At 44.1% G+C, this 72089-nt stretch overlaps 2 protein-coding genes across 6 annotated transcripts; one reads left to right on the top strand and one right to left on the bottom strand.

Annotated features, from left to right (window-relative positions):
- The first annotated feature begins 8817 nt into the window (after positions 1–8817).
- LOC121554181 (high-affinity lysophosphatidic acid receptor-like) lies at positions 8818–44854 on the top strand. Of its 4 annotated transcripts, none has more exons than XR_005997651.1 (3): positions 8818–8968; positions 39407–39656; positions 43865–44854. XR_005997651.1 is itself a non-coding variant. In XM_041867662.1 (3 exons), exon 3 carries the CDS (start codon positions 28049–28051, stop codon positions 29231–29233), a length of 1185 nt encoding a protein of 394 aa, XP_041723596.1. In that variant the 5' UTR covers positions 8818–8968; positions 25155–25237; positions 27919–28048; the 3' UTR covers positions 29234–29485. The 4 variants fall into 4 exon arrangements, 2 of the variants coding, with proteins under 2 accessions (XP_041723596.1, XP_041723604.1); XM_041867662.1 differs by lacking the exons at positions 39407–39656; positions 43865–44854 and adding exons at positions 25155–25237; positions 27919–29485; XR_005997652.2 differs by lacking the exon at positions 8818–8968 and adding an exon at positions 38394–38788.
- Positions 44855–48675: 3821 nt separating this feature from the next.
- On the bottom strand, positions 48676–66757 carry LOC121554205 (four and a half LIM domains protein 2). 2 transcript variants are annotated; one of them, XM_041867686.1, is made up of 6 exons: positions 66611–66757; positions 51212–51396; positions 50916–51090; positions 49905–50074; positions 49363–49549; positions 48676–48896 (listed from the first exon to the last, which is right to left on the bottom strand). In XM_041867686.1, the coding sequence occupies exons 2-6, from the start codon at positions 51365–51367 to the stop codon at positions 48745–48747; spliced, it is 840 nt and encodes a 279-aa protein (XP_041723620.1). In that variant the 5' UTR covers positions 51368–51396; positions 66611–66757; the 3' UTR covers positions 48676–48744. The 2 variants fall into 2 exon arrangements, with proteins under 2 accessions (XP_041723620.1, XP_041723627.1); XM_041867693.2 differs by lacking the exon at positions 66611–66757 and adding an exon at positions 52198–53575.
- Positions 66758–72089: the final 5332 nt, after the last annotated feature.

Consider the following 72089-nt stretch of genomic DNA (forward strand, 5'->3'; position numbering starts at 1 on the left):
GTTTTCTGTAAGTCTTCACAAGGTTTTCACACACTGTTGCTGGTATTTTGGCCCATTCCTCCATGCAGATCTCCTCTAGAGCAGTGATGTTTTGGGGCTGTCGCTGGGCAACACAGACTTTGAACTCCCTCCAAAGATTTTCTATGGGGTTGAGATCTGGAGACTGGCTAGGCCATTCCAGGACCTTGAAATGCTTCTTACGAAGCCACTCCTTCATTGCCCGGGCGGTGTGTTTGGGATCATTGTCATGCTGAAAGACCCAGCCACGTTTCATCTTCAATGCCCTTGCTGATGGAAGGAGGTTTTCACTCAAAATCTCACGAAACATGGCCCCATTCATTCTTTCCTTTACACGGATCAGTCGTCCTGGTCCCTTTGCAGAAAAACAGCCCCAAAGCATGATGTTTCCACCCCCATGCTTCACAGTAGGTATGGTGTTCTTTGGATGCAACTCAGCATTCTTTGTCCTCCAAACACGATCGAGTTGAGTTTTTACCAAAAAGTTATATTTTGGTTTCATCTGACCATATGACATTCTCCCAATCCTCTTCTGGATCATCCAAATGCACTCTAGCAAACTTCAGACGGGCCTGGACATGTACTGGCTTAAGCAGGGGGACACGTCTGGCACTGCAGGATTTGAGTCCCTGGCGGCGTAGTGTGTTACTGATGGTAGGCTTTGTTACTTTGGTCCCAGCTCTCTGCAGGTCATTCACTAGGTCCCCCCGTGTGGTTCTGGGATTTTTGCTCACCGTTCTTGTGATCATTTTGACCCCACCGGGTGAGATCTTGCGTGGAGCCCCAGATCGAGGGAGATTATCAGTGGTCTTGTATGTCTTCCATTTCCTAATAATTGCTCCCACAGTTGATTTCTTCAAACCAAGCTGCTTACCTATTGCAGATTCAGTCTTCCCAGCCTGGTGCAGGTCTACAATTTTGTTTCTGGTGTCCTTTGACAGCTCTTTGGTCTTGGCCATAGTGGAGTTTGGAGTGTGACTGTTTGAGGTTGTGGACAGGTGTCTTTTATACTGATAACAAGTTCAAACAGGTGCCATTAATACAGGTAACGAGTGGAGGACAGAGGAGCCTCTTAAAGAAGAAGTTACAGGTCTGTGAGAGCCAGAAATCTTGCTTGTTTGTAGGTGACCAAATACTTATTTTCCACCATAATTTGCAAATAAATTCATTAAAAATCCTACAATGTGATTTTCTGGATTTTTCTTTCCTCAATTTGTCTGTCATAGTTGACGTGTACCTATGATGAAAATTACAGGCCTCTCTCATCTTTTTAAGTGGGAGAACTTGCACAATTGATGGCTGACTAAATACTTTTTTTCCCCACTGTATTTTAGTACGCCTAATAGTAAGGATGATACGGCTAGTTAGGTTTTGAAACTATTGGCCTATAGAGTGCATTCGGAAAGTATTCAGACCCCTTGACTTTTTTCACATTTTGTTACGTTAAAGCCTTATTCTAAAATGGATACATTTATTTTTTCTATGTACACACAATACCCCATAATGACAAAGAGATTTTTGCACATTTATTAAAAATAAAAAACAGAAATACCTTATTTACATAAGTATTCAGACCCTTTGCTATGAGACTCGAAATTTAGCTCAGGTGCATCCATTTTCCATTGATCATCCTTGAGATGTTTCTACAACTTGATTGGAGTCCACCTGTTGTAAATTAAATTGATTGGACATGATTTGGAAAGGCATACACCTGTCTATATAAGGTCCCACAGTTGACAATGCATGTCAGAGCAAAAACCAAGCCATGAAGTCGAAGGAATTGTCCGTAGAGCTCCAAGACAGGGTTATGTTGAGGCACAGATCTGGAGAAGGGTACCAAAAATGTCTGCAGCATTGAAGGTCCCCAAGAACACAGTGTCCTCCATCATTCTTAAATGGAAGAAGTTTGGAACCACCAAGACTCTTCCTAGAGCTGGCCGCCCGGCCAAACTGAGCAATCGGGGGAGAAGGGCCTTGGTCAGGGAGATGACCAAGAAACTGATGGTCACTCTGACAGAGCTTCAGAGTTCCTCTGTGGAGATGGGAGAACCTTCCGAAGGACAACCATATCTGCAGCACTCCACCAATCAGGCCTTTATGGTAGAGTAACCACTCCTCAGTAAAAGGCACATGACAGCCCGCTCAGAGTTTGCCAAAAGGCACCCAAAGGACTCTCAGACCATGAGAAACAAGATTCTCTGGTCTGATTGAACTCTTTGGCCTGAATGCCAAGTGTCACATCTGGAGGAAACCTGGCACCATCCCAATTGTGAAGCATGGTGGTGGCAGCATCATGCTGTGGGGATGTTTTTCAGTGGCAGGGACTGGGAGACTAGTCAGGATCGAGGGATAGATGAACGGAGCAAAGTACAGAGAGATCCTTGATGAAAACCTGCTCCAGAGCGCTCAGGACCTCAGACTGGGGCAAAGGTTCACCTTCCAACAGGACAACAACCCTAAGCACACAGCCTAGACAACGCAGGAGTGGCTTCAGGTCTCTGAATGTCCTTGAGTGGCCCAGCCAGAGCCCAGACTTGAAACCAATCGAACATCTCTGGAGAGACCTGAAAATAGCTGTGCAGCGACGCTCCCCATCCAACCTGACAGAGCTTGAGAGGATCTGCAGAGAAGAATGGGAGAAACTCCCCAAATACAGGTTTGCCAAGCTTGTAGCGTCATACCCAAGAAGACTTGAGGCTGTAATCGCTGCCAAAGGTGCTTCAACAAAGTACTGAGTAAACGGTCTGAATGCATATGTAAATGTGATATTTCAGTTTATTTGTATTTTTTTATTAGCAAAAAATTCTAAAAAACAGTTTTTACTTTGTCATTATGGGGTATTGTGTGTAGATTGATGAGGGGAAAAAACTATTTCATCCATTTTAGAATAAGGCTGTAACATAATGTTTTTTGGGAAAAAGTAAAGGGGTCTGAGTACTTTCCGAATGCACTGTAGGTTTAGGCCTACCCTAGGCTACATTTCATTGCGATGGGCAAATTAGCATTTAAGAATGTTTATTGGCTGTTGCGTTTTGGCCAATCACTTGCATCTCGGATGTTTGTTTGCGTTTTGCTTATCGCTCGCTGTTTCCTGCAGCAGCATGACGCCCTCTTGACAGGCGCGTGCCGCAGCTCCATGGCACGCAGCCAGCAGAGGTCAGCTATCCCAGCTGGCTGCTCACCTCAGCAGTGGTTGTCAAGGTGACAGCGTGTCAGAGCCCCGTCTGAGTGGTGCAAGGTGTTAAGATGGGAGCAGATCTGTCATATGATGGGTTTGTCAGGAATAATGTTGAATATGAGGACAGTTGGCATCTCTCTTTCGCCCTCTGGTAAAACACACACACACACACACAGTTTTGCTCAACAGTTTTTTTTAGGATATAGAGAAAGATAGAAAAGAAAGGGAAGGAGGTCTAGCTGCTCTTCCAGTAGCTGCCAGGCTAACCTGTGGACCTGACTGGCTGACTGACTGAGGAAACTGGCCCAGGGCTCTGGGTTTAATACCTTTTCTTCAGTAGGTACACTGGTATTCACAGTTACCTATTATAACCCCAGGCCCTTCATGGGAAAAAGTAACCTACCAGGGTAATGCAATGGGAACAACAAACATAGGTCTTGGTTCACACATAGACTACATACACTCACACAATCACATTTTTCAATCAATGTAATTAATTTATAAAGCCCTTTCTACACAAAGTGCTTATACAGAAATTAACCTAAAACCCCAGAAAGCAAGCAATGCAGCTGTAGAAGCACTGTGGCTAGGAAAAACTCCCTAGAAAGGCTAGAACCTAGGAAGAAACCTAGAGGGGAACCAGGCTCTGAGGGGTGGCCAGTCCTCTTCTGTTATGTTGTTGTTGAACCTCTTTCACCGGCTGTGACAAATACAATACCTTTGGCCTTGGAGTTCTCCAGAGACAGTGAGAGGGTGAGAAACTGAGGTGTAAATGTGTCCAGTGTGTGTGTGTGTGTGTGTGTGTGTGTGTGGGTGTGTGTGTGTGTGTGTGTGTGTGTGTGTGTGTGTGTGTGTGTGTGTGTGTGTGTGTGTGTGTGTGTGTGTGTGTGTGTGTGTGTGTGTGTGTGTGTGTGTGTGTGGGTGGGTGTGTGGGTGGGCATATGTGTGTGCCCTCTCTGCTGTACATTGGCAGGGTTCAGAGGAAATTCTGGCCTTTAGGTTATAAATAGCCATCTCTCTGGCTTAACTGCAGAGGTATGAATGGCCTGTTTGACTGTGGGCTCAACTCAGAGCTCAGAGCCAGCCAGCCTGCTCAGGTACTCGGCAGTCACACCAGGTCAGCTCTGTAGAGCCTGATCATGTACAGCATATCTAATGTCAAAGTATGGTCCTATAGGAGTCCTGAGCCTGACTTGGTATTATGGATAAGAAGGACATATGGGAACAATTTAGAAGACAGTGGTGGAGCTCAAAAGCATTATTATATACATAATGAATGCCCATAATAATAATATATAATAATATAGACAACCTGAAGCACCTTGATGAAGGCTGTAATGATGACATGTCGATTTTCAATAATAAAGACACCATTTTTATTCAACGTCCATTGTCCTGAGGATGGCTGAAAAATTTGTTCCAACAGGGCCATACACCATACAGAGGTGGGAATGGGCGAGAGAGAGAGAGTCCACCCTCCCTGATCATGTATGGGCAGCACATACTACTGTATTCCCCCAGAGCCCTCCAACACCCCCAGTCCTCTGTGATAAAATGGAGGCAAAGTTAAGCCCATTGGATTGTAACGTGATCCTGGCAGCAGCTTAGTGATGTAAAGATGGGAGATAAAGCTGGTATTACAGGATGAAAGGACCCCTTTAAAGGGTTCTCTCATCTGGCGTACGCTATAGCTGGCCGCTCACTGAATCTCAATGCTGGAATCTGAAGGTGTGTGTGTGTGTGTGTGTGTGCGTGCGTGTGTGTTTGTGTGTGTGTGGGCCATGTGTTAGTTTGTTACAGTCGCCCAGAGAACTCGTTTTTAAACTTGTCAAACAATAGAAGCCTTGCAGCTCAGATGGAAGCTCCCCCTTTAATTGCACTGTTTATCGTTTTATCCCCTCTCACAGAAAGAAATGAGAGCAGAACCTGAGGTGTGTGTCTGTGTGTGTGTGTGTGTGTGTATTAAATGCATTGCATCGTTATCCTATATATAGCAGTAAGTGATTCACAACTGAAATAGAGGTTGTTAATTGGTGCTACATGGTAAGGACATAATTATCTTTTTGAATAACCGCAGCTCATAATTGTTCTACGAACCTTGTTAAGAAGTACTTTTCACCACACATTTATAATGCATCACACAATATTCCCTTGTTTGATACTCAGTTGTTTGGAACTGTGTATCAAAGCATGGATACTAATAGACATATACTTTATACACAGTACACATGTTCTCTACTACACACACACACACACACACACACACACACACACACACACACACACACACACACACACACACGCACACACACACGCTCATTACCAGTTGCTGTGTGGTGTTAATTATTGTCACGTTGTGGGGGCAGGTTTACCACCAACGACTAACACTGATTAACACATTACAGCTCCCTCAGAGGGATCCTCCCATTGGATGTGTCTGTGGCTGAACTCCCTGGTCCAGTTCCAGGCCACCATACCTAGAGGAGAGATGCCTACAGAGGGGAAGACTAACTGGGAGCAGCAGACTGACTCTCTACCAATGTTTTCCCATCCTGGTCTACTATCACTATCTTGCCCCATCCATTGAATACATGGACTAAATTAAGAGAGGTAGTGAGAGAGAAGGCAGGAGAGTATATGGGAAAGGGTAGAGTGATAAGATGTAAAAAGAGAGCAAGAATAGTTTTGCTTTTCATCATAGTTTTAGCAGCACCACAGGGAGCCTCTCAGTCCTCAGGATAGATCCTATGTTCTGCAGACAGACTAGAGGTACTTTAGATGGAAAGGAGAGGGAGAGAAAGGGGAGGGAAGGGGGAGAGGGAGAGAAGGGGGAAGAGCGAAGAAAGGTCTTGTAATAATTTCCATGTGAGATAGAGGCTCATCATGGCTTTGAGTGTCTGAGGCTGTTTGACTCAGAATGCTTGAATGTTGATGTGTGTGTCAATGTATGTGTGTGTATGTGGTGTGTCTGTGTGCCTGTCTTGTGCCTGTCCTGTGCCTCTCCTGACACACCCAACATATATTTAGCGAAACTATGGCATGGTTTGCAGGCATGTCACCTGTGATACAAGTATTTGATGTCCATCCATGTCTGAGGATGTCAGCAGTTGACGTGGAAACCGACCACTGGGGCAACAGTGAGCGTTGTTACCTTCAAGTAGGTTTTGGTTTTGCTAGGGGAATGGTGGATGGGCGTAAGCATCTGCCTCTGGTTCAAAAGGTTGTACATTCGAATCCAGTGATAGAAAGTTATTTTTTATATTTTTGTTCCCAAACCTTAACCCTTACCTTAACCATTCGGAGTTAATGCCTAACGTTAATCATTTGGAGTTAAAGCCTAAACTTAACCCTAACCTTAAAAATGTGGAATTAATGCCTAAACTTAACCTTAAACACTTTGAAATTTGACGTTTGGAACAACTTTGAAATTTGACATTTGAGAAACATGGATGAATGTCTAATTCTGACGTGAGACAGTGAGAGCTAGTTGCGGTTTGACCACATTCTACTGCCTAGCATTAGTGTGTTTTAGTACCCTTTAGAAACCAATGAAGCAAGGGTTTTTTACAAACTGCCGACAGTACTCTATTTTATATGTTCATATTCAGTGTTGAACATGATTCTTCTCTAGCCTACTCCGTTTGCTCTCGTAGTGAGTGATGCGATGGAGTATCCAGCTCTCTCCATCAGGAGGGAAGGATGGAATCTAATGGAGGAGGAAATGAATTCTCTCACCAGTGAGTGAGCAGCGTGCCATGCCGTGTGGATGCCACGGAACGTGACCAGCATACATGTGGCTTGCCGGCGGAGTGGAACGAGCTTGATGGGTACGTTCGACACGTGGGCACGATGCCAATTTAGACAAGCATGCATGCCCGTGAACGGCAAGTGTGGGAGGAAGGGGAGGGGTTGTGTGTGTGTATGTGAGAGAGAGAGGGAGAGAGAGCGAGAATAGTGATACAGTGTCCTACCAATCCATATTAAATTACCCTTTACCGGGGACATTCTCACCCAAAAGCACTGGCTCAGGAGCCTATAAACAGAGTATCACTAGTTTATCATTCTCCAGTACAATATATAGACCATAGACCTGTGGGTGTGGTATGTGGAAATCAGTGGCGGCTGGTGGGAGGAGCTATAGGAGGACAGGCTCATTGTAATACGTTTCCATATGTTTGATGTGTTTGATACCGTTCCATTAATTCCATTCCAACTATTACAATGAGCCCGTCCTCCTATATCTACTCCCACCAGCTTCCTCTGGTAGAAATGTACTCAACATCTCTACACCACTCAATTAAATCTCAAGATGATATAGATTTCTCCATGAATAGGGAGATGGTGATTAACAACTTTTATAGTGCCTTAGACCACTGCGCCACTCAACTCCTGAGTGGCGCAGTGGTCTAAGGCACTGCATCGCAGTGCTAACTGTGCCACTAGAGATCCTGGTTCGAATCCAGGCTCTGTCGCAGCCGGCCGCGACTGGGAGACTCATGGGCGGCGCACAATTGGCCCAGCGTCGTCCAGGGTAGGGGAGGGAATGGCCGGCAGGGATGTAGCTCAGTTGATAGAGCATGGCGTTTGCAACGCCAGGGTTGTGGGTTTGATTCCCACGGGGGGCCAGTATAAAAATAAAAAAATGTATTCACTAACTGTAAGTCGCTCTGGATAAGAGTGTCTGCTAAATGACTAAAATGTAAATGTTATACAAAACACATTATGGGATGCATACTGTGTGTGGAGCTGTTACAATATGAAAACTTGGATTGTGTGTGTGTGTGAGCATGCCTATTTGCAAATGGGAGTGTATTTTTATTTAATTTTATCTCCACTGACCTCTGAGAGGCTCCTGGGTGTAAATCCAAATACCAATAAACAATATGACAATACTGCCATCTACTGGGAATAATAAAGTTATGCTACATGTCAGCAATATAATGTATGACTCTTTCTCAATAGTCTTTCCTTGATTCCTGTTCTCTCCTCTCCTCCCATCCTCCCCGGATCCACCTGTCTGCCTGCAGATCTGCCTGAGAATTTCACGGTACTGTATGTCTTCCTGTGCGTGTGTTTGTGTGTGACACAGGGTACAAATCTCAAGTGAAAAATATATGAACATGTTCTACACATGGTACCCTAAGTAGGTAGGCATGTCTAAAGAATATTATTGATCTCATGTAGGCTATAGTGTTCTTGAATACATTTAATTAGACTGTAGAGGGGATTAACAAAGTGTGTGTAGTTCCAATTTAGTTGCATTTCCAAATGGCCTATGTCTTTTGACATGTCTGTTGTCCAGGTAGAGCTGTTGACATGTGGGGAGATCTGTTTCATTCTCACTTTATTTAGTCTCGGTTAGCAAATGAGGGTATTTTTAAGATAGATTATCTGCTTTGGAATTTCTTGTTTGCATCGTTGGTACCATGTTTCGAATATGTCGTCCATACGTTTTTTCAATATATGGTGTGCTTGCTAGCTAAATGAATAATTATATTCTGCAAATCGATGTTCCTCTTCAACGCAACACCTTGAAACCAGCGGCTCGCTCCGCGCTTCGCGCGTCAGCAGGCGACTGCACATGTTTTGATTACTGATTGCGAAAAGCAAAGGGGCTTGGAGTGGATTCTGAATGGAAGGAGTCGAGGGAATGGGTGTCTTCCGTGGACGCTGTGTCTTCCTATACGTCTTCTATTGATGACAGGCATAGGACAACTGAACAAGCCACCTCAGACTCATCATCAAGGGCATTGTGACTCGCAGTGATTAAAGGTATTTCATCAGTAATTTTGCACCATTTCTAGGTTATATAATTAAGGCGCTCGAAACCATGCTCATTGTGCTACTTTACTTGCTGAGAACAGAGAGGAACGATGATTATGGTGTAGCTTTTATTTTGCGAAATGTATGACAAAACAGTCAGTTACATAAGACTGAATGCGGTCGAAATAGTCAATTGCTTGACTGAATAAATTAATCTTTAATGCGCTATAAAGGTATTCAGAATTGTAATGATGGAGAAAGCATGGGTTTGCATATGATAGCATGGTGTTTAAATATGAAATCTCGATCAGAATGCATTTGACTAGATACCTTAATATGGTTATGGGGAGGTGAACATATAGCATACACTCTTAGAAAAAACGGTTCTGGATATAATGGTTCTATTGCTTGCTTCATATATGGCATCCCTAAAGGTTCTATATAGACCCCTTTTGTAGGGTTGGTTCTGATCAAAGATCAGAACCCCATTGGTTCTTCTTCACTGAACCAAAAGTGGTTCTATATAGAATCCTTGGGTTCCATATAGGGTTCTATATGGAACCAATTTCGGTTCTATATAGAACCTTAAGGGGTGCCATATATGAAGCAAGCATATAACCCTTTTTGGTTCAATCCAGAACCTTTTTTTCTAAGAAAAGAACCAGAACCTTCCGTTCAGGTCTGTCTCGGCTCTTACAACATGTCTGACAGGATATCTTCTTTTGGATATGCTCTTCTCTGGTGAATGGCCATAGTGAGAAGTTTGCACAACACAAAGGATGAAACAAAGGTTGCATCAATAATTAGTTATTCAGTCAAGCAATTGCACGTAACTGGACTGTTTTTCAGACATGCTCTCTCTCTCTCTCTCTCTCTCTCTCTGACACACACACACACACACACATGCACACACACACACACAGCCTCCTTAATGTGGAACTGACAGCATTTTAGAAACATCAAATCTTATTAAAATCTGTTCATATACAGTGCATTCAGAAAGTATTCAAGACCCCTTGACTTTTTCCAAAAATTTTTACATTACAGCCTTATTCTAAAATTGTCACGCTCGTCAAACACAGTGGACCAAGGCGCAGCGTGATATGCGAACATACTTTTATTTATATTCACCCACACGAACAAAACAACAAAACGATACGTGAAGTCCTTGGTTTACAACACAAAACCAACACGGAACAAGATACCACAATACACTGTGGAAAACAGGCTGCCTAAGTATGGTTCCCAATCAGAGACAACAAGCAACAGCTGACACTCGTTGCCTCTGATTGAGAACCACCCCGACCAACACAGAAACACATGAGCTAGATAAAGAACCTAGAACACAAACACATAGAAACTACACACCCTGGCTCAACATAACAGAGTCCCAGAGCCAGGGCGTGACAAAATTTGATTAAATTGTTTTTTTCCCTCATCAATCTACACACAATACCCCATATTGACAAAGCAAAAACAGGTTTTTATAAATGTGTGCAAATTTATTTTACAAAAACAACCCTGAAATATGACATTTACGTAGGTATTCAGACCCTTTACTCAGTATTTTGTTGAAGCACCTTTGGCAGCGATTACTGCCTCGAGTCTTCTTGGGTATGACGCTATAAGCTTGGCACACCTGTATTTGGGGAGTTTGTCCCATTCTTCTCTGCAGATCCTCTCAAGCTCTGTCAGGTTGGATTGGGAGCGTTTCAGCACAGCTATTTTCAGGTCTCTCCAAAGATGTTTGATCGAGTTCAAGTCCAGGCTCTGGCTGGGCCACTCAAGGACATTCAGAGACTTGTCCCGAAGCCAGTCCTGCGTTGTCTTGTCTGTGTGCTTACGGTCGCTGTCCTGTTGGAAGGTGAACCTTCGCCCCAGTCTGAGGTCCTGAGCGCTCTGGAGCAGGTTTTCATCAAGGATCTCTCTGTACCTTGCTCTGTTAATCTTTCCCTTGATCCTGACTAGTCTCCCAGTCCCTGCCTCTGAAAATCATCCTGACAGCATGATGCTGCCACCACCATGCTTCACCGTAGGGATGGTGCCAGGTTTCCTCCAGACGTGACGCTTGGCATTCAGGCCAAAGAGTTCAATCTTGGTTTCATCAGACCAGAGAATCTTGTTTCTCATGGTCTGAGAGTCTTTAGGTGCCTTTTGGCAAACTCCAAGCGGGCTGTCATATGCCTTTTACTGAGGAGTGGCTTCCGTCTGGTCACTCTACCATAAATGCCTGATTGGTGGAGTGCTGCAGAGATGGTTGTCCTTCTGGAAGGTTCTCTCATCTCTACAGAGGAACTCTGGAGGTCTGTCAGAGTGACCATCGGGTTCTTGGTCACCTCCCTGACCAAATTCCTTATCCCCCGATTGCTCAGTTTGGCCGGGCGGCCAGCTCTAGGAAGAGTCTTGGTGGTTCCAACCTTCTTCCATTTAAGAATGATGGAGGCCATTGTGTTCTTGGGGAACTTCGATGCTGCAGACATTTTTTGGTACCATTCTCCCAATCCAGTCTCGGAGCTCTACGGACAATTCCTTCGACCTCACGGCTTGGTTTTTGCTCTGAAATGCTCAACTGTGGGACCTTATATAGACAGGTGTGTGCCTTTCCAAATCACGTCCAATCAATTGAATTTACCACAGGTGGACTCCAATCAAGTTGTAGAAACATCTCAAGGATGACCAATGGAAACAGGATGCACCTGAAGTCAATTTCGAGTCTCATAGCAAAGGGTCTGAATACGTATGTAAATAAGTGATTTCTGTTTTGTATTTGTAATATACTTGCCCAAATTTCTAAAAACCTGTTTTCGCTTTGTCATTATGGCGTATTGTGTGTAGATTGATGAGGGAAAAAAATATTGAATCCATTTTAGAATAAGGCTGTAACGTAATAAAATGTGGAAAAGTCAAGGGGTATGAATACTTTCCGAAAGCACTGTACACATCCAGGAAGAATATGACACTTTTTTCCCCCTTTTCTGACAAGCGAGTGTTTGGACAATTAATAGGCATTGCAGTAAGTAAAACCTAATAAAACATCTGTCTCGTCCAGGACCGGAGTCTACACAGACCGGTGCGCCGTAGTCAATCAGAGGTACAGTAGGCCTATATGCAAACAAGCCATTTGCCACACGGGCTTGCCATCATCCACTTTGAACTGGACTGTGTGTTTGCAGGTAGTTGCAACAGAGCGACTTTAGATCATTAGAACGCATTCAGCAAAAGCCACAAAATACACCTGAATGGATTTCTGCAAATATGTAGCCAAATACCACCGGAGTCCTCTTACATTTGGAACTTTACAGTACTATTGATCAAACAACCATAAAAAGATAGGCTATCTTTCCCTATATGCAATCAACAACAACAACATCAACAACTAATGCTAGTCAGAGCAAGATGAGCTAAAATCTAACGAAGGACCATTATATAAACCCTCTCAAACTTTTTCAGCTAGTTGGCCGTCAAAATTGCACTAATAAACAATGGGGAAAATCCTGCTCATCCTTCTGCAGCTTGCCTGCCAATGCATGCGTTGTCCCAACCAAGCACACAAGCTAACTGGCTAAAGTTGGCTAGCTTGCTAGCTAGCTACTTCCAGTACAAATTAGAAAACACCTCACTGACCATTTTACTCACCCTAGCAGAGCTGGTTAGGCTGTTTATATGTTATATAGAGCGTTCGTGACTAACTATTACTTTTTTTGCTTAATTTTACTGACACTGGTCATATTCAGCAGGTCTTACACGTCTGTAAATTCATCAGTTATTCTGCTGTCTGGCACACTCGGACAAGAGTGCTCTGAAATCGGAGTAGATAGCTAGCCAGATTGAATTTGCGAACGCAAGAGATATGCTAACTGGATAACAGTTGTTCAGCATAGGTAGCTAGCAAAGCGATTCACATTTCTTGGTAGCTAACCAAATGACACATATCTCTACCTGTGTAGCCACCAAAAAATTATATGAGGGGAAAAAGTCAGTCACTCACCCACTCCTCCAATGACATGATGTCCTCCTAGCAGGTAGCTAGCTAGCTTTCTAGCTAACGTTAGGCTCTGTGTTTTTAGCCCTGATGAAGAAGAGGGCTGTTCTCTTTGTGTTGTCTGAATTGTAATCTGCATTTTCATTGGATAGAGTGCATTGAAGTGGCAAAAGTACACCAAACAGTATTCAAAATTGTCAAAGACTCCAGTCACCTAAGTAATAGACTGTTCTCTCTGCTACCACACGGCAAGCGGTACCAGAGCGTCGTCTAGGTTTAAAAGGCTCCTTAACAGCTTCTACCCCCAAGCCATAAGACTGCTGAACAATTAATCAAATCGCCACCCAGACTATTTACATTGACATCCTCCTGGTCATACTCAGTGCCAATCCAGGCCCCTTGTTGAATACACTGGCAGAAATGAACTGCACATATAGTTAAACTGTCCTTTAAATCCATCATTCCTTCCTCCTTTCCTCAAAGTAATCACTGATCTAACACAAGTGGATTGATGAAAGCAAGGGTTCCATTAGATAGCTTTCACCCATCCACACATTTTTATATCAGTGATTACTCCAAGAAAGGAAAGAAAGAAAGAAAGAAAGAAAGAAAGAAAGAAAGAAAGAAAGAAAGAAAGAAAGAAAGAAAGAAAGAAAGAAAGAAAGAAGTATGCATACCCTTAAGGAAAAACAACATGCTTTCACATTTGAAATGTCCACGTTTTATAAAATGTAAAATGTTTAATGCCTGTGTGTCCATATATGCTGATGATTCAATCCTATATGCGTCAGGAACCACAGCTAATGAAGTCAATGAAACCCTTAACAAAGAGTTGCAGTCAGTTTTGGAATGGGTGGCCAGTAAAAAACTGGTCCTGAACATCTCTAAAACTAAGAGCATTGTATTCAGTACAAATCATTGCCTAAGTTCCATGCCTCAGCTGAATCTGGTAATGAATGGTGTGGCTGTTGAACAAGTTGAGGAGACTACATTACTTGATGTTACCTTAGATTGTAAACTGTCATGGTCAAAACATATAGATTAAATGGTTGTAAAGATGGGGAGAGGTCTGTCCGTGATAAAGAGATGCTATGCTTTTTTGACACCACACTCCATAAAGCAAGTCCTGTAGGCTCTAGTTTGATCTTATCTTGATTATTGTCCAGTCAAATAGTCAAGTGCTGCAAAGAAGGATCTAGTTAAGCTGCAGCTGGCCAAGAACAGAGCGGCATGCTTTGCCCTTCATTGTAATCAAATGGCTAATATCAATACCATGCATGCCAGTCTCTCTTGGCTAAGAGTTGAGGAAAGACTAACTGCATCACTTCTTGTTTTTATAAGAAACATTAATATGTTGGAAATTCCCAATTGTTTGCATAGTCAACTTACACACAGCACTGACACACACAATTACCCCACCAGACATGCCACCAGGGTTTTTTTCAGAGTCCCCATGTCCAGAACAAATTCAAGGAAATGTACTGTATTATACAGAGCCATGATTGCATGGAACTCACCTCACGGCACAACGCCTATCCCCAATGTGACCTACTTGTGTATGTACTGACATGTATGTGTACCTGATAGATGCACACACACACTACATGTTAATGTTTTAAAATGTACAGTGGGGAAAAAAAGTATTTAGTCAGCCACCAATTGTGCAAGTTCTCCCACTTAAAAAGATGAGAGAGGCCTGTAATTTTCATCATAGGTACACGTCAACTATGACAGACAAAATGAGAAAAAAAAAAAGTATTTGGTCACCTACAAACAAGCAAGATTTCTGGCTCTCACAGACCTGTAACTTCTTCTTTAAGAGGCTCCTCTGTCCTCCACTCGTTACCGGTATTAATGGCACCTGTTTGAACTTGTTATCAGTATAAAAGACACCTGTCCACAACCTCAAACAGTCACACTCCAAACTCCACTATGGCCAAGACCAAAGAGCTGTCAAAGGACACCAGAAACAAAATTGTAGACCTGCACCAGGCTGGGAAGACTGAATCTGCAATAGGTAAGCAGCTTGGTTTGAAGAAATCAACTGTGGGAGCAATTATTAGGAAATGGAAGACATACAAGACCACTGATAATCTCCCTCGATCTGGGGCTCCACGCAAGATCTCACCCTGTGGGGTCAAAATGATCACAAGAACGGTGAGCAAAAATCCCAGAACCACACGGGGGGACCTAGTGAATGACCTGCAGAGAGCTGGGACCAAAGTAACAAAGCCTACCATCAGTAACACACTACGCCACCAGGGACTCAAATCCTGCAGTGCCAGACGTGTCCCCCTGCTTAAGCCAGTACATGTCCAGACCCGTCTGAAGTTTGCTAGAGTGCATTTGGATGATCCAGAAGACGATTGGGAGAATGTCATATGGTCAGATGAAACCAAAATAGAACTTTTTGGTAAAAACTCAACTCGACGTGTTTGGAGGACAAAGAATGCTGAGTTGCATCCAAAGAACACCATACCTACTGTGAAGCATGGGGGTGGAAACATCATGCTTTGGGGCTGTTTTTCTGCAAAGGGACCAGGACGACTGATCCGTGTAAAGGAAAGAATGAATGGGGCCATGTATCGTGAGATTTTGAGTGAAAACCTCCTTCCATCAGCAAGGGCATTGAAGATGAAACGTGGCTGGGTCTTTCAGCATGACAATGATCCCAAACACACCGCCCGGGCAACGAAGGAGTGGCCTCGTAAGAAGCATTTCAAGGTCCTGGAGTGGCCTAGCCAGTCTCCAGATCTCAACCCCATAGAAAATCTTTGGAGGGAGTTGAAAGTCCGTGTTGCCCAGCGACAGCCCCAAAACATCACTGCTCTAGAGGAGATCTGCATGGAGGAATGGGCCAAAATACCAGCAACAGTGTGTGAAAACCTTGTGAAGACTTACAGAAAACGTTTGACCTGTGTCATTGCCAACAAAGGGTATATAACAAAGTATTGAGAAACTTTTGTTATTGACCAAATACTTATTTTCCACCATAATTTGCAAATAAATTCATTAAAAATCCTACAATGTGATTTTCTGGATATTTTTTTCTCATTTTGTCTGTCATAGTTGACGTGTACCTATGATGAAAATTACAGGCCTCTCTCATCTTTTTAAGTGGGAGAACTTGCACAATTGGTGGCTGACTAAATACTTTTTTTCCCCACTGTATGTCAATTGTAAAGTATTTTGTCTGTAATGTATTTTTCGTTATGTGTCGGACCCCAGTAAGACTAGCTGTCGCCATTGGAATCGGCTAATGGGGATCCTAATAAAATAAAATGTGAAACCATGTGGTTTTGGAACACATGATGATATTTCACCTGCAAACATTTCTTTGTCATTAGGATGTCCCAGGAACATCGTCTCAGTGTTTTTAACTTACATATTTGACACACTTTGACATACATGATTACATTGTGTATGTTTATTTATACAGTAATTATTATTCAACAAGTCCTCACCTGGGATTTGAATTCACAAACTCTTGGTTGACAGCATTCCGATTTTCCTGTTATGCCACCATGTCTGTGTCAATAACTGATTTGATTGGACTTCAAAGTAAATCTCAGCTTTCTTAAAAATAAACTAAAGAAAAACTATTATATTTATCATAGTGATTCAGGAGTAACATTAAAACAGAATAATATTCCCCACCAACATTAGACAACTATACAGAAAACACTCAAATTGCTGAAATAAGTAAGTTAAATCAATGAGAGAATAGTCTGATTAACTGATAACTCAAATAGTAATGCAGATAGCACTCTTTTGCTAAGACATATATTATAGGTAATGAATATTTAGGGTACTTCTGAGAATGCTAGAGACTTTTTGGTGCATCAGAAAGATCAGCGTACCACAACAAATCCAGAGGTTGTAATATCGAATCCCAGGTGGGGTCATTTTGAAAAGTCAGCACGAAGTGATCATGTCAAATGTAATCATATTGATTAAAGATGTTTACACTATTTTAGCTGAACAGCGTACCACTTACCTTAAAACCTCCATACCATTTTATTACATCCTTTACAAACAAACACATGCGAAATGTTTCATATAATATTTTCACATGTGAAATAGATGTTTTCATATGTAGCTGAAATGACGTGAGGTCAGTTGTTCACATATTAAACCATATGTTCATGTGTATAAAAAGTCACATGAATTAAACATGTTAACATGTTTTCACCACACATGTGAAATTTGCAGTTTCACATGTGAAAAATGTTCACATGTGAAAATCTAACTCTCACATGTGGAATTGCATGTTTTAAGTGTGAAAAACGTTCAAATGTTGTCAGGTGTAGTATCATCGTATCACATGTTGAAATTTTGCATCCCCATGTTGTCACATTTATTTCACATGAGATCATGTTTTCACATGTGCTCAAATGTGTAGTTTCATGTTATTACATGTTGCTTTTACATGTTACATGTTATCACATTAACTTCACATGAGATCACATGTGATCACGTGAAATTCATGTGGTTTTTCCGTAAGGGTATATTAGAGCTGGACATCCTAGTTTCATTAGGTCACTTTCCTCTTGTGATGATTTAGTTGATAACTTTAATAGCAAATTAAGGGCAACCATTGATGCCATAGCTCCAGTAAAGTTGAAAAAGGCCACATCCAAACGGAGAGCCCCTTGGATGAGTGAGGAAACTAATAAATTAAAGAGAAATGGCAGAAAGGCAGAACGGAAGTGGAGAAAGTCAAAGTTACAGGTCCATTATGATATTCTGAGTGAGAAACTTGGCATATATAACAAGGCAATTAGAAATGCCAGACAGGCAAAATTTTTCTAACTTGATCACCAATAACTAGAATAATTTGAGAGTGCTCTTCTCGACCATTGATGGCCTGATAAATCCTACCCCCGCAAACCTATGTGAACTTTCCTCCACATCTAAATGTGATGAGTTTGTGGCATATTTCAGAGATAAGTACCTGTGCCGCTTCCTGTGTAAGGCAGGGTCGTACTCTCCGAATGTTGTAGAGCATGAACCTACAGGATCGGGTCACCGCCTTGATGTTAGCGGAGAACGACAGGGTGTTGTCCAGGGTCACGCCAAGGCTCTTCGCACTCTGGGAGGAGGACACAACGGAGTTGTCAACCGTGATGGCGAGATCATGGAACGGGCAGTCCTTCCCCGGGAGGAAGAGCAGCTCCGTCTTGCCAAGGTTCAGCTTGAGGTGGTGATCCGTCATCCACACTGATATGTCTGCAGACATGCAGAGATGCGATTCGCCACCTAGTTATCAGAAGGGGGAAAGGAGAAGATTAGTTGTGTGTCGTCTGCGTAGCAATGATAGGAGAGGCCATGTGAGGATATGACAGAGCCAAGTGACTTGGTGTATAGCGAGAATAGGAGAGGGCCTAGAACTGAGCCATGGGGGACACCAGTGGTGAGAGCACGTGGTGCGGAGACAGCTTCTCGCCATGCCACTTGGTAGGAGCGACCGGTCAGGTAGGACGCAATCCAAGAGTGAGCCGCGCCGGAGATGCCCAGCTCGGAGAGGGTGGAGAGGAGGATCTGATGGTTCACAGTATCAAAGGCAGCAGACAGGTCTAGAAGGACAAGAGCAGGGGAGAGAGAGTTAGCTTTAGCAGTGCGGAGAGCCTCCGTGACACAGAGAAGAGCAGTCTCAGTTGAATGACCAGTCTTGAAACCTGACTGGTTTGGATCAAGAAGGTCATTCTGAGAGAGATAGCAAGAGAGTTGGCTAAAGACGGCACGCTCAAGAGTTTTGGAGAGAAAAGAAAGAAGGGATACTGGTCTGTAGTTGTTGACATCAGAGGGATCGAGTGTTGTTTTTTTGAGAAGGGGTGCAACTCTCGCTCTCTTGAAGGGACATAGCCAGCGGTCAAGGATGAGTTGATGAGCGAGGTGAGGTAAGGGAGAAGGTCACCGGGGATGGTCTGGAGAAGAGAGGAGGGGATAGGGTCAAGCGGCCAGGTTGTTGGGCGGCCGGCCGTCACAAGTCGCAAGATTTTATCTGGAGAGAGAGGGGAGAAAGAAGTCAAAGCATAGGGTAGGGCAGTGTGAGCAGGACCAGCAGTGTCATTTGACTTAACAAACGAGGATCGGATGTCGTCATCCTTCTTTTCAAAATGGTTGACGGAGTCATCCACAGAGGGGGGAGGGAGGATTCAGCAGGGAGGAGAAGGTGGCAAAGAGCTTCCTAGGGTTAGAGGCAGATGCTTGGAATTTAGAGTGGTAGAAAGTGGCTTTAGCAGCAGAAACAGATGAAGAAAATGTAGAGAGGATGGAGTGAAAAGATGCCAGGTCCGCAGGGAGTCTAGTTTTCCTCCATTTCCGCTCGGCTGCCCGGAGCCCTGTTCTGTGAGCTCGCAATGAGTCATCAAGCCACGGAGCTGGAGGGGAGGACCGAGCCTGCCGGGAGGATAGGGGACATAGAGAGTCAAAGGATGCAGAAAGGGACGAGAGGAGGGTTGAGGAGGCAGAATCAGGAGATTGGAGGGAGAAGGATTGAGCAGAGGGAAGAGATGATAGGATGGAAGAGGAGAGAGTAGCGGGAGAGAGAGAGCGAAGGTTGCGACGGCGCATTACCATCTGAGTAGGGGCAGAGTAGTGTTGGAGGAGAGCAAGAGAGAAAAGGATACAAAGTAGTGGTCGGAGACATGGAGGGGAGTTGCAGTGAGATTAGTAGAAGAACAGCATCTAGTAAAGATGAGGTCAAGCGTATTGCCTGCCTTGTGAGTAGGGGGGGACGGTGAGAGGGTGAGGTCAAAAGAGGAGAGGAGTGGAAAGAAAGAGGGAGATAGAAATGAGTCAATGGTAGACGTAGGGAGGTTAAAGTCACCCAGAACTGTGAGGGGTGAGCCATCCTCAGGAAAGGAACTTATCAAGCCGTCAAGCTCATTGATGAACTCTCCAAGGGAACCTGGAGGGCGATAAATGATAAGGATGTTAAGCTTGAATGGGCTAGTGACTGTGACAGCATGGAATTCAAATGAGGAGATAGACAGATGGGTCAGGGGAGAAAGAGAGAATGTCCACTTGGGAGAGATGAGGATTCCTGTGCTACCACCCCGCTGACCAGATGCTCTCGGGGTATGCGAGAACACATGGTCAGACGAGGAGAGAGCAGTAGGAGTAGCAGTGTTTTCTGTGGTAATCCATGTTTCCGTCAGCGCCAAGAAGTCGAGGGACTGGAGGGTAGCATAGGCTGAGATGAACTCTGCCTTGTTGGCCGCAGAACGGCAGTTCCAGAGGCTGCCGGAGACCTGGAACTCCACGTGGGTCGTGCGTGCAGGGACCATCAGGTTAGAGTGGCAGCAGCCACACGGTGTGAGGCGTTTGTATGGCCTGTGCAGAGAGGAGAGGACAGGGATAGACAGACACATAGTTGACAGGCTACAGAAAATGGCTACAATAATGCAAAGGAGATCGGAATGAAATGAATTAAACATCTGGGAAAGCGATAGAGCGGGGCCTCCCTCACTTACGTTTCACTGAAACACTCAAATATAACTCTCCCAACTTCCACCTCAGAAACTATAATTGTTGTAAACTACAGCGGTTCAATGTTTTCTAGGAATAGACTAACTTAGTTTATTCAGCTAGCTAACTTGGTACAGTATTCTTCCGTGAAAACCGTCAAGGGCACCGAATCCTATGACTCCACAGCCAATTAGCATGCCAGCCTCCAACAACACGGTTTAGCACCAATACTCGGCCACAATAAACCACCGGTGTGTCAACACGCCAAGCAGATCATTAGTGTCCGTGTCTAACGTTGTGTAAAGTTCTGGGTTAGTCCCGACAGCTTGACCGAGTCCGTCGTAAACTTATTCAGCCAGTTAGTTAGCTAGAATAGTTAGCATACTAGCTAGCCATTGCTCTCTGCCAACGAAAAAAAAACTCCTCCCACGGCACAAACACACAGAGAGAGCCAAGCTAACGTTAACTAGTCACCTATGTCCCGAATTCCCTTGAACGACTCTGGTTACCAGTATGTAAAAACAAAACACAAATGTAGGTTATAACTTACCCCTAGCAGCTACTGTTAACCAGCCAAGTGCAAAGCTAGCCACTGAATCGACTCAGCCAGTTTGCGTCTGTTCGCTAGGTCGTTCCAGCTATTGTTTAGTTAGCTATCCAGGTAGCAACAAGCTAGCTACATTTCGAGCACAGTAGCTACTAACTACCTAACGCCAACGCTTCAGACAATGAGGTTAGAAAAACAGCTGAATGGTAGGCAGCTAGCTGGCATAATTACAGGTACTCTCAAGCGTGAAACAACTATCCGCAGTTGCTAATAGTTACCAGTAGCTACCCGCTAGCTAGTCCAGGTAGTGGGTTGGCTAGCCTCGTGCTTCACCGGGCTCAGGCGAATACAATACTTACCTACAATAATTACCTACAATAACCTACGATAACTACCTACAATACCTAACTACAATCTAAATACATGGTGTAAGCTTTACTCGACACCATATAAGCCATATAAGCCAAGCTTACCTCCCGCCAGAGAGAGACACAACCTTACCCGACGACTCACCCTCTTGACGCTTGGCATTCAGGCCAAAGAGTTCAATCTTGGTTTCATCAGACCAGAGAATCTTGTTTCTCATGGTCTGAGAGTCTTTAGGTGCCTTTTGGCAAACTCCAAGCGGAGTTTTGGCAAACTCCACAAATTTTTTGGGGAAATTATATTACAAATAAAAACCGGAAATATCACATTTACATACAGTAAGTATTCCGACCTTTTACTCAGTACTTTGTTGAAGCACAATTGGCAGCGATTACAGCCTCAGGTTTCTTGGGTATGATGCTACAAGCTTGGCACACCTGTATTTGGGGAGTTTAACCCATTCTTCTCTGCAGATCCTCTCAAGCTCTGTCAGGTTGGATGGGGAGCGTCACTGCACAGCGATTTTTAGGTCTCTCCAGAGATGTTAGATCGGGTTCAAGTCTGGGCTCTGGCTGGGCCACTCAAGGACATTCAGAGACATGTCCCGAAGCCACTCCTGCGTTGTCTTGCCTGTGTGCTTACGGTCATTGTCCTGTTGGAAGGGGAACCTTCACCCCAGACTGAGGTCCTAAGCGCTCTGGAGCAGGTTTTCATCAAGGATATCTCTGTACTTTGCTCCGTTCATCTTTCCCTCGATCCTGACTAGTCTCCCAGTCCCTGCTGCTGAAACACATCCCCACAGCATGATACTGCCACCACCATGCTTCACCGTAGGGATGGTGTTGGCCAGGTCATGAGCGGTGCCTGGTTTGCTCCAGACGTGATGCTTGTTTCTCATGGTCTGAGAGTCCTTTAGGTGCTTTTTGGCAAACTCCAAGTGAGTTGTCATGTGGCTTTTACTGAGGAGTGGCTTCTGTCTGGCCACTCTACCATAAAGGCCTGATTGGTGGAGTGCTGCAGAGATGGTTGTCCTTCTGGAAGGTTCTCCCATCTCCACAGAGGAACTCTGGAGCTCTGTCAGAGTGACCATCAGGTTCTTGGTCACCTCCCTGACCAAGGCCCTTCTCCAAGGCCTTTCTCCCCCGATTGCTCAGTTTGGCCGGGCGTCCAGCTCTAGGAAGAGTCTTGGTGGTTCCAACCTTCTTCCATTTAAGAATGATGGAGGCCATTGTGTTCTTGGGGAACTTCGATGCTGCAGAAATTTTTTGGTACCATTCTCCCAATCCAGTCTCGGAGCTCTACGGACAATTCCTTCGACCTCACGGCTTGGTTTTTGCTCTGAAATGCTCAACTGTGGGACCTTATATAAACAAGTGTGTGCCTTCCCAAATCATGTCCAATCAATTGAATTTACCACAGGTGGACTCCAATCAAGCTGTAGAGACATCTCAAGGATGATCAATGGATACAGGATGCCCCTGAGCTCAATTTTGAGTCTCATAGCAAAGGGTCTGAATACTTATGTAAATAAGGCATTTCTGTTTTTTAATTGTAATACATTTGCAAAAATTTCTAAAAACGTTGTTTGACTTTGTCATTATGGGGTATTGTGTGTAGATTGATGAGGAAAATGTTTTATTTAATCCATTTTAGAATAAGGCTGTAACATAACAAAATGTGGAAAAAGTGAAGGGTTCTGAATACTTTCCGAATGCACAGTAACTCAGAGAAAATACATATCACATATGGCGTTCCACAAGGTTCGATTTTGGGTCCGGTACTTGGCTGCATTATCAGAAAGCACAGCATTGATTTTCACTGCTATGCAACTTTACATTTCTGTGTCACCAGAGGATTTTAGCGCCACAGATAAATTATTAGACTGTATTTGTGATTTAAATAGTTTGATGGCTTATAACTTCCTCCAGCTAAATCAAGACAAGAGAGACTCATCCATGCTTTTATTACGTCGGCTCACTTGACTACTGTAATGCTCTCCTGTCTGGTCTACCCAAGAAAGCCATTGGTCAACTGTAAAACATACAGAATGCTGCAGCACGGGTACTGACCAAGACCAGACGGAGAGCACACATTACACCGGTTTTCAGGTCTCTGCACTGGCTGCCTGTGAGTTTTAGAATTAATTTAAAGGTTATTCTATTGTTTTTTTAAATCAATCCACGATTGTGCACCCCAATACATATCAGATATGCTTTTAAGTTAGGGACTGGCCTTTTAACTATCCCAAACCCTAGGACTAAGAGGCATGGAGAGGCAGCCTTTAGTTACTATGCCCCCACCCTCTGGAATAGCCTGCCACAGAACCTGAGGGGGGCCGAAACTGTGATTTTTTAAAAAGAGATCTTAAAACACACCTTTTTAGCTTTGCTTTTTCCTTAAGGTGCTTTTTAGTCATTCAGTTTTTATTGTTATTCTTTTGTTTTTTATCCTCTTATGTTTGTTGTGTAGTAAATATTTCAGTTTTTATTTTAATAGTTTTTATTCGTTTTTTCCTGTAAAGCACATTGTGTTGCATTCCATGTCTGAAATTTGCTGTATAAGTAAAGCTTGATTTGATTTGATTTGATTAGGTCACTTTAAGACTTAAAATCTAATACATTTTACACTTCATATAATTTCTGCTCTGCATGTAATTTTATCTGTTTAAGCTGTTTGGATTGTTGATTGCTGTAACACAGTGCACCATTGAACAAGAGACCCTGGTCTCAAGTGGGATTTCCTGTATAAATAAAGGCTAAATACTGTAAAAATATCTAAAGTACCATCTTTTCATTTCGGAACAGTTTAAGTGCTCTTGAGGCGCGTAATCAACTGTGAGAATGCACTGCCGTCTCTCCCCCCCCCTCGCTCTCTCTCTCTCTCTCTCTCCGTCTTTCCTTCTCTCTTTCATCTCTCTGTTATATTGCCTTATTTATTCTCTCCATTGGGCCACGTGCCGGTCTTTAGCAGTGGGTGGATTTCATCTAACAAGAGATGGAGGGATGGTGAAATGGGGGAGGGCAGCCTGGTAGCAGCATAGCTATGTTTCTTCAGAACGGGCTCTTCTCATTCCTGTCACATGTATTTATACCAGAGAGTCGTTTCACTCTGACACTGGAGGAAATAGACTTGTAAGTATTCAAGTGATGGTTTGATATTTTATTTAAATGATTGAATTAAACATTTATTTTACCAGTGAGTCATACTGAGACCAAGGTCTCTTTTACAGATGAGCCCTGAATTTCATAAATTACAGAAAATACACACATCAATATCAATACAAAATGCAAGCAGAAAGAAAAACACGGTCATAAAAAACAACACATTCATCAGTAATAAGTTCCCCAATCATCTTTCTGAATTGCCCTAGAGGCACCAGAATATCAAGTTTAAGAACATTTTGAAGATTGTTCCACAAATAAGGTGCAAGAAAACTAAAAGCTGATTTACTTAACTCAGTGGAGACCAAAGGGATTTCTAGAGTTAGACATCCCTGAGAACGGGTGTGTATGTGGGCCACAACAGCCCCTCTCACACACGGACAATGTAATGTCACAGACATTTGCGGGTAACGGAAGGGATGGGGGGTCCTTGTTGCTGTGGAACTGATTACCTGTTTGCCTCAGTAACAATCAGTTACACTTTTGATGCAAGGTCTTGTATGAGAATCCACAGCCATTTTCCAAGGAATCATTAATATTGAATTTTCCTTTGTAAGACTTGAGGCAGTGATATCACTGTTCAAAAGCTTGAAGCTCAAATCAAAGCTTGAAGCAGTGATATCACCCCCCCCCCCATAATGTTGACACAGTGATCCTGTCTTCCAGGTTGTCACCTTCCTGTCTGAGAGCTGCGTAGCTGGAGAAGAATGTGTTGAGAAGGGCTCCATGGAACAGGGTACATTTACGGGGTAAAGGAACCACTTGGTGCATCATAATGGAGTGCTGAAAGCCAGAGTATTCCCCAACCCTGTCCTCCACATCACCCCCAGAGCGAGAGAAAGGGTTGAAACCATAGCAACTGCCGTGTCCTGTGAGTGAGATCTTTTGAAGATGCCACACTTTCATCTGGATTACATTCAGTAGTGGAGCTGCACCAGCGGATGAGATTTTGCCTCGTGAACAAGATCTCTGTGTGTGTGTGTGTGTGTGTGTGTGTAATGTATCGATCTATGTGTGTACATATCTCTGTGTGTATGCAGTCACAGCTAGGCTCATCAAGGCTGTCAATGATCAACCAGGCTCAGGTTTTCAGCAACATGAACAACATTGTATATTCTCTCCCATCTGTGAGCATCACTCATAAAAAGGGTGACTGCCTGGAAATATAGAAAACAACAACAACTCTGATAATACTACAAGTATGGACAAATAAAATTGTATTTGTCACATGCTTCATAGACAACAGGTGTAGACTAACAGTGAAATGCTTACTTACGGGTCCATTTCCAGATAAGATAAAAAATAAAATAGAAATAGAAGAATAAATACAGAGTGAATAGCGAATAAAAATAAAGAGTAAAAATAACAGTTTTATATAGGGAGTAGAAAATAACATGGCTATATACAGGGAGTACCAGTACTGAGTCGATGTGCAGGGGTACGAGGTATTTGTCCACAGCCAATAGCACTACTAGTAATTCACATTGGACAAGACCATAGCGAATGTCGGCCGTGCGCAGTAGATCATCTGCTGGGTGTCGATGAACAGTGGCTACTCAAGAAATCGGCAAAGTCTGTTTTGTTCTTAAGGAACTACACTACCAGTCAAAAGTTTGGACACACCTACTCATTCAAGTTTTTTTTATTTTTTATTTTTTATTTTTTTTTACATTGTAGAATAATAGTGAAGACATCAAAACTATGAAATAACACATATGGAATCATGTAGTAACCAAAAAAGTGTTAAACAAATCAACATAGCCACCTTGATGACAGCTTTGCACACTCTTGGTATTCTCTCAACCAGCTTCATGAGGTTGTCACCTTGAATCCATTTCAATTCACAGGTGTGCCGTCTTAAAAGTTAATTTGTGGAATTTCTTTCCTTCTTAATGTGTTTGACCCAATCAGTTGTTTTTTGACAAGGTATAAAGAAGATAGCCCTATTTGGTAAAAGACCAAGTCCATATTATGGCAAGAACAGATCAAATAAGCAAAGAGAAATGACAGTCCATCATTACTTTAAGCCATGAAGGTCAGTCAATACGGAACAGTTCAAGAACTTTGAAAGTTTCTTCAAGTGCAGTCGCAAAACCATCAAGCGCTATGATGAAACTGGCTCTCATGAGGACCGCCACCGGAATGGAAGACCCAGAGTTACATCTGCTGCAGATTATAAATTCATTAGAGTTACCAGCCTCAGAAATTGCAGCCTAAATAAATGCTTCACAGAGTTCAAGTCACAGACACATCTCAACATCAACTGTTCAGAGGGGACTGTGTGAATCAGGCCTTCATTGTCGAATTGCTGCAAAGAAACCACTACTACTAAAGGACACCAATAAGAAGAAGAGACCTGCTTGGGCCAAGAAACACGAGCAATGGACATTAGACCAGTGGAAATGTGTCCTTTGGTGTGGAGTCCAAAGGATTTGAGATTTTTGGTTCCAACCGCCGTGTCTTTGTGGGACGCGGTGTGGGTGAACGGATGATCTCCGCATGTGTGGTTCCCTCCGTAAAGCATGGAGGAGGAGGTGTTATGGTGCTTTGCTGGTGACACTGTGATTTATTTAGAATTCAAGGCACACTTAACCAGCATGGCTACCACAGCATTCTGCAGCGATACACCATCCCATCTGGTTTGGGCTTATTTTATTTGTATTTTATTTATTTTTTTAGTCATTTAGCAGACGCTCTTATCCAGAGCGACTTACAGGAGCAATTAGGGTTAAGTGCCTTGCTCAAGGGCACACCGACAGATTTTTCACCTAGTTGGCTCAGGGATTAGAACCAGCGACCTTTCGGATACTGGCACAACGCTCTTAACCACTAAGCTACTTGCCGCCCTAGTTAGTGGCTTAGTGGGACTATCATTTTTGTTTTTCAACAGGACAATGACCCAACACACCTCCAGGCTGTGTAAGGGCTATTTTACCAAGAAGGAGAGTGATGGAGTGCTGCATCAGATGACCTCCATAATCCCCCGACCTCAACCCAGTTGAGATGGTTTGGGATGAGTCGGACCGCAGAGTGAAGGAAAAGCAGCCGCCAAGTGCTCAGCGTATGTGGGAACTCCTTCAAGACTGTTGGAAAAGCATTCCAGGTGAAGCTGGTTGAGAGAATACCAAGAGTGTGCAAAGCTGTCATCATGGCAAAGGGTGGCTATTTTGAAGAATCTCAAATATAAAATACATTTTGATTTATTTAACACTTTTTTGGTTACTGCATGATTCCATATGTGTTATTTCATAGTTGTGATGTCTTCACTATTATTCTACAATGTAGAAAATAGTAAAAATAAAGAAAAACCCTTGAATCAGTAGGTGTGTCCAAACTTTTGACTGGTACTGTATGTTGCACTCAAATGTATCTGGTACGCAGGATTTGTTCCTACATGTTTCTTACGTGTATCATTTTGCTCCTGTTTCAGACCTTGCCATCAATGAGGAGACCAGGACTTGTGACTGACAGAGGAAGCTTTGACAACAACACAACCTCAGACAAAAGAACAATGATGCGTATCCAGGGTCAGACTGACTGGTAGACTGGTAACCATCGCCATGGCGTTTTGCAACGGCAGCCTGCTGGCTAGGTGTGCCCCCCTGATGGAGCCGGACGAGGAGGAAGGGGTGGTGATTTCGCCGCCGCCGCCGCCAGGGGTTGGGGCTACTAGTCCCCTAATGCCTGTCACCCTGCGTGTGATGCTGGCCGCCATCATGATCTTCATGATCACCATTGGTTTCCTGGGCAACGCCATCGTGTGTCTGATCGTCTACCAGAAGCCCGCCATGCGTTCCGCCATCAACCTGCTCCTCGCAACACTGGCGTTCTCTGACATCATGCTCTCGCTGCTTTGCATGCCCTTCACTGCCGTTACCATGGCTACAGCTGACTGGCGCTTCGGGGGAGGGTTCTGCCGTGCTTCCGTTATGCTCTACTGGCTCTTTGTCCTGGAAGGCGTGTCCATCCTCCTCATCATTAGCGTAGACCGCTTCCTCATCATCGTTCAGCGGCAGGACAAGCTGACGCCGCACCGCGCCAAGCTGCTCATCGTCGCTTCCTGGGCGCTGTCCCTCTGTGTGGCGCTCCCGTCCGTGATCGGCTGGCGGGCGGGCGCGGCGGGGGTGATGGGCATCAGGGAGGCCTGGGCACCACAGTGCGTGCTGGGCTACAGTGAGTCGCTGTCCGACCGCAGCTACACGGTGCTGCTGGCAGTGGCTGTGTTCTTTGTGCCGTTCGGCATCATGCTCTACTCCTACCTGTGCATCCTCAACACGGTGCGCCGCAATGCCCTACGCATCCACAACCACACCTCTGACCAGGCCAGCCTTCCAGCCCTCAACCAGGTCAGCAAGCTGGGCCTTACCGGCCTGCAACGGCCCCCCAAGGTCAACATGGACATGAGCTTCAAGACCCGGGCCTTCACCACCATCCTCATCCTCTTCATCGGCTTCTCTGTGTGCTGGCTGCCCCACACTGTTGTCAGTCTGCTGGCTGTGTTCAGCCGAAGGTTCTACTTCAGCCCGGCTTTTTACCCTGTCAGTGTGGGGGCACTTTGGCTCAGCTACCTGAAGACGGTTTTTAACCCTGTCATCTACTGCTGGAGGATCAGGAAGTTCCGGGAGGCGTGTCTGGAGTTTATGCCCAAGAGCTGCAGGCTGTGTCCCAGGTTGCCGGGCCGGAGCCGCAGGAGGGTGAGGCCCAGTAACATCTACGTGTGCAGTGAGACCCAGTCGGCTGTGTGAGGAACTAACGCTCCCTCTGAGAACACTTTCTGGTAACAGTGTAAAGCAGAGGTCACCAACCCTGGTCTTGAAGAGCAACAGGGTGCTCCACTGGTGTGAAGGACCTGATATACCCGCTATATGATTTGTTAAGACATCAACATGTCAGCAGGATAGACAGCTTGCTGCTGAAACATTGCTGTCTTCTGATTTTTTGTATTTATCTGAGCAAGAGTAGTCAGGACAGTACATTCTTGTATTTTTACCTCCCGAGTGGCGCAGTGGTCTAAGGCACTGCATCGCAGTGCTAGCTGTGCCACTAGAGATCCTGGTTTGAATCCAGGCTCTGTCGTAGCAGGCCGCAACTGGGAGACCCATGGGGCGGTGCACAATTGGCCCAGCGTTGTCCAGGGTAGGGGAGGGAGTGGCCGGCAGGGATGTAGCTCAGTTGGTAGAGCATGGTGTTTGCAACACCAGGGTTGTGGGTTCGATTCCCACGGGGGGTCAGTATAAAAAATGTAATAATAATGTATGCACTCACTAACTGTAAGTCGCTCTGGATAAGAGCGTCTGCTAAATGACGTAAATGTATTTTGTCTAAAGTGCTGTGGACACTGGACAGCCGTGAACAGAGGGACTCTCTGTCTTTGTGTGACTGTGTTTTTATCCCTTCTCCTAAAAAATACATGAAGAGAGTACAAATGATGCACAACCGGGAACAGAGTATTCTATTGAACCATTTCCCAGTTTTTTACCCAGATGGCTGTTCTATATGTCTAATACTAAAAGTAAATGAAAAGGTTGAACCTGTTGTCGAACACAGACCACGTTAAGCTGTCCCCTACAATGTCAATGGTTGTGTTGCTGGGATACTGAAGACCTCTATTGATTGTAGGTTGCAGAATGTATTTATGTGTGTGAAACCCATATCTGACCCATATCTTCCACAGCAGAACACACAGTCTGTGCTGTATGTAATTAATCTCCATCTGTACAATGGTTAAACTATTTACTGAGAGTAGTTCAGATCTAGGGCATGCCATGTCAACTCATACACTTTGCGTAAAGTGTGATTATCTCAATTATGCTGCCTTAGTTGAAAGAAAAAACACATGTACTGGATGTACACATCAATGCCCAGGAAGTAGGCACAGATCTAGCATTAGCTTGCCTTACCCAAACTCATAGTCATAATAACCTTAAGATAGTGCCTAAATAGATCACGGAACAGGCCTTAGATCTGTCTGAAAGGAACATAGTTTACTTTTTTCAGCGTTTCTTTCCATTCGTCCACACTGCGCTGCGAGAACTGACTGAGAGAAAACACCTCTATGAATCTTTGTTAGATTTTCATAACAGAGCAGAATAAAAGTATCTATAAAATCATGTTTATCACTGGTTTAGATCATGTGAAGGACACATAGACAAAGTGGAAGGACATAAGGAAAGGAAGCCACTATAGATAATCGAGACGTAGCCCATTTGAGCCTCCTCCTTAGCCTTGTTACCTTGATGATTGGTGGGCTTCGAGGGGAGAGCGAAGATGGCGGATGGCGAAATGACGCGAGACAGAAAGAAGGGCACGAGGTACAAACCTTACAAACTGACGTCTGTGAAATACAAGCCGAGTACTTTCAAGTACAGGAGAGATAATTACATGTTCCTCTCCGGACAACCCTGACCAGTCGACGGATAGTGAAATCTCAGAAATTGAACCTGACAAGTGAAGAGGAAGAACCTGCGCAGACAGGTGAGGTGAAGGCTTACGAGCTTCACCCCAATGATCAGGAAAATGCCTGAGATGACTCTGGCCCAGTGGGAGTATGATATGTGGAAAAGGTGGATCCATGTCTTTTGGCCGATCCGTTTGTGTTATCAGGTTGGATGAAGAAGGATCTATGCGTTTCACAACTCGGGACGAAAGCTGTGTCCTGCTTTGCTCTCCGGAGCAGAGTGCCACTGAAAGGAGTGATAACTGGGGTGGCATTGAGTGTTGAGGTGGATTGACTAAAGTTGAGGATCCTCGGTGTCTGTGATACACGCCGTTTGGTGCGACACAGACCTGGTGGCGAGTGCGAGACTGAGGAAACCCTGTCTGTCCTTCTGAGTTTTGATGCAGTCTGTTTGCCTGATAAAGAGCTTTTGTTTCAAACCCACTATGGTGTTTCAGGTGCCAAGTTTATGGTCAATTTGCTGCAGTATGTAGGAGGGAGATTCCGAGGTGTGAGAAATGTGCAGGAGGGCATGGGACAAAGGAGTGTGTACACTCTTAGAAACAAGGCTTCCAAAAGGGTTCTTCGGCTGTCCCCATAGGAGAACCCTTTTTGGTTCTAGGTAGAACCCTTTTGGGTTCCATGTAAAACCCTTTCCACAGAGGGTTCTACATGGAACCCGATGTGGAAAGGGTTTTACATGGAACCCAAAAGGGTTCTACCTGGAACCAAAAAGGGTTCTTCAAAGGCATCTCCTATGGGGACAGACGAAGAACCCTTTTAGGTTCTAGATAGCGCCTTTTGTTTTCTAAGACTGTAGTTTTGGTGGAAAGAGTGGTGTGTTTCAATTATGAGCGTGGCCATGTTGCTGGGGAACAGAAATGTCCTGTGCTCAGTAAGGTTGGCTTCTTGGCGTTTATTGCTATGGTCATTAATTGTACCGCACAGATGGAAAGGAAATCCCAGAAGATTGAATTGGTAGTAGCAGCAGCGCATACCTTTTTGGGTGGCAGAGATTTTAGTGCAGAAGAACTACAGAAGGTTTTGAGAGAAGGGGTTCCAGCCTCCCAGGCCGACGCCCTGGTGTAGGATCTGTTAGGGCCAAAGTTGTGGGAAGGGGTGGTGGGGGTGTGGTGGGGATAGTGGTATATATATATATATATATATATATATATATATATATATATATATATATATATATATATACAGTGCCTTCCAAAAGTATTCATCCCCCTTGGCATTTTTCCTATTTTGTTACATTACAACCTGTAATATAAATTGATTATTTATTTGGATTTCATGTAATGGACATACACAAAATAGTCCAAATTGGTGAAGTGAAATGAAAAAATTACTTGTTTCAAAAAATTCTAAAAGATAAATAACAGAAAAGTGGTTTGTGCATATGTATTCACCCCCTTTGCTATGAAGCCCCTAAATAAGATCTGGTGCAACCAATTACCTTCAGAACTTAATTCACCTGTGTGCAATCTAATTGTCACATGATCTCAGAATATATACACCTGTTCTGAAAGGCCCCAGAGTCTGCAACACCACTAAGCAAGGGGCACCACCAAGCAAGCGGCACCATGAAGACCAAGGAGCTCTCCAAACAGGTCAGGGACAAAGTTGCAGAGAAGTACAGATCAGGGTTGGGTTATAAAAAAATATCAGAAACCTTGAACATCCCACAGAGCACCATTAAATCCATTATTAAAAATTTGAAAGAATATGGCACCACAACAAACCTGCCAAGAGAGGGCTGCCCACCAAAACCCACGGACCAGGCAAGGAGGGCATTAATCAGAGATGCAATAAAAAGACCAAAGATAATCCTGAAGGAGCTGCAAAGCTCCACAGCGGAGATTGGAGTATCTGTCCATAGGACCACTTTAAGCCGTACACTCCACAGCGCTGGTCTTTATGGAAGAGTGGCCAGAAAAAAGCCATTGCTTAAAGAAAAAAATAAGCAAACACGTTTGGTGTTTCGCCAAAAGCCATGTGGGAGACTCCCCAAACATATGGAAGAAGCTACTCTGGTCAGATGAGACTAAAATTGAGCTTTTTGGCCATCTGGTGCAAACCCAACACCTCTCATCACCCTGAGAACACCATCCCCACAGTGAAGCATGGTGGTGGCAGCATCATGCTGTGGGGATGTTTTTCATCGGCAGGGACTGGGAAACTGGTCAGAATTGAAGGAATGATGGATGGCGCTAAAGACAGGGAAATTCTTGACGGAAACCTGTTTCAGTCTTCCAGAGATTTGAGACTGGGATGGAGGTTCACCTTCCAGGAGGACAATGACCCTAAGCGTACTGCTAAAGCAACACTTGAGTGGTTTAAGGGGAAACATTTAAATGTCTTTGAATGGCCTAGTCAAAGCCCAGACCTCAATCCAATTGAGAATCTGTGGTATGACTTAAAGATTGCTGTACACCAGTGGAACCCATCCAACTTGAAGGAGCAGTTTTGTGTTGAAGAATGGGCAAAAATCCCAGTGGCTAGATGTGCCAAGCTAATAGAGACATACCCCAAGAGACTTGCAGCTGTAATTGCTGTAAAAGGTGGCTCTACAAAGTATTGACTTTGGGGGGGGGGGTGAATAGTTATGCACGCTCAAGTTTTCAGTTTGTTGTATTATTTCTTGTTTGTTTCACAATAAAAATATTTTGCATCTTCAAAGTGGTAGGCATGTTGTGTAAATCAAATGATACAAACCCCTCAAAAATCCATTTTAATTCCAGGTTGTAAGGCAACAAAATAGGAAAAATGCCAAGGGGGGTGAATACTTTGCAAGCCACTGTGTATATATATATATATATATATATATATATATATATATATATATATATATATATATATATATGGTTAGATGGTGGAGCAATTTCCTTTTTTCTTCCCATTTCGCTTTTCTGTGAACAAATGTGCAATGCACTTTCTGAACTGTGAAAGGCAGCAATTCGCAACAAAGCATCTAGTCAAACGATAGAAGAGAAGCAGAAGAGAGTGCCAGAGATAGACAGACTTGTAAATTAGTCTAAGGAACAGAAGTTGTGTTTTGAAGAAACGCCATCATTCCGAAGGACAAGCAATACAGCGAATGAAGGCGCGACATGAGCGTGGTGGACGGATAGATGTGGTTATGGACAGCGAGGAAGAAGGAGACGAGCCGAGTGCAGTGGGAAGATGTGTGCCAAGTACAAACCGTATTCTGCTCTCTCTCTGATAGCTCAGTGAGGATGAATTACCTGTGGTGGCCGGTGTGGTGAAGACCTCGGAGTCTGAGCCTCACCCTGATGGTCATGCGAAGGATGATTCGGGCCCAGTGGGAGTGACATTATTTGAGAAAGTGGATCCCTGCCTTTTGGCTGATCCATATGTAGTCTCAGGCTGGGTAGAAAATAAGTTGGGTACTGTTAAATCGGTGAAGGTAGCTCGAAGTGGACTTGATTTTCTGTGTTTCTTCTGTCCAGAGGGACAAGACCTGTGACTTGCTTTGCTCTCCGGAGCAGGGCATCTTTGAAAGGAGTGATTACTGTGGTGGCGTTAAGTGTTGAGGTGGAGCAACTGAAATAGAAAATTCCCTGTGTCTGTGATGCCCGCCGTTTGGTGTGACGCAGATCCGGTGGCGAGCGTGGTGAAACTGAGAAGACATTGTCTGTCCTTTTGAGTTTTAAAGTAGTCTTTACCTGATGAAGTCATGTTAGGATACGTCAGTTATCCAGTGAGAGCTTTTGTGCCGAACCCACTAAGGTGTTTCAGATGCCAAGCTTATGGTCATGTTGAAGCAGTGTGTACGAGGGAGATTCCGAGATGTGAGAAGTATGCAGGAGGGCATGGGACAAAGGAATGTGTAATATTCGTGGAAAAAGCTGGGTTTGTCAATTGTGGGGGTGCCCATGTTGCTGGGGATCAGAAGTGCCCGGTGTGAGAGAGACAGGTTGAGGTTGCCAGGGTCAGACTAGAACAGAAGGTGTCATATGCTGAGGTAGTGAAGAGAGCAGAGGATGATGGGTCAAGGGTGAGTAGTAGGCCTAGGCCAATATAGAGTGATATGAATTTGTGCATCAGCAAGGTTGGCTTCTTAGCATTCATTGCCATGGTTATCAACTGTACCACAGAAATTGAATGTAAATCACAGAAAATAGATGTTGTGGTGGCAGCAGCAGAGAAGTACTTGGGTGTACACGCTTTTACTGCAGAAGAGTTACAAGGTGTGTTGAACGAAAGAGTCCTGTCCTCCCAGGCCGTCGGCCTGGTGTAGGATCAGTTAGGGTCAAAGTAGTGGAATGGGGAGGTGATTTGAATTGTTATGAAATAGTGGTATATAGGTGTAAGGTTTCCTTTCCTTTCCCCCTTCCTTTTTTATTTTTGTATCACAAAATGTAACGTGATTGACCACACACTACAGCACAGTAGGTGGCAGCATGCACAAACAAAATGTGTGAACGCCATGATACCAAAGAAGAAGAAAGTGTCTAGTCAGCCGGAAAACCACAGAAAGAAGAAGAAGATTGGTGGATAATCTTTTTTATGTTAGGACCAATGGTTAGGATAAAGATGAGTCTGTCACAATAGGAGAGACATTGTTGGAGAAAGTGGACCCCTGCCTTTTGGCTGATCCATATCTGGTTTCAGGGTGGGTGACAACGGAGTTGGGTGCTGTGGAATTGCTGAAGGTAACACAAAGTGGTCTTGTGATGATTGTTTGTGTTTCTGCCAGTCAGAGGGAGCAGGTGCTCCGCGCCACACGAATGGGGACAAGAGCTGTGACTTGTTTTGCTCTCAAGAAAAGGGCGCCATTGAAAGGAGTGATTACTGGGGTAACGGTAAATGTGAAAGTGGACCAACTGAAGGGGAAGATTCCCGGTGTTTGTGATGATAGTAATTTGGTGTGACGCAGACAGGGTGGCATGAGTGGTGAAACAGAAGAGTCATTGTTCTTTTGAGTTTTGGTGTTTTCCCAACAAAGTGATGTTAGGATATTTCAGTTATTCCCTCCGAGCTTTTGTGCCAAATCCATTATGTTGTTACAGGTGTCAAGCTTATGGGCATGTGACAGCAGTGTGTAGGAGGGAGGTTCCTAGGTGTGAGAAATGTGCAGAAGGGCATGAGACAAAATAATTGTGTAGTATTGGGGAAAGAAGCGGTATGTGTTATTTGTAGGGGTGCCCATGGGGCTGGGGATCAGAAATGTCCGGTGTGAGAGAGGAAGGTTGAGATTACCAGGGTTAGAGTAGTGCACAGGGTCGTATGCTGAGGCAGTGAAGGAAGTAGAGGAAGATAGGTCAAGGGGGAGGGATCCTGAGAGGATTTGTGTGAGTAGTAGATCTGTGCCAATACAGAGGGATAGGCCAACGAGTGATATATGCAGTAAGATTGGCTTTCTAGCGTTCATAGTAATGGTTATCAGATGTACCGCAGGGATGGAACGTAAGTCGCAGAAAATAAAGGTTGTAGTGGCAGCTGCAGAGAAGAATTTGGGTGTATGAGATTTGAGGTCAGAAGGGGTGTATTCATTATTATAAACTGGGTGGTTCGAGCCCTGAATGCTGATTTGCTGAAAGCCGTGGTATATGAGACCATATACCATGGGTATGACAAAACATTTATTTTTACTGTTCTAATTACGTTCATAACCAGTTTATAATAGCAATAAGGCACATCTGGGTTTGTGGTATATGGCCAATATACCACGGCTAAGGGCTGTATCCAGGGACTCCGCGTTGCGCCGTGTCTAAGAACAGCCCTTCGCCGTGGTATATTGGCCACACAGGAGGTTGGTGGCACCTTAATTGGGGAGGACAGGCTCGTGGTTATGGCTGAAGCGGAATCAGTGGAATGGTATCAAATACATCAAACACATGGTTTGATGTCATTCCATTTTTGCCATTCCAGCCATTATTATGAGCCGTCCTCCCCTCAGCAGCCTCCACTGATTGGCCATATACCACACCCCCTTGTGCCTTATTGCTTTAGTGCACACCGTAGCTAAACGTTTCTTATTGGACACATTCAGGTAGCTAGGTCCCTCCCATAGAGAATGATAGAGGACTCTTCTGTATCTGTCCCATTATGGCGTCTGTGAGCGCACGGGCAGCGCCATGGTTTCCACTAGATAGCCCATTCATGAAGTCAAAATCATAGAACATTTTGCTTTTTGGTCTTCATTTAAGGTTAGGGTTAGGCATAAGGTTAGTAGTATGGTTAGGTTTAAAATCATATTTTAAAGACATGCTCCGGTATTTTGTCGACAAAGTATTTTTTAAACCTCCAGCTCTGGGCTGGATGTGTCAATGTGTAATTCATAAATGTATACTCTATGAGCAAAATGACTGTCTTACCTCAATTAGCCACAAAATCCCTAGTTTAAAGACACTGTTTTCTTGAAGCTGTGCCGCGACATTTTCCCTTTATTTTCCCCCACATGGACCAGCCCCCTAGCAATTTGAGTTCTAGCCAATGAGCTTCAGCCCCACGCATTTGAGTGACAGCTAGCGAAAGGCCTGCCCAGCGTAATCCAATGAGGTTGCAGGGCGGGCCCAACAGTGCACATATGTGACATAGTACGTAATATTCGGGGACAACTTTTGGCTCTTGAGTGCTACTTTCAGAACTACTGGCTAAAAAGTATACAAAAGTACTGGAGAATCAGTATATCAGACTGTTAAATAGCCATCACTAGCACATTAGAGGCTGCTACCTATAGACATAGACTAGAAATCACTGGCCACTTTAATAATAATAATATGCCATTTAGCAGACGCTTTTATCCAAAGCGACTTACAGTCATGCGTGCATACATTTTTGTGTATGGGTGGTCCCGGGGATCGAACCCACTACCTTGGCGTTACAAGCGCCGTGCTCTACCAGCTGAGCTACAGAGGACCACTTTAAGAAATGGAACACTAGCCACTTTAATAATGTTTACATATCTTGCATTAATACATCTCATATGTATATACTGTAGTCTATACTATTCTACTGTATCTTAGTCCATGCCGCTCTGTCATTACTCATCCATATATGTATATATTCTTAATTCCATTCCTTAGATTTGTGTGTATTGGGTATATGTTGTGAAATTGTTAGATATTACTTGTTAGATATTACTGCACTGTCGGAGCTAGAAGCATAAGCATTTCGCTACACCTGCAATAACATCTGCTAAACACGTGTATGTAACCAATAAAATTTGATTTGATTTGAGAAGAGACATTTTAGAAATAAGCACTTTGTGGCTGTGGTAACTAGTGATGACCCAGCACCATTGAGGCCAACTCCATTTTGAAGCTGTCTATTTTCTTCTTCTACTACTTCTATGACTGAAGGGCGCATACTTCCACCTGGAGTGTGTTGTCTGAACAGGTATAAAGCCAAGGTTGTCGATTTACTGCCACCTGCAGTTATGGAATGTTTGCTCACAAGCATCATTCATTGGCTGATCCATTCTGATGACCCGGATGGAATTATGTGATCCTTCCTTAACCCATAGGAAGTCCCACCCAGTTAACTACTTCAAAATGGCACTAGATTCCTCCATTTCTATGGTCCCTCCCTGTTTTGGCAGGTTCACATCCGTTTGATTCCTTGTAAATACACCCCAGCACATGGTTAGTGTCTTTCAGCTGTCGGATTTGATGAGGCTCTAGCTAAAATGTGACATGTCTTGGCCCTTGTCCCGGACAGAAAAAGATAAGCACCGGAGATGATGGTAGCCGTTACCGGCTCACAGAACTCTACCTCTGGCACGTCATCCACCTCCCGCAGAGAGCTCTGCCCAACAACCGCAGATGAAAGAGAATGGAGTGGACCCGAGCATGACAGAGCACGGCTAGCGGACAGTCTCACTTTTTTCTGAGTGTGAATCCAGTCTTGTTGCTTCTAGTTTATGTTAGCAATACAAAAATACCACTGAGTCACTGACTTTACTTAACTAATGTACTGCCTGGTGTTGTCACCAGGCAAGCCTAAACTCCACCCATGCAAAACCTGCTGATTAGAAGGTCCTGTGTAGATTGTATTTTCAACCAGCAACCATCAGCAAATAACACTGATCAAATTTTTTCACAATTTTAAATTGTTAGTTGTATCATCTGTTGTACAATATGATTAAAATATATATATATTTGACTGCACTGGGCCTTTGAAGGTAGACTCAGCGTTCCAACACGATGCAAGACTTTGCTCTCACACAGTCATACAGAGTATCTGTGCATGTGCACGTGCTAGCTACAGGATCAAAACAGCGGAGAAGTTCAGCCTAACGCTTCAACACTCTTTGTTGTGGAAATCAGCTGCTGTTTGCTGTTTACGTCATGTATCGCTGAGTCTACCGTTAAGTATGTCTCTCCGCAGTTTAATGGCCACAGACTGACAGGCTCAATAAAATGAGTTATTTTGCTACGGTAAAAGCCAATGACTCCAAAATGATACTCCTACTGTAGCCTCAGTCAGTATCTTCTGTTTTGTCTTGCAGCTCCAGTAACAACCACAACAGGAAGAGGCCTCTGGTCGTGTTAGATGGCAGCTGCTCTATAAGTGGCCCTGTCAGACTGAAGAAGCCAGGGGGTGACAGACAGCCCCCTCCCTCCATGAACCTCTATATCCCCATATGCAAGCTGTCCAGCACCACCACTACCCACTCTTCATCCTCCCACTGCCCAGAAGTTCTGGGGAGACCCTCCTCCCCCACCTCAGTTAATCTCAAACAGGAGGCAGACGGCTCGGTATGGAACCTTAGTATCTACTGGTCTTTTTGTAAAGATAATAATTAGTGGTCACCAACCCTGGTCCTAGAGAGCTACAGGTTGCAGGCTTTTGTTCCAGCCTAGGGCTGTGGCGGTCATGAAATTTTGTCAGTCGGCGATTGTCTAGCAAATAAATAACTGCCGGTGTGATACAAATGTTGACGTTAATTAACATAAACACATTTAGCATCTCCTGGCTTCCACGCATTGCCTACAAGCCACTAATAAATCCATTAACATAAACACATTTTGCATATCCTGGCTTCCACGCATAGCCTACAAGCCACTGATAAATCTATGTAATATAGCCTACACCATCACAATAAATCCATTCTTTATTTTAGACAGGTCTAAAGAAACATGATACGAAGAAAATGTAGTCTATTTCAGAAGAACAGAATAGCATACACTGAGTTGTCCTTATGTTAGGCCCTGATTTGGCTATGCCACATGGTTGTGGGCTACACTAGTTAATTTAGGAGACAAGATTTGCTTAGAATTCCGTGGCATTATTTCATATTATTTTATAGTATGAAGAATACAATTGAACATAGCTTAATAAAATAGAGAGGATATTTTCTCCAAACATTTGAGGAAGTGTGCACATGCAGCTATTCTGTGTTGAGCGGTTAACAAAGAAACAGGTCCTCCTATATGCTTCATTAAGAGTTATTTGTGTAACTTTAGTTGTGATATAAATGTTGGGCTGTATGTTTTGATTTTTAATACATTCTAAGGCTGCATGATGTGACTAATGATTATTTGAAAAAAGTTGCATGGAAAGCCTGAGCTCTGCTTAGTTTTTTGCGCAGGCTGTACACACTTCATCAGTCACTCATTCACAATTTGACAATTTGATAATGCCTCGAATTTCCCTGCTGCATCCCCTTTGTGAGGCCTTAATGCCCCCTAAACAAATCCATGCCTTTTGCGGCCAGTGGCTGTTGTGCCCTTGGGCTGACGACAATAATTATTATTCCCTTCTCCCTGCTGCATGCCGAAGCACCTCTCACTCACATGGCTCTCTGTCACGTGATCAGGTCTTTCTACAGGCTACAAGTGAAGACAGACACATCCGGGATGCAACTGCGCACATCCTCATCCAATTCCGAGGCGCATATTGAAGATATTGGAACTGTCCTCATTTACTTTTAGTCAGCCAACAAGATGAGTAGGCCTAACAAACAGCAAAAGCACTAGCCAATGTCAATCTACTATCCCCCATAGTACAAAAGTTGACTTTTTCTATTCTGTGCAATAAATAAATATTCCAAACATAGTCTGGACAGTTGTAGGATGCGATAGATCCCAAATTCATACAACAACTAGCATCAAAAAACCTGTTTTAAGCAATGAGCCTGACGCAACAGATGAGAACATTTAGCTTAAAATGTTGATACACTTTTTGGATATTTCTTCACATAATAAGCGCAGAAATGCGCACACGGAAATACACTATAAGCGCAAATGTTCCATTAGCAGGAAAACACCATTCTCAAAAATGACCACAAATGCGATTATGCATGTAATGCTTGTATTATAAAAGTGCTGTGTTTGCCAGTTAGGCTCTACACCCTTTGTAAAGCGGATTAATGTACTTCATTTTAAGAAGTTATTTGGCCACTTTAGTTGTGATACAAACCTTATCAAAATATATAGGCCTATGGGCTAGGCTACATGAGGTGTGTGACTAGGCTGGGCATCATTCACAAGTGATAGGCTAATATTGTCACCCATCACACTATTCTTGATTTAATCTTGTCTTTACATACATTGCATTCGGAAAGTATTCAGACCCCTTGACTTTTTCCACATTTTGTTACATTACAGCCTTATTCTAAAATGAATTAAATTGTTTTTTCTCCTCATCAAACTACACACAATAATAATGACAAAGCAAAAACAGGTTTGTAGATCTTTTAGCCAATTTATTAAAAATAAAAAACAGAAATATTGTGTTTTCATAAGTATTCAGACCCTTTACTCAGTACTTTGTTGAAGCACCTTTGGCAGCGATTACAGCCTCGAGTCTTCTTGGGTATGACGCTACAAGCTTGGCACACCTGTATTTGGGGAGTTTGTCCCATTCTTCTCTGCCGATCCTCTCAAGCTCTGTCAGGTTGGATGAGGAGCGTCGCTGCACAGCTATTTTCAGGTCTCTCCAGAGATGTTCGATCGGGTTCAAGTCCGGACTGTGGCTGGGCCACTCAAGGTCATTCAGAGACTTGACTTGACCGAAGCCACTCCTGTGTTGGCTTGGCTGTGTTGCTTAGGGTTGTTGTCCTGTTCGAAGGTGAACCTTCGCCCCAGTCTGAGGTCCTGAGCACTCTGGAGCAGGTTTTCATCAAGGATCTCTCTGTACTTTGCTCCGTTCATCTTTCCCTCGATCCTGACTAGTCTCCCAGTCCCTGCCGCTGAAAAACATCCCCACAGCATGATGCTGCCACCACCATGCTTCACCGTAGGGATGGTGCCAGGTTTCCTCCAGACGTGACACTTGGCATTCAGGCCAAAGAGTTCAATCTTGGTTTCATCAGACCAGAGAATCTTGTTTCTCATGGTCTGAGAGTCCTTAAAGGTGCCTTTTGGCAAACTCCAAGCGGGCTGTCACGTGCCTTTTACTGAGGAGTGGCTTCTGTCTGGCCACTCTACCATAAAGGCCTGATTGGTGGACTGCTGCAGAGATGGTTGTCCTTCTGGAAGGTTCTCCCATCTCCACAGAGGAACTCTGGAACTCTGTCAAAGTGACCATCGGGTTCTTGGTCACCTCCCTGACCAAGGCCCTTCTCCCCCGATTGCTCAGTTTGGCTGGGTGGCCAGCTCTAGGAAGAGTCTTGGTGTTTCCAAACTTCTTCCATTTAAGAATGATGGAGGCCACTGTGTTCTTGGGGACCTTCAATGTTCCAGAAATCTTTTGGTACCCTTCCCCAGATATGTGCCTAGACACAATTATGTCTCGGAGCACTACGGACAATTCCTTCGACCTCATGGCTTGGTTTTTGCTCTGACATGCACTGTCAACTGTGGGACCTTATATAGACAGGTATGTGCCTTTCCCAATCATGTCCAATCAATTGAATTTACCACAGACGGACGCCAATCAAGTTACAGGAACATCTCAAGGATGATCAATGGAAACAAAATTCACCTTAGCTCAATTTCGAGTCTCATAGCAAAGGGTCTGAATACTTATGTAAATAAGGTATTTCGTTTTTTTTTTATACATTTGCAAAAATGTCTAAAAACCTGTTTTCGCTTTGTCATTATGGGGTATTGTGTGTAGATTGATGAGGGGGGGAAAAATAATTAAATCAATTTTAGAATAAGGCTGTAATGTAACAAAATATGGAAAAAGGGAAGGGGTCTGAACACTTTCCAAATGCGATGTATACTAAATAATATATGTGTGAAATTTGTTTTGATTTATAATGGACCATTATCATGCACCTCTCGAAACAGGGTCAGGGGGAAAAAATACATGTAATCTATGCACTTAAATAGTGAATGGAGGACGCTTTTCCCGTGGTTAATTTTCATGCCAGCCAGGTAGGCTATACACCTGTTGTAAAGAGAAGCAATATGCTTAATATTAGGAAAGTTGAGAAATAAATATAGTAGGCCTAGCTTATAGAAAGCTGATGGGATCCTCCTCTTTTTAATAGAGGCCATCACTCTGTTTTCTCACATAGTTACATAGCCTATAGTAATGTTGTGCAACATGAGCTCATGGGCTCTCATGAAGTGTTTGATTAGATTTTTGATTTCCTTTGCATCAATGTCATAGTGATTAGAGGGACAATATAGTGCTGACTACCAGGCAGTTAGCAAGTTTGGTAGGCTACTAATGACCATCAGCAGCATCAGAGCTTGGAGAAGCCTAATTACCGTGACTAAATGGTCACCTGGAATTTGACTGCTGTCATGACTCGTGACCGCCGGTGTGGCGGTAATACAGTCACCATAACAGCCCTATTCCAGCCCAACACTAAAACAATTGATTCAGCTAATCAGGGTTTTGAAGTATTGTTTTATATATATTTTTTTACAGTTGGACTGGACCAAAAGCCTTCATGGTCAGTAGCTCTCCAGGACCAGGGTTGGTGACGGTATTGAATCATTTTTGGGAATGTTGTTGTTATGTCAATCTGATCTGTGAATGTCTTCTGTAAATGTCACTGTCTCTGCAGGGTGAACTAAAATCTCCAGAGGTGATGAAAAAGATCAAAAAAGTTAAATGGCCCTGACCCTTGACCCTACAGACCCACCAGTCCACTATAGAGAAGAGCAGCCTCACACTGCGGGTGATTCTCTACCAGTCGGGACAACCACACAACTTTACCAACATTGGAGTGGTGACATGCGTCCTCATTTCCCTACCTGTCCCCCTGGACCCTAGAACTTCTCTCTGACCCATTACCTGACCCTCAAGTGTCCTTACAGTGAGTTATCCTGTCCCACAGCACCCTCCCATGGAGCCAGAGTGAACTGTGACTCTACTGACTCCTACTGTAGACATGGCACCACAATATATGTCCATGAGTATTTTGTGGAATAAGCAGTTTAACCCTCTATGCTGCTCCATGCATTATACTTCTGTGATGCTGCCAGCTACTCTTACAGTATTTGTTTCAGAGTTCAGTCTTCCAGTGCTGGTTACAGACCTAGAGTGATGGAGGCTGATGGTACTTAAAGCGTAATAGGAAAACTTAGGGTCTACAATGATGAATGCATATATTCATTTTCATACGTCTTCATGCGTCTGTGTGTAGCCGTACTGTACCATATCCACATGTACTGCAAACACAGTGGGTCATGACAGGTTAGGGATTTTGAAGAGTTTTGATACTGATTGTTAATCTATTAGTGCTGTGACTGACACTTTAATTTGTAATGAGATGATTAGCTAGTGTGAATTGCCTTGTATGAAGCCTTGAGTGTGTGCATTTGAATGAAACGGAAGTCCACCACTAGATGGTGGAAGAGAATCAGTCCTGCATGATTTGCAAGAGCACGAGAAATAAATTGTTCCTAATCTAGGATCAGATTAGCCAAACTTGAATCGTACCCTTAACTATTAGGGCATTAAAGCATATCTAACAGTGGAGGTTCCTCAAAGGAGGAAGGGGAGGAAAATTGTAAACATTTAAGTTGTCCTTTTTAGATAAAACTATACTAAATATAATCATGTCACCAAATAATTTATTAAAACATACAATTTTGCAATGAAGGTCTACAGTAGCCTCAACAGCACTGGGTATATTGACTACAATCAATCAATACAAAACCTAGGAGGCTCATGGTTCTCACCCCCTTCCGTAGACTTACACAGTAATTATGACAAGTTCCGGAGGATGTCCTCCAACCTATCAGAGCTCTTGTAGCATGGACTGACATATTGTCCACCCAATCAAAGGATCAGAGAATGAATCTAGTACTGAAAGCATAAGATAGAGCTAGCTAGCACTGCAGTGCATAAAATGTGGTGAGTAGTTGACTCAAAGAGAGAGAAAGACAATAGTTGAACAGTTTTGAACAAATGTATTTATTCCAAAATGAAGGAGACGCAAGACACTTTCAGTGTCACTTACTTAGCTAGCAAATGCAGCTAGTTAGTTACGCCTACTCAAACATCCTGTTCAAACAGAGGGATGCTATGTTAGCTTGCTGGCTATGACTATCCAGCACAACATTGGAACTCTTCCAAGTCAAGGTAAGCTTTTGATTTTACTAACTTATTGCCACCGTGGCCCGCCGGTGTAAGAGCTAAACTTACTAACGCGTTAATTATATTAGCTATGTTGACTATGACGCTACTTCAGCTAATATGGTGACAACGATGTAGGCTGTGTGTAGCAGTTATGATATGGTTTGACTTGGAAAGGTTTTTACGCCTGGTCACATACATCTAATTTGTTGTGCATTGACGTCCACAAGCGACGAAGGGAAAAGATGCGAGGAGGAGAGCGCATACATGCGAGAAGGAATACAACGTGGCTGTTATGAAAGTTAACTGTGTTTACGCATCATCAGGGGTGTATTCATTCTGCCGGACATAAACATACCTGAATTTGTCCAATAGAAACTCTCGTTTGCAACTGTTGGACTAATGATTACACCCTCTATCAGCTAGATGCAGGTAAGAGTGTGCAAGGCGGTATTGAATGTGTCACTGTCTGTCACCTCAAATTTTTCTCTCGACGTGTGTGTACCTACATTGTAAACTTTCATTCATAGGCTAGGTTGTAGCAATCTCATGATGGGTATAGGGTACATTTGAGTATCATGTAGTAGCCTCAACCTATCACTGTTACATTGAACTGGGTGAATGGAATAACGATATGCTCATGAAAAAGATTATTGTCCTCATCTTAAACGGCACTGACCGCCACTGATATCTGACACTGGACCAGTAGTTTGGGGCAACTTCTACCAACTCCTTTAGAAAAGGATGACATTGTTGTTAACTTCTTGTCACTTCCTTACAGTAATACAAGGTGAACAGCAATTGGTCTTTCTGTAGTTCTTTATTGGACTTCAAACAGACTTTCCATCGGCGCCCTTGCTGACTGATACAGACAGTGCTGTGTCGGCTCTCACGTTTATAGGCACTTAGAGTCAGTGTTACCAGGCATTTGCACCAGTCTCAAATGTATACTTGCTATTTATTGGGGGTGATAAATGGAGCTTATCAAACTGTCATTATTTACACTTCCGTTATTAACATTTATTATTTTTCTTTAGTTGTAGCTTTTATGTTTTATTCCCATCTGAATAACATTACAAACTTTGCACCAGTTAAACGCCCGGTAAACCTGTTTCTTTGAGCTTGTTCACATTTACTTTGGAACTCATTTACTTTGAAACTTGTGCTCCTTCACACACACCACAAAATAGCCTTTCAAAACGTAAAGGGATAGTTCACCCAAATTACAGAATTACATATTTGTTTCCATAGACTGCAGTAATTGTGTAATTTCGGTGGACTTTCCCTTCTAAATACATAAACTCTGAATATATGAATCTTATCAGTATATAATAGATTATGACAGCACACATTCTTGTGCAAAACCTCAAACTGATATTGGATATCAAGCCAGGGTATGCAGAAAGCAATATTTGCCGTTGCACCCCAAAAATATCTAAGACCAATGACACAAAAACCTATGATTGTCAAATGTATATTTTAGAACTCAAATAGCATATTGGGTTAATAGCCTAATAGTATATTGTGCTATTATGAGATATATGTGTGTGTGTGTATATATATATATATATATATATATATATATATATATATATATATATACAGTGAGGGAAAAAAGTATTTGATCCCCTGCTGATTCTGTACGTTTGCCCACTGACAAAGAAACGATCAGTCAATAATTTTAATGGTAGGTTTATTTGAACAGTGAGAGACAGAATAACAACAACAAAAAAATACAGAAAAATGCATGTCAAAAATGTTATAAATTGATTTGCATTTTAATGAGGGAAATAAGTATTTGACCCCCTCTCAATCAGAAAGATTTCTGGCTCCCAGGTGTATTTTATACAGGTAACGAGCTGACATTAGGAGCACACTCTTAAAGGGAGTGCTTCTAATCTCAGCTTGTTACCTGTATAAAAGACACCTGTCCACAGAAGCAATCAATCAATCAGATTCCAAACTCTCCACCATGGCCAAGACCAAAGAGCTCTCCAAGGATGTCAGGGACAAGATTGTAGACCTACACAAGGCTGGAATGGGCTACAAGACCATCGCCAAGCAGCTTAGTGAGAAGGTGACAAGAGTTGGTGCGATTATTCGCAAATGGAAGAAACACAAAATAACTGTCAATCTCCCTCGGCCTGGGACTCCATGCAAGATCTCACCTCGTGGAGTTGCAATGATCATGAGAACGGTGAGGAATCAGCCCAGAACTACACGGGAGGATCTTGTCAATGATCTCAAGGCAGCTGGGACCATAGTCACCAAGAAAACAATTGGTAACACACTACGCCGTGAAGGACTGAAATCCTGCAGCGCCCGCAAGGTCCCCCTGCTCAAGAAAGCACATATACATGCCCTTCTGAAGTTTGCCAATGAACATCTGAATGATTCAGAGGAGAACTGGGTGAAAGTGTTGTGGTCAGATGAGACCAAAATGGAGTTCTTTGGCATCAACTCAACTCGCCGTGTTTGGAGGAGGAGGAATGCTGCCTATGACCCCAAGAACACCATCCCCACCGTCAAACATGGAGGTGGAAACATTATGCTTTGGGGGTGTTTTTCTGCTAAGGGGACAGGACAACTTCACCGCATCAAAGGGACGATGGACGGGGCCATGTACCGTCAAATCTTGGGTGAGAACCTCCTTCCCTCAGCCAGGGCATTGAAAATGGGTCGTGGATGGGTATTCCAGCATGACAATGACCCAATACACACGGCCAAGGCAACAATGGAGTGGCTCAAGAATAAGCACATTAAGGTCCTGGAGTGGCCTAGCCAGTCTCCAGACCTTAATCCCATAGGAAATCTGTGGAGGGAGCTGAAGATTCGAGTTGCCAAACGTCAGGCTCGAAACCTTAATGACTTGGAGAAGATCTGCAAAGAGGAGTGGGATAAAATCCCTCCTGAGATGTGTGCAAACCTGGTGGCCAACTACAAGAAACGTCTGACCTCTGTGATTGCCAACAAGGGTTTTGCTACCAAGTACTAAGTCATGTTTTACAGAGGGGTCAAATACTTATTTCCCTCATTAAAATGCAAATCAATTTATAACATTTTTGACATGCGTTTTTCTGTATTTTTTTGTTGTTATTCTGTCTCTCACTGTTCAAATAAACCTACCATTAAAATTATAGACTGATCATGTCTTTGTCAGTGGGCAAACGTACAAAATCAGCAGGAGATCAAATAAATTTTTCCCTCACTGTATATGTATATTCAGTTGTGCTCTGACGGGTCGTTGTTGGGACTCATTGCTACGGTTCCTCGCTGATTTTTTAAATGTATTATTTTAAAACATTCTTCCTGGTTGTTTCATTGCTATCCAATCAGATTTGTCGGCCACACACTGCCTGCCAATCAGATGTCTTTGCCGCACTCAGGGCACAGGATGTCGTCACGCTCAGTGAGGAAACCCCGGCCCACCAGGGAGACGGAGCACTTCCTACAGTTGAAGCAGTCGTTGTGCCACTGGCGCTCTTCAAAGGAGATGTACTTACTGCCACCCAGACCTGAGAGAGACGGGGAGAGATCAAAACATACTGTTATCCAAAGGTGAGAGAGGTCTCTGCATCCTAAAACATAAATGCATCCTTCATTGAGGTTGTCACAGATCAGAGTGGAGGAAACAGTAGGACATATATACTGTACCTTGCTTTTTCTCATCAAATTACATAGATCAGTGATTGGGGAGGGAGGAAAGGAGACCGTAAGGAATCAAACAGGGCCACAGTGTACGGCGTGATGTGAGTGAGCATCTAATTGACTGACTGACACTCTGTTAGATACACACAGGCTGCGTTCGAGTACACACAATCTCATCACAGGTCTGCACAGATTGTTGCATCGTGCTATCATGTTAGTGTAGTTCCTGATACACTAAGCACTATTCCACATGTTGTACAAATCTGATGATCTGTGCATGACCTGATAAGAAAACGCGTATCTGGAACACACCCAGATAGATAGATAGTTTACCGCTGATGGGGGTGGTGCAGGAGGCACACTTCTTGGCATACAGGTTGCAGAAACAGTTGAGGCAGTAGGCAAAGTCGTCACGGGAGGTGAACCGCTGGCCAGATAGCTGCTGCTTGCAGCCGGTGCACAGGAAGCAGTCCTTATGCCAGGGCTGGTCGCGATAGGTCACCCCACCAGTAGTGATGGGCTATTTAAATGGGGAGAGAAAGGGTTAGGCATACAGGCACACATTCCACCATGCACACACATACGTGTGCACACAAGTACGCACATACACACGCGCACACACACCAAGTGCTGCCATCCAGATACCAGATCTTAGCGGTTGTAGCAATCCATTTAATAAATTGCCACTTATATAGATACTGAGAACATGTATATACATATCAAGTGCTACTCAATATTCCTATAGCCAGACACAGCCAGACTTTCAGAAGATGTCCAAAGAGCCCTGTTTTCTATGTTGTATACACCACTTTAGAGGTCAGAAAAATGGAGGAAGAAACACTACAGTATTTACACTGTCATGACCCTTGACCTACTTTCTTGCAATGCACACACTGCATGGCAAACTGCTTCTCGTAGCAGGGCACACAGAAGTTATGGTTCTCTTTGGGGATGAAGCTCTTGGTGCCGATGGGCTGCTGGCAACGCTGGCAGGTGAAGCAGGTCTCATGCCAGCTGTTACCCTTATGCTCCATCTTCCTGGAGCCTGCATGAAGGAGATGGAGCAAGGGAGGGAGGGATGGAGGGAAGGAAGGAGGGAGGATGAGGGAATTAGAGAGGGATGGAGAGAGAGAGGTAGATTAATAAGGGGAAATTGGGAAAGGATAAAGGATGGAGAGTGAGAAAGAGGACATACACACACTACTAGTCCTTGGGTTACACACACATTCCCTCACTGTCCGCCAACTCAGAATTGCTCTCTAAATACTGCGTGGTGGTCTTTGCATAGAAACAGAGTGGGGACAGAGAGGCATTGTTATGTTCAAGGAGGTCTGGAGTTCATTTAGATCTACATTCAGTGTTCCGGCTCTGCTGCACCCCAGACCTCACCAGAGTATAGTTACACTGACTGTCTGGGAGAAGCACCATCCCAAGGGCTTATGTGAATGAGGACATTCAAAGACATGTAGATTAGTTAGAATCATCCAACAGCGTTTGAGTTTAGTCCTGGCTATTCGCATACTACGACAACGATGACTGTGTGTGTGTGTGTGTGTGTGTGTAATAATGATAATAATGACATTACTAAATGGACGCTGGTTCAAACAAATCAACAAATTTCAGGGCTGCTCTGATAAAGATGATTTAATTTTGAATATCTTTATGGAGCATTATAACATAAAATAGATGATAATGTCATAAGGGGCAGTGTTTATTGGTATTTTGACAGATCTACATTTAGTCTGCAACCATTGAAGGTTTGTGTAATCTGTGATAGTGCAAGAGTAGTTCGTGTACATGCCTGTGTGTGTGTGCATGACCACGTGCATGCATGTCTTTTGTGTGTGTCTAGTATAGATTAGATGGATCTAGGTGTATGTTCTCACCAGGCATGATGGTCTTCTTGCACTCGTGGCACTTGGAGGAGTACTCGTTGGAGTAGCACTCAGTGCAGAGCAGCTGGTCATCCTTGGTGGAGAAGGGCTTGTCCACCAGAGCGCGTTTACACTGGAAGCACTGGAAACACTCCTCATGCCAGTGGCGGTCCTTGTAGGACAGGTCCTACGGAGACAACAGAGAGACAATCAGAATCTGAACATCAGACAGCACGCTTTGACAATGTTCTTGGATGGAGGGTAAAAAATTAGACAGTGATAGTAGTTTGTGCGTGTGTGTGTTATACCCTGGTGTTGCAGCCGATGGGTTTCTTGCAGTCCTCACAGGTATTGGAGTACAGGCTCTCGTAACATTTGACACAGTATGGGTTCTCCTCTCTCAGGACGTACTTCTTACCAAACAGGGATTCCTTACAGTAGTGGCAGTCATAGCGCTCCGTCATCTTGGCACCGGGAATCCCACCCCGCTAACCTGAGGAGAGGGGGAGAGTTTGGGAATCTCAATTTTCTTACTGTATAAAAAGGGGGTTCCTTCAAGTTATGATCAAGAACCCGAATGCATGACCTGCATACATACAGTACATTTGTAAGTAGCCTAGGTTTTTAAGAGTTCAGCTAGATAAACAGAATCCACCTCGGAGGAGTCAAGTTCGTCTGTTTGCCTTGTCTGTGTGCCAGTGTTTATACAGAGAGATCCGCTCCCTGACACTGAGTAGTAGTAGAGAGCATACATCATAATCAGTCTGTTATAGGTAATGAGAACTGGATAAATGGATTACTGCAATGAATAGAATATCCACAAAGTGCATTTCACATTCAAGCAGAGTGGAAGGAACACAAGCGCAACAATGAGTACAATAGACATCTTTGATAAGACATTAAGGACATCACAATACACGCCTGCCTGTCATCTTTTGAGACTGTTATATTGCCGACAGTTGTAGTATCAAGTTGTACTTGTGTGTACAGTATGACTCTCTCTAGGGTTTAGTCTTTGGCCTCTGTGTGTCTATCAGCAGCCAGTCTTGTCTGTTGGTGGCAGCCGCTTGGTGACAGATGAGAGGGATATTAATAGCTCTATCTATCAGTCATGCTTAGAGAGGGATAGGGGACCTTCGCCCCGCACATACCAACACTCACTATGTCACCCTGCAGTCAGCAATCCATCACCACACCACCAGCTGTCAGCATCACAACGCACCAGACCGCTACACAGCTCAGCATCCCGCAGTGTGTGTGTGTGTGACGGCACACCAGAATAATGGCTACTCACGCTCTGCAGCTGTTAGCAGTTCAGCCCCTGATAAGCCTCCTGGTTATGCCTCTCTTTGCCTGACCTGTCTCGCTCTGCTGACCAGTGGTGTGTGTCCGGCTGCCGCTGGTGGAAGTCCCCAGTGTCCCAAGCACACGACAATGCACACCCCTCTCCTCTACACTTCTCACCCCTTTCCCCTCTCATTCTTTCCCTCTCTCTTTCTCTCTGAGTTCCGACCCACTCCCTTCTGCCCACTGATTCCACAGTCGTCGTTTGACCATATAAGGAGGCAAAAGAAAAGCTGGAAAACTAGAGAATGTCCCCCCCTCACGCTCTTAAATTCCTTCTCTCTTCCCCTCATATTCTCTTTAGCTTTTTCAACAACAAAACTCCTTAATCCAGCTGCCCTCATCTCTCTCTCTCTCTCTCTCTCTCTCTCTCTCTCTCTCTCTCTCTCTCTCTCTCTCTCCCCCCACCCTCCCACTCTCTGTCTTTCTCTCCATTTGCTTTCCCAACCCAATGGGTTGTTTGCATTTCCTCATTCGGTTCCCCTCTCTCTGGACTAAACCCCTGTAATATCATGGTATGTTCCTGATGTCATTGTATTATGTATGGTCTTTGTGCATAAGCACCTCAGATATACCACTGCTTACTCAAGAATAGGGGGGACAAGAGTGCTTAGTAAAAGGGCTAGAGAAGGGTCTTGGTGTACCGGTCCAAATTAGATCGAAACAGGAAGTCAGAGGAATTTTCTGTTCTCTGTCTTCAAGTTGAAAGAGGAATGAATATTTACTATCCTATCTACCAGTAATATTTACTCTCCCTCTCTAACCCCTCTTCACAAAGTCTCTCCATTGCTCTAACTCACCTAGCTTAAATCAGGATCCATCTTGTTCCTAAAATAAAAAAATAAACTGAACCCTAATCAAACCTCCAGCTATTTTAAAAAGGTGGGCAGCTGTTGGAGACTGGGCTTCTGTGTTCTCTTTGATGTCATCTGTCAAATGCACCAAGGGGCACCTATCAAGTATTTTGATAACATTGTTTCCTAGCTAACAGTTCTAGGGAGAGAGAACAATTTGTAATGTTACCCGTAATATTCCCCAGATGTTTGAGTGTCCAGTTTTCCGTAAATTAGGGAACATTCTATGTATGTTAGCAAAAACCTCCTGAGAACATACAGTATTTAGCATGTTTTGGCGTTAGTTAGGAGAACATTCCCTAAATGTCAAACAGAACTTATCCACAACGTGGTAGTCATGTTCTCAGAATAGCCAATATTTAATGTTCCAGACATGTTTCATTGGAACATTGCAAGGACACTCCTCTGTCCAGTTTGAGGGTTAGGAGAATATTCCAACAACGTCCCACCAAACATACACAGAACATAGTAGCCATGTTCTCAGAATATAAGATATTAAATGTTCAAGACACATTTCATGGGAACGTTGCAGGAACATTTCTGTGTATCAGTTGTCAGGACGTCACGTGAAACGTTCTTAATGAAAAAAGTTTAATTACGCATCGTTACTGTTGCCAAGCCCATCAAGGCCCTGATTGGTTCACAGTTCTGTGTCTGTTGGCAAGCTTAAGGACACACACACACACACACAGTGCTTTTAACATAGTGTTTTCAACTTACAATATTACACACTTTGACATACATGATTACATTGTGCATGTTCATTTACAGTAATTATTATTCAGCATGTCCTCACCTGCACTATAAACGCCAAGGCATTTTTTAAAACTCAAATACTTATAGTAAGTTGAGCTCAAAGTAAATTAAAAGTCAACATTACTTAATTTTATGTGGTACTGACTCAAAACTAAATGAGAAGTCACATCAACTCACTTTAAGTTATGATAAATAATATTTTTTACCCAGTGTTTTTTGAATTGTTTTTCATATCTGTTTTTGCATGTACATTGAGCGATTGATTGATTAATGTTATGCTACACAAAGAAATAACACATTTTTCTAAACTAATCCAATCATTTAGTTAGATTTTTTGCACCTAATACTGAAATGGTTATTCCAGTTTAAATGGCTTAGATAGTCTCCTCACACTGTTCCTAACCCTGGCAGTCATTATGAATGCAGGTTGCTGGTGAATAAAAATTCCAACGGTTAGATATCCTAACTCTGGCTAGATTCTGATAGGAATTATAAACTGGGTGGTTCGAGCCCTGAATGCTGATTGGCTGATAGCCGTGATATATCAGACCAAATACCACGGGTATGACAAAACATTTATTTTTACTGTTCTAATTATGTTGGTAACCAGTTTATAATAGCAATAAGGCACCTCGGGGTTTTGTGGTATATGACCAATATACCACACCCCCTCATGCCTTATTGCTTAATTACACATCAGTTTGCAAGCCAGCATAATGGGACTTGCAGGTAGGGTTGCAAAATTCTGGTACATTTGCCATGTTTTTCAGAAATCCCAGTTGGAATTGTTTTTACCTGAAAGTTACTGGAATTTTGCAACTCTACTTGCAGGCCTGATGTGGCCTGTAAACCAAGTGCTTATGAGATATGTAATGTATTGTCATAAAGAGTTTATTATAATAAAAAATAAAAAAAATAATAAAAAAAAAATAATAATAATAATATTCCCCTAGGAACTCACTTGGTGAAGGCCACGACTGAAAATGAACGAATTTGGTAGCTCAATTGGTAGAGCATGGCGCTTGTAACGCCAGGGTAATGGGTTTGATCCCCGGGACCACCCATACGTAAAAATGTATGCACGCATGACTGTAAGTTGCTTTGGATAAAAGCGTCTGCTAAATGGCATATTATATTATAAATAACCATGTCTCGGTCACTAACAAGTCATGGGTAGTAACTGTACAAATCACTCAAAGGCAAGGCACACTGGGAAATTTGTTGGAGGTGTAGTTTAGTGGGGGCATTACTTTTTCTTTTTCAAGCCGATACAACTCAAATCTGGACCCCCTACAGGGTTTGAGTAATGACTACAAAAATGACTAAGTAACTGTACTCAGATATATTAAGTGCAACGGGTTTCTTCAAGTTGAGTAATGAGAGCACATTGGGGTTTACAGTGTGGGATTTGAACTAAACCTCTTGGTTCAAGGCATTCTGATCTTCCTGCTACGCCACCATGTCTGTGTCAGTTAATCAGACTATGGTCCCAATTTCTCTCCTCGAACTGTGCATTTCGCCGTTCGGACGATTTCTCGGGGGCTGTACTACAAAGTTCACAATTTTTGTGCTTGCCAGTTAGCTAGCAGTTCTCAGCTGCTTGCAGACAATGCCTAGCAGTTTCTTAATGCCGATAAAAACTGATAATGGCCATAATTTCAATCATTACTGAATTATGTAATATAACAAATCAAACATTTAATTTAGACCTGGCCTTTATTTGCTGAAATGTGTGTTGTTGCCCAGTATTTCAGCAACTGTAGGGCTTTCTGTATAATGTTGGTGGGGTATTTAACCCTGTTAATGTTATTCCTTAACCACTAGGATCAATAAAAGTTTTTCCTTGAGTGCACTTTTAATAACAGAGCTGAGAACATGGCAACCATGGTCTGTGTATGTTTGGTGGGACTGAAGAAAAGGGTTAGGACAGACTAAGCTAGGTTCAGGACTGTTTCTGCCACCATGGTGCATCAGTCAGAATGCAAGGAGGAGATGGTACAATTATCCAATTTCTTTCACATATTGCAAAGACTAAACAGAGGCGGGGGAGTCGCCGCTTCCAGATTCTGTTGGCTTGTATGGCTGGTAGGTAGGGTTAGGAAGGATGTGTTAGGTGTGGCTTGTAAGGTCTTGGAGATAGCTTGGATAACAAGGATGTGGTGTTCTGAAATGGAGATACAAAAGGGAAACATTAGGAACACAACATAAAGGTGCATGAATCATAAAGTAGTACCAGTTGAATATGGGCTTAACATTAACTATAAACTGAGGAGACTGCCAAAACATAACTATAACAAAGGAGCCATAGAATTTAGCATCATTAGCAAACTGAGGGCATGGATATACAAAGAGATATAACCAGTGCTTGACTTTTGCAGGAGCTCACCAGAGCTGAGTAGCGGCACCTCACATTTTCTACTGTTTGAGTTTTGTGGAGCTCCTGCACCTAAATATAAACAGTACCAGCCCTGAAAATGAGTACAGAAACCTATTTCAGTCCTAGTCAAGCACTGGATATAACATAAGGTAACAACTATATTATTTAGGACTTACATTCTCCAAACAGTATAATAACAAAGGGCACTTACTTCATCATATCACACGCATAATGGCAGGAGGAAGGCATCACCAAACATAAACTGGTAGGTAGGAAGGAAGGAGCATGCAGCTTATAGAGCCCAACAGTGGAGATCACCTTGTCCTAGAGAGATTTACACGGTTATAAAAACATCACACCAGGATAAGCCTACACGAAACACAGCCCTTATTTTAAGTGTTTCTAAAATCCCCTATGGGAAAAATGATTGGAACCATTTCTCTGTTTGACCGCTAGGTTTTATGGGTATTATGACTCATACTGTGTACGCTATGCGGGGAATGAAAGGGATGGAAAAGGGTAGACGAGAGGTGATTAGGGAGTGGGAACAGGCGTGGAGGACGTGGCCTAGGGTAATTGGAAGCAATTGGAGTCCTGTAGGGGTGCCATGACCCTTCACAACAGGGACGTTGATAGAATATTGTCCTGACCGTCAGGAAACAGGACACAGGAATGTTCTTACAATGTTCCCATGAAACGTGTCTAGAACATTAATATAGAATATTCGGAGAACTTGGTAACCACATTCTGGGTAAGTTCTGTTTGACATTAAGAGAATGGTCTCTTGGAACGTCCTTGCACGTCACTGGAACATTCCTATGAAAACGTTAGGTAATGACCTAATCAGACTCTTAAGGGAACGTTCTCTAAAGTTGTGGGAATGTTTGTTGTTAGCTGGGTTCCCACCATAGCGAACAACAAAGATTGAATACCTCAAAGTGGAGGAAAGACATGTACAGTACTTGTACTAATAATACAAATGAAATGATCTGCAGTCTCATGGTTTTGTCCCTGGATGTCATGCATAATGAAGTGCTGCTTTTATCTAGTTGTGGTAAAGCAATGTTTTTGATTGGATGATTGAATCAATTGAATTACAGGAAGTTGAGGAGGCTCATAGCGTCTTATACGAATAACATTTTAAATAAATAACATTGTAGTTTTAAAAAATGTATAAACAATTGAATGTTATTATAAAACAACAATTACAGTTACTATGCCGATTCACACTGTCACTTAGCATTAGTTAGACCAGGGATTTACAAACCTGTTCCTGGAGAGCAACCATCTTGTAGGTTTTTAGTCCAACCGGTGAGCTTGATTAGGGTTGGGTTGGATGGGATTGAAAACCTAGGTAGCTCTCTAGGTACAAGATTTGAGAACCGTGGGGTTATGTAAAACAAAGGGGAGATCACAATTGCATACTCTTTGCATCCTTTCTCCTTCTCAAAACACATTGGATGAGAAAGCCAGAGAACCTCTGGCTTTCTCATCCAATGTGTTTGAGAAGGAGACGAGGAGAGAGGACGCGAGGAGGATGCAATTGAGATCTTCCCACAGAATCCTACTCCATGTGCTGGCTCACTCCTGGGAGGTCGCCCGGTTCCAAAACTTCACCCGGTGCAAAACACACCTACCCGGGCCAGATGAATTGTATCCCCTCATTGAATAGAACGGGTGTTCCCATTCAAGACAATGATGGTATTATGGGTGGACTGCTGGCCATTGCGAGTGTACCCATAGGAGCAAAGCAGTAAGTAAAAGCATAAAGTAAAAGCACGAAGTTTACCCATCAATCTGTGCTGTGATTTGTTAAATCAACTCAGCTGACATTACAAAAAATACATTCCATTGCATGAACCACATCAGTTAGCATCATTTGAATGAACATTCTACATTACTATGGAAATGATTGCATCTCGCACAGCAAGCGATACCGATGCGCCAAGTCTGGAACCAACAGGACCCTGAACAGCTTCTACCCCCAAGCCATAAGCCTGCTAAATAGTTAACAAAATAGCTACCCGGTGTCACGCCCGGAGCCGGATCCGCCTCTGAGGCGGAATGACCACCCGGCCCCTACCCTGTTATGTTTATGTGGCGCGGTCGGAGTCCGCACCTTTGGGGGGGGGGTACTGTCACGCCCTGACTCAGGGGACGTTTATTTGTTGAGTCAGGGTGTGTATATTCCGTGTTGTGTTGTTTCTATGGTGTAGTATCTGGTATGTCTATTTCTATGTTGGCCGGGGTGGTTCCCAATCAGAGGCAGCTGTCGCTCGTTGTCTCTGATTGGGGACCATACTTAAGGCAGCCTTTTGGCACCTGTTAGTTGTGGGATCTTGTTCCGTATAGGTTTGTTGTGTGTACCTTAAGACTTCACGTATCGTTTGTTTGTTGTTTTGTCGTGTGTTTATTCGTTTAATAAACATGTACGCTTATCACGCTGCGCCTTGGTTTGACCAGTCTTTAAACGAACGTGACAGAAGATCCCACCAAATGAGGACCAAGCAGCGTGTCCAGGAGCAGACAGCCTGGACCTGGGAGGAGATCCTGGACGGGAAGGGATCCTGGACTTGGGAGGAGATTCAGGCCGGAATGGATCGCCGTCCTTGGGAGGAGACAGTGGAGGCGCGCTATAGAGCGGAGCAGCGGCAACGCAGAAGGTGCCGGCCGAGGAGGAAGGCCGAGATACAGCCCCAAGAAAAATTTTTTTTGGGGGGGCTAAAAGGATGGTTGGCGGAGCCTAGTGTTAGAGCAGAGCCAACTCCCTGTACTCATGCAAGGAAGCGTGTGACTGGGCAGGCTCCGTGTTATGCGGAGCTACGTACTGTGCCGCGAGTGTTCCGGCACAGTCCTGTACGTCCTGTGCTGGCACCACGCATGTGTCATGCGAAGATGGGCATTCAGCCAGGACGGGGTGTGCCGGCTCAACGCTCGTGGTCTCCAGGACGCCTCCTCGGTCCCGTATATCCTGCGCCGGTGCTACGTACTGTATCGCCAGTACGCGTGCACAGCCTCGTACGTCCTGTGCTAATGCCTCACACATATTGTGTGGAAGTAGGCATCCAGCCAGGACGGGTTGTGTCAGCTCTCCGCTCCAGACCTCCAGTCCGCCTCCACAGTCCGGTACGGCCCGTTCCTGATCCCCGCACCAAGCCAGTGGTGCCTGTTCCCAGTCCGGCCCGGCCCGTTCCTGCTCCCCGCACCAAGCCAGTGGTGCGTGTTCCCAGTCCTGCCCGGCCTGTTCCTTTCCCCCGCACCAAGCCAGTGGTGCTTGTTCCCAGTCCTGCCCGGCCTGTTCCTTTCCCTCTCACCAAGCCAGTGGTGCACGTCGCCAGCCCGGTCCGGCCTGTTCCTGCCCCTCGCACCAAGCCAGTGGTGCGCGTCGCCAGCCCGGCCCGCTGGTTCCTGCCCCTCGCACCAAGCCAGTAGTGCACGTCGCCAGCCCGGCCCGGCCTGTTCCTGCCCCTCGCACCAAGCCAGTGGTGCGCGTCGCCAGCCCGGTCCGGCCTGTTCCTGTCCCTCGCACCAAGCCAGTGGTGCGCGTCGCCAGCCCGGCCCGGCCTGTTCCTGCCCCTCGCACCAAGCCAGTGGTGCGCGTCGCCAGCCCGGTCCGGCCTGTTCCTGCTCCTCGCACCAAGCCAGTGGTGCGTGTGTCCAGTCCGGCACGGCCCATGCCTGGTCCGGCACCGGTTAGCTGCTCCACTCCGGAGCCAGAGCAATCCGCTCCACCGGTGCCCAGTCCAGCTCCGGTCAGCGGCTCCAGTCCGGAGCCTGTGCAGTTCGATCCACCGTCGTCGGGTCCAGCTCCAGTCAGCGGTTCCAGTCCAGACCCAGACGTCAGCCCCTCTCCAGGTTCGGGGTCTCCCACACCAGGGTCCAGACAGGGCCTGGTAATTCGTGGGAGGAAGGAGAGGGGAAGCAGCGCGCCGAGGTCCAGACCAAACCAGGGGCGCAACAGGGCGGTGGAGAGAAAGTGGTGGTCACGCCCGGAGCCGGATCCGCCTCTGAGGCGGAATGACCACCCGGCCCCTACCCTGTTATGTTTATGTGGCGCGGTCGGAGTCCGCACCTTTGTGGGGGGGTACTGTCACGCCCTGACTCAGGGGACGTTTATTTGTTGAGTCAGGGTGTGTATATTCCGTGTTGTGTTGTTTCTATGGTGTAGTATCTGGTATGTCTATTTCTATGTTGGCCGGGGTGGTTCCCAATCAGAGGCAGCTGTCGCTCGTTGTCTCTGATTGGGGACCATACTTAGGCAGCCTTTTGGCACCTGTTAGTTGTGGGATCTTGTTCCGTATAGGTTTGTTGTGTGTACCTTAAGACTTCACGTATCGTTTGTTTGTTGTTTTGTCGTGTGTTTATTCGTTTAATAAACATGTACGCTTATCACGCTGCGCCTTGGTTTGACCAGTCTTTAAACGAACGTGACACCCGGAATATCTGCATTGACCCTTTTTACACCAACTTTTTTGAATCGTCACGTGCGCTGCCGTTACTGTTTGTTTATTATGTGTCACTTTATTCCTAGTTATATGTACATACTGTATCTACCTCAATTACCTTGTACCCCTGCACATCGACTCGGTACTTGTACCCCTTGTATATAGCCAAGTTATTGTTACTCATTGTGTATTTATTATTACTTTTAATACTATGCGTTATTACTTTTCTACCATTTCTCTATTTTTTCTCTCTCTGCATTGTTGGGAAGGGCCCGTAAGTAAGCATTTCACTGTTAGTCTCCACATGTTGTTTACGAAGCATTTGACAAATACAATTTTATTTGATGACAACACCAGGTAGCCATTGCAATTGTACCCATGAGTTGACCAGTCAATTTGCTCGGGTTAGAGGTTCCAAGCCTGTTCTATTCATTCTGATTTCTATGCCCATGAGCTTACCGGAATGAATACACCCCTGAGGTAGAGAATGGTGCTGTTCCAGGTGGTCTACATACCAGTCACACTGCACACAACCACCAATCATTGCATGACATGTTATTGATGGCGTTCTACAACATCACACTGCCCTAATTAATTTCCTTGCATCCTCCTGAAAAATTATTGGAGGAGGCATGAGTGGAGGAACATTGAGTCCCCTCTTTGAAAAGGGTGTGAAAAGGATAAAAAGATCATGTGAGAAATTGAACAAAGATAAAATCCAAGACAGCATGGTTCATTGTCCTATCCTCATGTCTGTTCTACCACCCCTCTCCTTCTTCCATTCCCTCCCAGGCAGGTATAAACAGATAGAGTGATTGGTGATGTTGGCTGGTATAAAACAGAGAGTCAGTCATTACATGTCAATTCAGGGCATGAGCTGATATTCTCAATGTTTTAATTGAAATACTGTAAAGGTTGGGCTAGTTTGTTGTCACTACAACTTATGCAAAGTGGGTGGGGTTATATCTTGCCTGGTTGGCCCTGTCCGGGGGTATCGTCGGACGGGGTCACAGTGTCCCCTGACCCCCCTGTCTCAGCCTCCAGTATCTATGCTGCAATGGTCCATGTGCCAGGGGACTAGGGTCAGTCTGTTATATCTGTTGTAATTCTCCTCTTATTTGGTGTCCTGTGTGAATTTAAGTATGCTCCTTCTAATTCTCTCTCCCTCCCCTCCCGGAGGACCTGAGCCCTAGGACCATGCCTCAGGACTACCTGGCCTGATGACTCCTGGCTGTCCCCAGTCCACCTGGTTGTGCTGCTGCTCCAGTTTCAACTATTCTGCCTGTGGCTATGGAACCCTGACCTGTTCACCGGACCTGCTGTTTTTGACTCTCTCTCTCTCTCTCTCTCTCTCTCTCTCTACCACACCTGCTGTCTCAACCTCTGAACGCTTGGCTATGAAAAGCCAACTGACATTTACTCCTGAGGTACTGACCTGTTGCACCCTCTACAACCACTGTGATTATTATTTGACCCTGCTGGTCATCTATGAACGTTTGAACATCTTGAAGAACAATCTGGCCTTAATGGCAATGTACTCTTATAATCTCCACCTGGCACAACCAGAAGAGGACTGGCCACCCCTCAGAGCTTGGTTCCTCTCTAAGTTTCTTCCTAGGTTCCTGCCTTTCTAGGGAGTTTTTCCTAGCCACCGTGCTTCTACATCTGCATTGCTTGCTGTTTGGGGTTTTAGGCTGGGTTTCTGTATAGCACTTTGTGACACCTGCTGATGTAAAAAGGGCTTTATAAAGACATTTGATTGATTGATTGATTGATGCACTAACTAGGGTCAGAGACATATTTATATATATGGCTCTGGCTAGGGCTTTGTCCTATTCATGGACCTTAACTAGGGCAAGTCATTTGATGCAATCAATAGTACGACAGAAAACTGTGATGCCTAGTAGAAAATAATATACTATTTCTTATCAGTAACGTTATAATGAAAAAGGGAATTGCATCACAAAGATAAATAAACAAAAGTCCATAGGACAGGATAACGTTACCGTTACAGTAGTAGGTAAGCTAAAAACACCAAATTAGTTCAGGGAATGGCAAAACAAATTACGTTATACATTACTTTGTGGTGACTAGCTACAGGTGTTAGCAACATGTTAGTAACATACCTTGAATTTTTTTTACTTTCCCGTCCATGGTGGAAAAATGGTGGGAACTGAACTCGGTTTCAACCAGTCCCCATTGTAGTCAGTGGCCACAAAGTGATCACTGGACACGGTCAACTGCAGCTGGCTGGTGAATGACTTCAGGCGTCGTATCGACACCATAAGCAGGATGTTGGATGGCCTGCAGCCATGTCTGACACAAAATTCCATCGCAATCAGGAAAAGAGTGGGAAAATGTTGTGTATTTGTATCTGACAGGAACATTATTGCACCCGGGTACAATGCACTTTATTTTGGCCAACGTCACTCTGCTAATAACTCCCTTACGAAAAATTATTGCAGTCAGAGCGCAGTATAACTGCATTACACTGTAGTATAACTGTAGTTAGAATGCAGTATTTTACTGCAGTAATTTTGCAGTGAACTGCAGTTACAGTGCAGTATAACTGCAGTTCAACTGCAGTACACTGCAGTTATTCTGCAATCACTGCGTCCAAAATACCACAGTCGACTGCAGTTACTGCACTTTTACTGCAGTTTCAAAACTACAATAATTTTTTATAAGGTGGTTATTTGCCTTACTATACTTCAGAGATTACTAACCGCTAGCCTAGCTAGCTACCATCTTTTTTTCTACTTCCTTTCGTTCTGATTTCACAGTTATAGTCACCAACACTCTAGATAACATGAACACAGCCTAACCAGCTCTGCTAGGGTGAGTAAAATGGTCAGAGTGAGGTTTTCTCTAATTTGTGTTAGCTTTGGTGCTTGACTGCCGTTGTGAGGTCAGAACACTCGGATCAACCCTACTCCTCAGCCAGAGCGTCCAGTGTGCGCTCCGAGAGCGAAAGACTCTGAATTTGCGAAAGGACAATCTGACAACGCTCTGAATTTACAAACGCCCAGAGCGCACTCAGAGAGCACTCAGGCACTCCAGAGTGAATTTACAAACACACCCTATATGGAAGACATTTACGCTAGCACGAAGTAGGTCTGTTTTTAAAAATACTTTTTACATTAAACAACACATTTATTTGGCAATTCAATGCCGAGACACTAATCGTTGTTTATGTAACAATAAAAACACACTTTTAATGCATTTTAGGTAATTTCGGAAATTCAGCATTTTTATATAAATATTCAGAAATCTAAATATTCAAACAATGGATATAAAAACTGTACAGGGTACTAACAAACAGCCAAGCAAGTGTTATAAAGGGTCCAGAAGTGTATTTGGGTGAACTTCCCCTTTAACATCTTATTAGTCGATCCCCTTACAAGTTAAAGTCTTCTTTAATTTTTCACCTACATAATTTAAAGGATCAGTGCAGTCCAAAACTGTATTGTCATGCGTTTGATATATATTTCCACACCAATAGGTTGGAATAATACTGTGAAATTGTGAAAATTATGATTATGCCCTTTTAGTGTAAACGCTGTTTGAAAAGACTGCCTGAAATTTCAGCCTGTTTTGTTGGGATGGAGTTTTGGTCTGAATGATGACATCACATAAACATATGTTAATAGACCAATAAAAAAGATTTCCAAACCTCTCTGCCAATAACAGCTAGTTTTCAGTTTCCCCCTCTTTGCTAAGAAGCTATTTAAGTTTATTTTTGACCATTTTAATTCAAAACAATCACATTAAGGTACTTCAATGTTACCCAGAAAGGACTTGATATTGCATAAAAAATGGCTGCATTGGACCTTTAACCTGTTGTTAGTTTGACTTGAGATACATTATATTTCTTTACTTAGCAAGACAAAGACCCTACACCCCTCTTCCCCAATTTGACAGGTACCACTGGAGTACCCTCATCTGACCCCAGATCGATCTCTTTCTCTCTCTCACTCACTCACTCACTCACTCACTCACTCACTCACTCACTCACTCACTCACTCACTCACTCACTCACTCACTCACTCACTCACTCACTCACTCACTCACTCACTCACTCACTCACTCACTCACTCACTCACTCACTCACACACACACAGCTATGACAGGGGATCTATCATACTAGGCTTGAGCCACAATGGTGGAAGTGGCCCACAGTGACATGCGTCTCTAATGATAGCCAGTGCCCTCCCAGGAAACTGGACTGCTTTCAAGAGCCACGACAGAGGGGCTTAGACAGGTGTTCAAAATAGCTCAACGTCAAACTACTACAGAAATGCACAGTCCCTCACACATATAGCCTTCCTGATGAGCCGAGTGGGCAGGGTTTGCACTTTTGGGACTATTTCATTGGCTCCATCACGCCAGAACTGCACTTAATGCTACCTCTCAGCCTAAAGGCGTGGATCTCTGTTCCCTTAAATGTACCCCCCCCCTTTCTAACACCACTCCTTACCCTAACAATAGGGTATAGATACTTGGAACAAAGGCACAGAGCATATACCCTATCTGCCCTGTCCGTCTACACTTTATCCAGACACACTGATAACACCTCCACTGATCCTCCTGCTACACCTCCGTGTAGCTCAGCTGGTAGAGCATGGCGCTTGCAACGCCACGGTTGTGGGTTCGATTCCCACGGAGGGCCAGTATGAAAAATAAATAAAAAATGTATGCACTGGATAAGAGCGTCTGCTAAATGACTAAAATGTAAATGTATATAAACCCTGGTTTGCAGATGATATGTATTTGCCAATGAGAGGCTTTGAAGCCATATTGGCACTCCCCAGAAGAAGCAGTCCTCCATAGGAATGAATGGAATTTTACAGTATTTCAATTAAATGTTGCAAGGACAAAATTTAATGTATAAGTCTTTTTCTGTTGTAGTGGAGACATTAGTACTACTTTAAGGAAAATGTTTTTATATATTTTTGTATTTATTTGTATGTTTAGCTCCCAAAATATAATTTAAAAGTATGCATTAAGGTGTCTGTAATATAATAAATGTGGCAAAAACAAATGTAGATAATTTCTATAGCTTCCAAAATATTTTTTATAACAGTGGGGGAGTGCCAAGTGTGTATATAAATCATTGATTAGATATCACAACATAGCATAGACAGCCTTCCCCCAGCATACTCACTGTCCATGTTTAAAGTTCAACACACACATGCACGCACACTCTGACTGATGGATCTTGTATCTGCACTGTGACAATGTTAACCTGCTGAAATGATCACCTAGAGCATTTAAAACAAACTCCACTACAACGCTAATAATTTTCTCTCCAAGGCACAGTGAATGTAGGACAATAGAGTCAGGCTTTCTGAGGACACAGAAACAAATCTTGGATCTCTTTTGATCATGTAATCTGTATTATAGGAAAATAAATGATACTGACCAAAACTCAACTGATTACCTCTGATTCAAAGTGACAGTGACGATTTTGTTTTTAAAATAGTAAATAGAAGATAAAGACAGCTAAGTCAACTCTGGATGACTTACAATGGATTTACCTTGAATTAGTCAGTGGAGAAATTAGGTCACATGTCACGCTTAAATGCCAAAATTCTGTCATAGTGTGCAAGGTGATGAAAGTCTAAAGAACCATAAACCGAGAAAGAGAGAGAGAGATGTGGAGTTTTAGGAGGAGGGTGAGTGATATTGTTTGGGCTGAGTGGAGGGTGATAGTTTCAGGTGGTAGAGAAGAAGAGGTAATGGGATGGACGGAGATGGGTTGAGTTGAACATTGGAAAGGTGGAAAGAAAGAGAACATTATTAAGTAGAGGTAATAGCGCAGGTGCAGAGAGAGAATGGACATGGAAGAGGCTGCCAGAGAGGGAGTGCTAGAGGAAGTGGAAGAGGAGTGAAGAACAGATGGATGAATGAGTGGACAGTGCTGGGTCTTACCTTTCTCTCTGTGGAGGGTGTGTGTCTTTGAGGAGTCTGCTCAGACTGAGATGGGCGACGGAGAGCGAGCTGTAGTCACTCCTGAATGGATTACCCCACCAATAGACGACTAATTGGGGAGTGGGTGAGGAGGGCGCTGGGAGGGGACTGGGGGACTCTTTTCTTTTTCAATGGGCTATAAATACAATGGCCCTACAGAGACAAAACCCTCTCACTCACACACACTCTCACTCACACACACTTTCTCACTCACGCAGTCACTCAGCCACACCAACAGACCTGTGGCCTTGTAAGGCATTGCATTGATGTTCACTAACCACACACACACACGGATGAGATCAACTGCTCAGGAAATTCAGTGTCTATTGCAGGTCTCTCCAACCCTGTTCCTAGAGAGCTACCCTCCTGTAGGTTTTCGCTCCAACCCCAGTTGTAACTAACCTGATTCAGCTTATCAACCAGCTAATTATTAGAACCAGGTGTGCTAGATTAGGGTTGGAGCGAAAACCTACAGGAAGGTAGCTCTCCAGGAACAGGGTTGCAGAGCCCTGGTCTATAGTTTATTAAAACCCCTGTGATTCTGAAATATATCACATTCACCTCTCTCCCTCTATCCCTACATGCCCCTCTCTCTCCCTCTATCCCTACATGCCCCTCTCTCTCCCTCTATCCCTTCATCCCCCTCTCTCTCCCTCTATCCCTGCATCCCTCTATCCCTGCATGCCCCTCTCTCTCTCTCTATCCCTGCATGCCCCTCTCTCTCCCTCTATCCCTGCATCCCCCTCTCTCTCCCTCTATCCCTGCATCCCCCTCTCTCTCCCTCTATCCCTGCATCCCCCTCTCTCTCCCTCTATCCCTGCATCCCCCTCTCTCTCCCTCTATCCCTGCATGCCCCTCTCTCTCCCTCTCTCCCTCTATCCCTGCATCCCTCTCTCTCCCTCTATCCCTGCATCCCCCTCTCTCTCCCTCTATCCCTGCATCCCCCTCTCTCTCCCTCTCTCCCTCTATCCCTGCATCCCTCTCTCTCCCTCTATCCCTGCATGCCCCTCTCTCTCCCTCTATCCCTGCATCCCCCTCTCTCTCCCTCTATCCCTGCACCCCCCTCTCTCTCCCTCGATCCTCATGCTATCAGATCCAGCCCTTCCAAGCATTCCCTCCCTTTTTCAATATCCTTATCCAGTAACCCTACGATCAACTCCATCTCTCCCACCCTCCATCCTTCTGTCCCTTTTCCCTGCCTCATCCTAATCCCAACATCCTCTCATCCCTCCACTAACTCTGTATACCCCTTTTCACAAAGAGGAAAGCCAGAAATAACAAATATCCAAGGATTGCTTCAGACCTCCCTCAATTTTTACTTTGTTTTAGTGTTTGTTTTCACAGAGAACATTCCTGTCATGAGAAGTTTTTCATTAGATTTGAGCCCAGATTGCAACAGTACAGTCATTTAAACAGTTTAGTCTTTTTTTCTATCCCCAAGTGCATAATGTTGTTTAATATTACCAAGGCCTTGTCCTCACACACACACACACACACACACACACACCACACACACACACACACACACACACACACACACACACACACACACACACACACACACACACACACACACACACACACACACACACACACACACACACACACACACACACACACTTTACTGTTGTGTACTCCATGACATTCTGGCTCTTTGATGTGAGGCTAGGATGGAAAGTATGCCATGGGTTAAATGTCATAGAGCACCATCCTCCTCTGCGATAGCTTTCAGAGAATCTGTCCTGCTCTTGCCCTGTCTCTCCCTATCCATCCCACCTCGCTCACCCTCTCTCACGTTCTCTGCCAGTCCTCTCCCCCTAGAGTTCCCACATCTGACCCGGACCCCTCTCTCTCGCCCCCTCTCTCTCTCGCTCTCTCCCCCCATGATGCTAGCTGGTTTTCCTGTCCTGAAGGCCCCTGGACACTGTCCAGAAGGGAGAGAATGTGTCAGAGACCCCCTTGTGTGACTCAAGTGCTCTATTTGTAGACTACCGTAAAGAGTGTGGCGCTTATAGACATGTTAATCAACAGGTGTGTGTGTGTGTGTGTGTTGTGAGTGGTCCACAGTATCACTGATTGACCATGTGAGCGTATCCTAGAGGTAACGTGATGTGTGTGTGTGCGTGTGTGCTTGTGCTGAGGTTCAGCTTTGAATTTAGGGGCGGACTGGGACAAGAATTCGGCCCTGGCATTTTATCCACACCAGTACACATCACTGCGAGCGCCGCCAATTCACCCCACCCACCCCCACCCTCCACACTCCCCCCACCACATCACCCCCACGGCAGGCTACCAGCCATACACACACCCCACATCCCCGCACATACACCACTACACCCTGACCCTACTTAGACACAGGTAGTAATGCTGACACATAACATTGGCAGTACAGTACAGTGTTTCTCAACTATTGCCGTACCAGTGACTGGCGACACATGGTCCTCCTCCTCTTTTTTAACCAGCTTATGTTTAAATACAATATGTAACACCACTGGAGATATACCTCACCACTATAACTGTTTGCCTCCCTGTTGTGCTGTCCATTTGTCTCAGCATTTTCTCTGCTGTCACCCTGCGCTTCTTGTTCTCTGTCTGTCTGTCTGTCTGTCTGTCTGTCTGTCTGTCTGTCTGTCTGTCTGTCTGTCTGTCTGTCTGTCTGTCTGTCTGTCTGTCTGTCTGTCTGTCTGTCTGTCTGTCTGTCTGTCTGTCTGTCTGTCTGTCTGTCTGTCTGTCTGTCTGTCTGTCTGCCTGTCTGTCTATCTGCTTAAGCCTTATACTTTATAAAAGACAAGCTAACGACTTAGGCTGTTGCAAATAAGTGCCTGTCATATGTATTCCCCTGAATCAACACCTATCATAAGTGTTAATTAGTACAGGGCTCGAGACTGACATTTGCCCCTGTTGTCACTGGTGCCACTAACATTTACAGTTGGTGGCACCAGCCCATGATTTGGTTGGACGGAAATCATCAGTCAATCAATCAGATTGATTTATAAAGCCCTTTTTACATCAGTAGTTGTCACAAAGTGCTTATACAGAAACCGAGCCTAAAACCTCAGAAAGCAAGCAATGCAGATGTAGAAGCATGGTGGCTAGGAAAAACTCCCTAGAAAGACTGGAACCTAGGGAGAAATGTAGAGGAACCAGGCTCTGAGGGGTGGCCAGTCCTCTTCTGGCTGTGCCGGGAGGATGATTATAAGAGTACTCATTATAGATTAGTATATCAGAGAAAATCTTTTAAAAAATTTAACAGGCCCTTGATCATTTGGTCAAGTGCTGCAAAGAAAGATCTAGTTAAGTGGCCCAAAACAGAATGGCACGTCTTGCTCTTCCTTGTAATCAGAGGGCTAATATAAACACTATGCAGGCCAGTCTCTTGGCTAAGAGTGGAGGAGAAACTGACTGCATCACTTCTTCTTTTTATAAGAAACATTAATGTGTTGAAAATTCCATATTGTTTGCATAGTCAATGTACACATACAGTGGGGAGAACAAGTATTTGATACACTGCCGATTTTGCAGGTTTTCCTACTTACAAAGCATGTAGAGGTCTGTAATTTTTATCATAGGTACACTTCAACTGTGAGAGACGGAATCTAAAACAAAAATCCAGAAAATCACATTGAATCATTTTTAAGTAATTAATTTGCATGACATAAGTATTTGATACATCAGAAAAGCAGAACTTTTAATATTTGGTACAGAAACCTCTGTTTGCAATTACAGAGATCATACGTTTCCTGTAGGTCTTGACCAGGTTTGCACACACTGCAGCAGGGATTTTGGCCCACTCCTCCATACAGACCTTCTCCAGATCCTTCAGGTTTCGGGGCTGTCGCTGGGCAATGCGGACTTTCAGCTCCCTCCAAAGATTTTCTATTGGGTTCAGGTCTGGAGACTGGCTAGGCCACTCCAGGACCTTGAGATGCTTCTTACGGAGCCACTCCTTAGTTGCCCTGGCTGTGTGTTTCGGGTCGTTGTCATGCTGGAAGACCCAGCCACGACCCATCTTCAATGCTCTTACTGAGGGAAGGAGGTTGTTGGCCAAGATCTCGCAATACATGGCCCCATCCATCCTCCCCTCAATACGGTGCAGTCGTCCTGTCCCCTTTACAGAAAAGCATCCCCAAAGAATGATGTTTCCACCGCCATGCTTCACGGTTGGGATGGTGTTCTTGGGGTTGTACTCATCCTTCTTCTTCCTCCAAACACGGCGAGTGGAGTTTAGACCAAAAAGCTCTATTTTTGTCTCATCAGACCACATGACCTTCTCCCATTCCTCCTCTGGATCATCCAGATGGTCATTGGCAAACTTCAGACGGGCCGGGACATGCGCTGGCTTGAGCAGGGGGACCTTGCGTGCGCTGCAGGATTTTAATCCATGACGGCGTAGTGTGTTACTAATGGTTTTCTTTGAGACTGTGGTTTCAGCTCTTTTCAGGTCATTGACCAGGTCCTGCCGTGTAGTTCTGGGCTGATCCCTCACCTTCCTCATGATCATTGATGCCCCACGAGGTGAGATCTTGCATGGAGCCCCAGACCGAGGATGATTGACCGTCAATCTTGAACTTCTTCCATTTTCTAATAATTGCGCCAACAGTTGTTGCCTTCTCACCAAGCTGCTTGCCTATTGTCCTGTAGCCCATCCCAGCCTTGTGCAGGTCTACCATTTTATCCCTGATGTCCTTACACAGCTCTCTGGTCTTGGCCATTGTGGAGAGGTTGGAGTCTGTTTGATTGAGTGTATGGACAGGTGTCTTTTATACAGGTAACGAGTTCAAACAGGTGCAGTTAATACAGGTAATGAGTGGAGAACAGGAGGGCTTCTTAAAGAAAAACTAACAGGTCTGTGAGTGCTGGAATTCTTACTGGTTGGTAGGTGATCAAATACTTATGTCATGCAATAAAATGCAAATTAATTACTTAAAAATCATACAATGTGATTTTCTGGATTTTTGTTTTAGAATCCGTCTCTCACAGTTGAAGTGTACCTATGATAAAAATTACAGACCTCTACATGCTTTGTAAGTAGGAAAACCTGCAAAATCGGCAGTGTATCAAATACTTGTTCTCCCCACTGTAGCTCTGACACACACACTTACCCCATCAGACATGCCACCAGGGCTCTTTTCACAGTCCCCAATTCCAAAACAAAATCAAGAAAGCAAACAGTATTATACAGATCCATTGCATGGAACTCCCTTCCATCTCATATTGCTCAAATTAACAGCAAACCTGGTTTGAAAAAACAGATAAAGCAACACCTCACGGCACAATGCCTCTCCCCTATTTGACCTAGATATTGTGTGTATGTATTGATATGTATGCTATGTGTGCCATTTTAAATGTATGTAGTTTCAAATCAAAATCAAATCAAATCAAATTTTATTGGTCACATGCGCCGAATACAACAGGTGCAGACATTACAGTGAAATGCTTA

The sequence above is a fragment of the Coregonus clupeaformis genome, chromosome 23, assembly GCF_020615455.1.
Source record: "Coregonus clupeaformis isolate EN_2021a chromosome 23, ASM2061545v1, whole genome shotgun sequence".
Classification (NCBI taxonomy): Eukaryota; Metazoa; Chordata; class Actinopteri; order Salmoniformes; family Salmonidae; genus Coregonus; species Coregonus clupeaformis.

Bases quoted from the DNA above. Each gene is read 5' to 3' on its own strand.
- LOC121554181 (XM_041867662.1), top strand. From the start codon at position 28,049: ATGGCGTTTTGCAACGGCAGCCTGCTGGCTAGGTGTGCCCCCCTGATG.
- LOC121554205 (XM_041867686.1), bottom strand. From the start codon at position 51,367: ATGACGGAGCGCTATGACTGCCACTACTGTAAGGAATCCCTGTTTGGT. The intron at 50,075-50,915 runs GTGAGAACATAC...TCCTTCATGCAG, and splicing joins CAAGAAGACCATCATGCCTG to GCTCCAGGAAGATGGAGCAT. The intron at 48,897-49,362 runs GTAAACTATCTA...CGTCTCTCTCAG, and splicing joins CTGCACCACCCCCATCAGCG to GTCTGGGTGGCAGTAAGTAC.